The 72,089-nt window shown below is 39.4% G+C and overlaps 1 protein-coding gene across 1 annotated transcript; it reads right to left on the bottom strand.

Moving 5' to 3' along the window:
* Positions 1 to 12,627: 12,627 nt before the first annotated feature.
* Positions 12,628 to 31,791, bottom strand: LOC5565273. Its single transcript, XM_001649552.2, has 3 exons — positions 31,416 to 31,791; positions 30,748 to 31,353; positions 12,628 to 13,058 (listed from the first exon to the last, which is right to left on the bottom strand). The coding sequence occupies exons 1-3, from the start codon at positions 31,521 to 31,523 to the stop codon at positions 12,678 to 12,680; spliced, it is 1,095 nt and encodes a 364-aa protein (XP_001649602.2). The 5' UTR covers positions 31,524 to 31,791; the 3' UTR covers positions 12,628 to 12,677.
* Between the last annotated feature and the right edge of the window lie 40,298 nt (positions 31,792 to 72,089).

Genomic DNA, 72,089 nt, shown 5'->3' with positions numbered 1-72,089 from the left:
CAAAACGTGTTTAGAACGATTTTAGATAACGAAAAATAATACTTAAATCGAAAATAAAAATTTGGGTATTAGAGGGTTAACATTTTGTTAACAACATATTACATTTCATTTGCCGTTGCAGTTCAGATTTTTTTCAGGTGAGTTGATTTCACCTGCTTATAAGATAAAAGAAAACGTTTTGAATATACCTAACCTAACTTAACCTAAACATATAACGCATTAATCGTGGCAATGGAAGATTGTAACGATTTTTGCCTGAAATTATTTATTTATTATTTATTATTTATGAAATTATTTATTTGACATTTGTTCCAATGTTTCAACATTGGATATTCTATGTAACTCATTGGTACTATACCAGGGAGGAAGTCTCAGATTCATTTTCAAAATTTTATTTTGAATTCTCTGCAGACCTTTCTCCTGGTATTAGTCCATATTGGGCTGTGAAATGGTGAGCCGACAACTAGGAAGGAGCGTCCAACATAGCTCTGGTCCTCACAAGTCCCTACCTCACGCTTCCACGGGTCAAATGATGACAAAGACCGCCAGCTAAGGGTTGCGTACTTAGCTGGTAGTGCAGCCTGGGCACTGTTGTCCTTCTGACATCAGCTAGAGTGAGGAGGTGCGTCTCGAGCGTCTGTCCACCAAGGAGGTGCGGCTCAAACAGCGTCTGTTCTGGCATCCAGCAGCTGAGTATGAAATGCTACGTGCTGAAGGTGCGTAACCAAGAGCAGGTGAATCGCCTCCTTCGAATGAGTCAACTGCAAGACAAAACGCCGATCCGGATCATTGAGCACCCACGGCTTAATCAAAGGCAATGCGTAGTAACCAACCACGAAACAATAGGTCTATCAGATGATTACTTGCTTCAACAACTCTCCTCCCAAGGAATCAAGGGATTGCGTAGGATCACGCAACGTGGACCGGATGGTAAGGTCATGAACATTGCCACTATCGTACTCACCATCAAAGTCACCGTCATTCCGGAGCACGTCGTCTTTGGTTGGTCGCGGTGCAAAACGCGCCTTTTTTACCCATCTCCCATGTTATGCTTTCGCTGCTGGGAGTATGAGCATACCGGAAAGCGTTGCACAAAACCCCAGCGTATATGCGGACGATGTTGCAAGATACATCCGGAAGAACAGGAACCCACAAATGCATTAGACCAGACTCAGGAAGGAGCTACCAGTGCACACGTTACATCGAAAACGCGGTACCAATGCACGGAAGAGCCGTTCTGCAAGCAATGCAAATCCGGGGATCACGCTGTCTCCAGTCGCAATTGTCCAATGTACCAGAAAGAACAAGCCATACAACACCTTCGCGTCGACATGGATATTCCGTATCCACAGGCTCGACGTGAATACGAAGCCCAGCAAGTAGGAAGTCGAAGTTGTGCCACATTTTCGGGCGTAGTCAGTGCTAGCAAGGACGCTGAAATCGAAAGTTTGAAGGCTACTGTTACAAAACTCCGGACGGACGCTGAAGCTAGAGAAAAGAGGATGGCCGAAATGGAACGTACTCTGCAGAGTCGCACCATCAGTGACCGCCTCGAGTCGATAAAAGAACACGGCACCATCGGAGAGCTGGTTAAGCAAGTAGCAACTCTAACTGAAACGGTTCAGAACCTTCAAAATGCTCTAACAGTGAAAGATAAGCAAATCAGGGACCAAACTCGCACCATCGCCGAGCTTCTAACCAGGAAATCAGCTACCATCGATCAACACACCGCGGCGACTTCTGGCTCTATTGTGCAGGAAGAACAAATGCAAATTACCACATCGCCAGAGTTTGCCGTCATGAAACCGCCCAGTCTGAACCCCAAAGTAGCCGTACAGGTATCCAAATGGATTTCTAATATTACGCCGAACGCCAAGAGAACTTCCACATGTGATGAAACCAACGACGGAAATGCATCCGATCATAGCATGTTATCAGCCACGTCTAAAGCCACCGGAATCTCCAACGCTTCTCAAGCTTCAAACCCTACTAAACTGCCGTTATACGCATAAATGTCCCATGTTCCAAAATATGAAACCGAGAAAACGCGATTAAAGATTTTCGCACATTTATGCTCCGTATTGGTGAAGGTTATGACAAATTTGAATAATTTCTTCATAATAATATGAGGCAATGGGTGTTTTTTATAGTCAAGAATTGGTTTTTGCGAAAGAATTTGAATTTTGCTATGAAATTCAAAGTGGGACGGTTATGCCTAGAAATACCGCGTTTTGGGGGAATTTCTACGCATTAGAGTCCCACTAATTGTAGCAGACCGATTTTGACCAATCACATTGCTCTTGATGGTTAGTTTGACGAGAGTTTGATACCGAAAATGGAAAATGTGTATTGTAAAGCCTATATTGAGGGTCCAGACGAAGGCTCGTGTGGCATGTAGCAAAGTGGAGCCGTATATGGGTATGTGAATCAATATGGTTATACAGGTTGGTAAATGCTGGGCATGGCGTACCATTGGTACCATGTGTACCTGAAGGAACAAAATAGATCCCTTTGAGTGGTTCATAGCCTCCAATTGCAAATGTTCCTGTGCTGAGGCTTGCAGAGCCTGACACAAACCCCCTAGATTTCAGGAGGACCATTGCCCCTAATGTTTGGAGGGCCATAGAGCACAGTTTAGCTAAGAGTTTTACTCTGGCACTCGGACGATGATCAGCCGCCGCCCCTGACAATGGTACGCCATGCCAGTATTTACTACCCAAACGAACCATAATGTGGCATTCAATGTTCAATTATTTGTAGTTCACACCGCACAAAAAAAAGCAACAGAAAAATGTGATTAAGACATGAACTTAGAAAACCAGAAATATCAAACCAATATACATGATCAAGTAAGTGCTGAAACTAGATAACGTTGAATGCTTCTGGATGCATCCAATTAAATTTAATTTTCAAAAAGTTTCAAGCATTTGTATTTAGGAAAAATTTCGCCTAACTCAATTATTCAGTCTATCCCCTGTACAACAGTCTTAGAACATTATTGTGTGAAACAGGCAGTGTTCCACATGGGATGTAAAGCCAAAGAAAAAAGATGATATAAAACGATTTGACACAGCTCAATGAATCCTATAAATTAAGTATTTTATTTGCAACTGATTTTGGAAAATACATAGTGGGACAGATATGCGTAGAAATTTAGTAGCGAGACAGTTATGCGTAGAAATTCAACAGTGGGACAAATTGACTTGGTATGCTTTTCATAGAGTGTTCTAACAAAGTATATGTTTTTGAATTGTTTTATAATAATATAGGTTAAAATAGACTTTTTGGCTACAAAAACTAAAAAATGACAAAAAGTAACATGGGACAATTATGCGTATAAGGGCAGTAAAAGGGTTCACTCCACATCGGATCACAGTTGCCCATCTGGTGATTCAAACGCCTCAACCACCAACTCGAAGCGAAAAAACAAGCACCGCAAGAGAGGTGGTAGAACCAAACAGTAGAAACAGTCACTAACGCTCAGTCCTCTTAAAAAATAAGGCCTAAACGATTCGACAATATTTTCTTCCTGCCACTCCTGCCTTCCTTCACTCCGCAAATTAGCGTCGAGACGATCGAATCTCAAGAATCGACTGAGCAACTATCGGTCAACACACAACAACCTCCAAATGTTTCTCTCACGGATAAATCATCGACAACAGGGGTCACGGACAGCCGGGGCCCCGTCAGTGCGGACGCTACACCCCTACCGGAACTGGCGGACAACCCCCGGCATCCGGACGTTGGGGACGGACCTGGTGTAGTGGTTAGAACACTCGCCTCTCACGCCGAGGACCTGGGATCGAATCCCATCCCCGACATAGTCACTTATGACGTAAAAAAGTTATAGTGACGACTTCCTTCGGAAGGGAAGTAAAACCGTTGGTCCCGAGATGAACTAGCCCAGGGCTAAAAATCTCGTTAATAAAGTCAAATCAATCAAATCAATCCGGACGTACCTGTTGTTATCGGGACGCATAAGGGACACAGTGCCTATCCCCCGAAATCCCCAACTAGATATCTGGGCAGTCAGGGCCCCGTCGGTGCGGAAGTTTTGGAAGAACCGGAACCGGCGAACAACCCCTGTCACTCATAGAAAGTTGGAAGAGGGACGCAAAAGGGATTAACATCCTATTCCCCTGAGGACAGCGTGGGAAGCAAGCTACAGGAAACTGTTTTCTCTGCCCCTGCTAACAAGCAGAGGGTGAAGCTTGGGACGCCCAATGCCCCGAAGGACAACGAGGGAAGCAAGCACCCGTCAAGTCGAAACTCGAAAAGAAAACACCACAACACTCCAACATGCCAGCCATCCTCGGCGTCACATGCTGAATACTTTCCGGCCTTGGGACCGGAGGCAAGCGATGCCAGACTGTATGATCTGTTACACAACGCTCGTTACTATCGCTCAACACGGATTTCACCTGGGAATTCCGGAGCCGTTACCAGGACGAATTCTTCAATCAAACATCAACCCGTCTCAAATTCCGATCTCTCTCAGTTCTCAATTTCATGCACGGGGAACTCGCGAGGTATCCCGTCGTTTCCTGTACATAACGAAGTTCCTTCAAGATATCCTGCCTGTTCAGCAATGCCAAACTGCACGCCCGGAATCAGCAGACCAACCCTGTCAACAGCTGACCGCTTCTCGGGCCCTGCACCCGGTAAATCTTTATCCGCCTCAACAACCTATGTCAATCCATTTTTTGGCACGTCTCCCAGTTCTTCTTCACTCTCGAACTCACAGCAGCACTCCTTGATAAGGTTTCCTAGCAGCCCCGTTGGAAACGACTGTCTTGCCGTAGCTCCCGAAATTCCGGTAGTAGTAAATCCCATGCCGGGTCCCACACTTGGTGGGGCTCCGTTGGAATCAGCTACTAGAACCTTATGTCCTCCCAATTGCTTTTCCCAAACCTACTTTTCTTCCGCAGCTCCTTCACCTCTGCCAGTTGTGGGTTCCACATCGGGACCTACGCTCGGTGGAGCTCTGTCGGGGTCTGTATCCAGCAATTTCATCGGTTCAACTAATTCCAAAGAAATTTCTCTCTCAAGTTTTCCGGTTCCTGCTCTTCCTACGTCACATAATTTCATTCTGCAATGGAATTTGAATGGCTACAGGTCTCGTCTTTGCGATCTTGAATTGATTATCCAGGATAATCAACCTTGGATCTTAGCCCTTCAAGAAACGAATAATATATCTGCCGATGAAATGGGTCGCACGCTCGGCGGCCAATATTCTTGGACAGTCAAACGATTAGCAAATCAACGACACTCCGCGGCAATTGGAATTCGCAAAGGAATTCCTCACAAAATTCTTGATCTACCTTCCGACCTTCCTATAATCGGGATACAGATACTAGGTTCCCCGTCGGTCTCAGTAGCCTGCGCTTATCTACCGTGTGGCAAAATTCCAAATCTTCACGGTCAAATTCATGATTGTCTTCAAGCCCTCCCCGAACCTCGAATCTTTCTTGGTGATTTCAACAGTCACCATCCGGTCTGGGGCTCCCCCAAGGCCGATACGCGCGGCACCAACTTAATTGACGCCTTAGAAGAGGAAGACATGTTGATTCTAAACGATGGTTCACCAACTTTTTTCAATGGTCATTATTCCAGCGAAATTGACGTCACCGCAGTATCGTGTTCTTTCGCCAGAAACATTCAGTAGAGTGTAAGTTCTGACCTTCATGGTAGTGATCACTATCCAATCCGAATAGCGTTGACTAATGGTGTGGCCATTCCAAAGAACACGAGAAGACCCAGATGGAAGTACGAGAAAGCCGATTGGGCTGAGTACGATCTGCTTATCCGTTCCGCCCTTAGCAACAGTCCTCCTGAAAACATGGGTGACTTCATTTCAACCATAGTTGAATCCGCTAAGGCCACTATTCCGCTCACCAGCTGCACCCCTGGCCAGAAGGCCCTTCGATGGTGGTCTGATGAAACCAAGGCTGCTGTGAAAGCCCGCAGAAAAGCGCTGCGTCATTTTCGAAGGCTTCCACTTGACCATCCGGACAGGCAGTTTACCTTAGAGAATTATCGCAAGCTCCACCTAGAATGTCGGAACATCATCGGTGATGCTAAGAAGGCCACGTGGGAGAGTTTTTTGGAGAGCATGAATGCATCCCAAACTACCAATGAACTATGGAATCGAGTGAATGCTTTGAATGGAAAGCGAAAAACTACACCGCTCACTCTACAAGTGCAAGGGAAAGCCATGTCTGATCCAGAAGCAGTTGCAAGTGAACTTGGTAAATATTTTGCCAACCTATCTGCCATTGAAAGCTACGAGACCCACTTTCTTAATTCTGTCAAACCTTCCACTTCCACTATCAAGAATTTTATTATTCCACCTAACACTGCCGATCCTGAAATGGAACAACCATTTTCAGTCAGAGAACTCTCCTTCGCGCTTAGTCGGAGCAATGGTAAGTCAGCGGGTCCCGATGAAGTTGGTTATCCGCTTCTCAAAAACCTTCACAGTGACGGAAAACTTGCGCTGTTAGATCTTTATAACTAGATCTGGGTCAATAATAATTTCCCTCCTGCTTGGAAAGAAAGTCTAGTAGTCCCTATACCTAAGGCTAACATCCCCACCCGCGATCCAACTAAGTTTCGACCAATATCCTTGACCTGCTGTGCCAGAAAAGTAATGGAAAGAATGGTAAATCGAAGACTAAGATATCACTTGGAGGCCAACGGGCTATTGGACTTCCGCCAGCATGCCTTTCGCCAAGGTTTTGGAACATCTACTTACTTCGCAGGTCTCAGTGATGTCCTCAAGGAGGCTTACGATAAAGGTAATCATGCTGAAGTAATTTCACTTGACATCTCTAAGGCGTTTAACAGAACGTGGACCCCACTTGTTCTGGAACAACTGGCTGCTTGGGGCATAGGTGGAAGAACCCTGCATTTTGTGCGCAATTTCCTTGCCGATAGGACTTTCCAAGTAGTTATTGGGAACACAAAGTCATCATCCTTCCCTGAAGAAACAGGCGTTCCCCAGGGTTCTGTGCTAGCTGTAACTCTTTTTTTGATCGCTATGAACGGCGTCTTCTCCCGTTTGGCGAAGAACATATATGTATTCGTCTATGCGGATGATATAGTTATCGTTGTTTGTGGATCAACTCCTACTATGACGCGGACCCGAGCTCAAACCGCAGTCAAATCGGTAGCGAAATGGGCATCAGATAATGGTTTCCAACTGTCCGCCAGTAAGAGCATCCGTTGCCACATTTGTCCATCCGGACATAGGATAATTGGCCCGGATATCACGATAGACGGTCAACCAATTCCGCTTCGTAAGACTGTTCGTATTCTTGGAGTAACAGTAGATCGGGCTCTCTCCTTCCGTCAACATTTTGATACAGTCAAGTCAGCGTGTCGATCTAGGTTGAACCTGATTAAATCCATTTCCCGCCCGCATCGATCAAACAATCGGAAAATCCGCTTCAGAGTCGCCCATGCCATTGTTGACAGTCGGCTTGTATACGGATTGGAGCTTACTAGCATAGCGATAGATAGATTGGTCGAAGTTCTCAGCCCAGTCTATAACTCCTACATCAGAATAATTTCTGGTCTGCTTCCATCAACACCATCAGATTCCGCTTGCGTTGAAGCTGGGCTTCTTCCATTTCGAATCTTTATTCGCGCCTCTATCTGCCGCAAAACGGTAGCATTCCTCAGCAAGACAGCCGGTGAAGACAGGGTCTTTCTCCTTGATGAGGGGAATAGAGCCCTAAGCACGGCAGCCAACTTGAGTCTCCCGCCGGTTACCAGGGTTCACTGGCTTGGAGACATGAGCTGGCGTTCCGTCCCACCAAAAATCGACAATAAAATAAAGAACAGTTTTTCTGCCGGCAGCAACTCTGCTGCTTTGCGACGATCAGTCGCAGAGCTGCTACAAACTTCTTATTCTGATTTTGCTCTTCGGTACTCAGATGGATCCCTTACAAGCGCCGGTGTCGGCATAGGGGTGGCCGGTGACATCCCGGACGTAAGTATGAGCCTGCCTTCACAGTGTTCAGTATTTTCCGCCGAGGCAGCAGCTGCCTTTATCGCTGCTACCTCCCCTTTGGGCCGTTCGATCTTAGTCCTAACCGACTCAGCCAGCGTAATATCTGCGCTACAGTCAGATTCGCCTACGCACCCTTGGATTCAAGCAATATTGAAGTACGCACTACCTGACACGGTTTTCACGTGGATCCCTGGGCACTGCGGAGTTCCAGGGAACGAAATGGCTGATCATCTTGCCAGATCGGGCCTTTCAGGTCAACGGTATACTTCAGAGGTTCCTTTCATGGACCTTAAACGGTGGATCAAATCTATCTTCCGTCAACATTGGGAATTTTAATGGTACCGCACAAGAACGCTTTTCCTTCGGAAGATTAAAAACACAACCACTACTTGGTCAGACCTACCAATTCTCAAGGACCAAAGGATACTATCTCGTTTACGAACCGGACACACCCTAATATCGCACAATATGGGAGGCGGTCCCTTCCACAAAGAATGCGAGTCTTGTCATATCCCAGCCTCTGTGGACCATGTCCTTTGTGCCTGCCCCATATACGAACATCTGCGACAAATACATGGCCTTTCTGACAACATCGGAGAGGTACTACGCGACGATGCAACTACTATTGCTGCTTTACTGAGTTTTCTACACGATGCCAACTTGTACAGCAGTATATGATCCTGCCCAATATGACGACGACATTGATGCCAGCCCACGGATACGAAACTGTTTTACTAAATTGTACTATGTATAGATATAAGCTTGAAATGTTAGATTGACAGTTATCTCTTTTTTATCGGTTCAGTTTTCTGCTGACCGTATTTCTCCTTGGTCTCAGCCTTCTGCTGAACCTTCTCTCGTGTTGAACTAGCATAATGTTAAAAAACACGTTAATAAAGATGAAAAAAAAAGTTGTGGAATCTAGCTTGCTGGCCAGCATATGTGCCAGAAGCGTACTACAATCCCTGGTATTATCGCCTAGCTTCACCAGCATTTGAAGGTGTTTCTCAAACTCTCCGATGACGTGATTCAATGCTTCGAAGAATTCCTTCTTCATCGGATTGACTGCGAACAGGGCGTCAATGTGGGATTTAACCATTAGCTTTTTGTTCTCGTATCGTGACTCCAATGAACGCCACGCTACGGAGTGGTTTACGCAGTGAGATCAATCGACGCAATTTGTTGCAGCGCTTCTCCTGCCAACGAAGTGCGAAGGTAAGTGAACCGATCAATATCGGTTTAATGTGGGTTGTCGATAATTAGAGTTTTGAACGTGTCCCTAAAAGTGACCCACTCCATGAGAGATTAATTGAGATTGCCTCAACGTCGCACTAATTATGAATTAGAAAACGGAAATGCCGAATCAAATTGTTTACAATAATATTAAAAAAAAAAAAAGTTATATGTTAAGGATAGTTAAGTCAAACATGTTACAAAGCAGAGAACTCTACGACCTTTCATAGATGTTACGGGATATTGTGGAATGTTGATGGAAAGGGTAGTGCCATAGGATACGATTGGTAGACGTTCTGGCCGACAAATGGTTTATATTTATGCATTGTGATCATGCGCTGCTGATCAGAAAAAAACTTACAAAATTCCTTTTTCGAAACTCCTCTGCAATCCGTCGCTTTTAACATTCCATTTTTCAATCCACACGCTTAACACACACAGGAGGTTAAAAAAACGAGTCGTGTGAATTAAATTGCTAGAGATATCACAGAGCACCTTCGAGCAAAACACAAGCAAATCATCTCCCGAAAAAACACACTTTTATCACTTTGAAAAACATGTTTCCACAGAACATTTGCACGTGGCATAGCACCATCCTAATTTTCACAAGCCGAATCGAATAAAAAAAAAAACGCGAGGTAAACGTGGCACAAAATTCAAAACACAGCCGCCCGCGCGCACGGCTTGCTGCGATCGAATCCCAAATGTTGAACTGCTACGGTAAATTAAATAATATGATGTTTATAAATGTTTATGAAAGCCTAATTTAGTTTAATCTCATTAGGACAGTTTGGTGAATCGCAAGTCAGTCCCATCTGTAGGCATTGAGAAAATGGGATGTGAATTCCAAACTGCTGTTACATACGAATATTCAAAAAAAATCCAAAGGATTGGAACATGTTCAAAACTTAGTGATGCTTTCAAAACTTGCTTTTCACTACTATATATTTCCGAGAAAAATATAATGATGATTTAAGCACGGTTCATTTTTGTGTTACACGGTGCGAAAATCTGATATGCGATTACTTTTTATTATGGGACAATTTGACTTGCTGGTTTTTCCTGATTTTTCCTTACAAATCATTTTATCTCGTTAGGGCAGCTGAAAGAGCATTGAAAGGTATGTTGAAAACTGAACTCAACTCAATTTTGACGAAAAAGCAGATGGGACTGATTTGCGATTCACGGCAGCAGTAGTGTGATGAAAAACATAACCTAGATATTAGATAATTTAAAAAAAAAATAAAGAAAACTATGTAATATCATGATTTTTACATTGATTCACTGCCGTGAATCGCAAGTTAGTCCATCTGCATATTCGTCAAAATCGAGTTGATACCAAATTTCAACATATGTTTTATTGATCTTTCATCTGTACTAACAAGGCGACACGATTTGTCCAATAACATTAGAAATAATAACTGTCCCATATGATTTTTTAGATCAACACCTTTTTCGTCGCAACATTCATGTTCTAATATATTCTTTACTGTGCATATATAAATAAACACAGTTTGTTTGAAAATGTTGTGGAAATATATGAATTTGATGCAGTCCCATATTGAAAAATAAAGGCATAACAGTCTCTATTAGGCTGACCATAATCAAACCGAATAAAAACGGGACAAATGTAAAATAAAAACGAGGCAATCTTAAAAGACGTAGGTTAAATATTGTATGAGAAGACAAGCTTTAAAACTTTGAGCGCAATTAATTAATTCCATATGGGACAGTTATGGTTTTATGGGTAGTAAAATTGTCCCATAACGAAATGTAACCGCATATCAGTCCCACTTCAGATTCTCGCACCATGTAACTCCAGAATGAACCGTATTTTGGGCATCTCTTTATTTTTATCAGAAAGGTATCGGAGTTGAAAGCAAATTGTGTAAATTCCCTTAAGATTGAAACATGTTCCAATTTTCTGGAATTTTTTGAACAATTTTATGGAAAACGAGTTAGAAAACTTTTCAGCTCATTTTCTCAATGCCAACTTTTTACAGATGGGACTGACTTGCGATTCACTCAAATGAGAACATCTAGCTAGTTCATTCGAATTTGGTGTAATCTTGCAAGCACTTGGAGTCTTCGAACTTCGGTGCTTAGGACGATCTTTGGCGGTGTGCAGGAAAACGTTGTGTGGCGGCGAAGGATGAACCACGAGCTCGCCCAACTCTACGGCGAACCCAGTATCCAGAAGGCGGCCAGAGCTTGAAGGGTACGATGGGCAGGGCATGTTATAAGAATGCTGGACAGCAACCCTGCAAAGATGGTGTTCGTTTCGGATCCGGTTGGTACAAGAAGGCGTGCAGCGCAGCGAGCTAGGTGGGCGCATCAAGTGCGCATCGATTTGGCGAGCGTGGGGCAGAACCGAGGATGGAGGAGAGATGCGGCCACGAACCGAGTATTGTGGCGTGAAATTTTTGATTCAGTGTTATCTGTTTAGATGTTAACTCAATAAATGAATGAAAGCAGGTGAAATCAACTCGCCTGCAAAAATGCTAACTGCTACGGCAAATGAAAAGTAATATGTTGTTAACAAAATGTTAATATAAGCTTAATTTTGTTATAACAAATTAGGATGATAGTGTTGTCTAACACAGAACACCTTGATAAATAAATGAATGTAATGTTTGGAATGATCCTAATAAAGAATTATAAAAAAATACAAAGCTGAGCTTAAAAATATACACTTAGATTGGAAAACTGGGATCAGAAAATTTTAACGGGAATTTTAACGGAAATTTTGAACCACCGAAAAGTCAGTAGAATGAAACTTATTGCCATGCGAAATTCAACCGCAAATATCATCATGATTCATTTTCTCTCGACAAATGATATTAAAGGATAGCCCTCTGCAAAATCTTTGTTTTCGGTGTATGGACCGATGCACGAGTTCACTAATTTGACGTTTGAGCGGTGCCGAATTCACTAGTTGCCATAGTCACGTAAATAACACGGCACCGCTCAAACGTCAGAAAGTGAACTCGTGCATCGGTCCATAGCGATTTTTCCTAATTTACTGACATTCTCGGTGGTCCTAACACCCAATTATTTTTTACCGATTTACGCAAATCAGATGAAGAAGTTCTATATAAATAAAAATGGAATGGTGTTTGTATGTCACGAAATGGCTCACGAACGGGGCAACGGATTTGGATGATTCTTTTTCCATTTTGTTCGTCAAGGGTTCCGACGTGTTTGTGTGTATAAAAGTTCCAGGATGTTCACCGGGAAAATAGGAAAAACGGGACTGAACGGAACTGTCATTTTGTATGGGATGATTCATAGCGGTTTTTAACAGCCTACTCGATGGCAAGACGAAGTTTACAGTAATTTAGTCACTATAACATCGTCATGGTTGTATTCACGGTATCAATTTATTGTAATACATTTGTTACTAGATACAACGACTAATTGTTCCCATTTTCTACATTTTCAAATCCTTCCCCGATGCCGGATACCCTTTGAAGTAGTGTTTGTACAGCGGCACGTGATCGCTTGGTTTCTGCTCCTTCGGTTTAAACATGCCCTGGTTGACCAAATATTTCGGCCGATGAATATCCGGGTGCTCCTTCAGATGGTCCACCAAAATCTTCACCGAACGCAGGTGGCAAATGCCCTTGAACACCTTCTGGAACGTTTTGACCTCCTCGGGAAAGTTGGGCACAATCTCATCGATATCGTCGAACCGTTTGAATCTGCGCATGTCCATCGGAAGCGTTCGCCCGAAAGCTACATGGCGCTCGCGGACTTTCGCCTGCCGACGGTCGCTTTTCATCACCTGGGCGATTTTGCGCTGCAGTGCCATCTGTGGGAATTGTGAGGGAAACGAAAAAGGGGTTACTTGAGCTTTTGTGGATAAAGCGTGCTTACAGTTTATAATGTTAACTGCAGGTGAACTGCATTGATAAGGCATATGTTTCAATAACGACAAACGATTTAATAATTTAATGCTCATCTTTATGTCATTGCACAACAGTCTGAATCGAAAATGTAGCAGCAAATCACTTTTATTTAGACATATAAAGGCTTCAAAGCAGTTACAAAAGTTGCACAGATGGAGTTCCTTTCAAAATGACCATTAAAAACTCGAACTTTGTCTGATACACATAGGGGAGATGCACTAGTTTTCGACCTACAAGAATTCTGTTCCAATTTTCGAATTATCATACAAAGTAGGCCAAAATCGTATGAATGGGTCAAAGTTTGCGCTTTTCCCCTATTTGTACGACATTTTTTTTTAATTTCAACCAGAATCTGTTTAGAAATTACTTCAGGAATTCTTTATTGATTTCGCAAAGTATCATTTAAGTTTCCCAAGAAATCTTTGAAAAAATTGCCACTCAGTAATCACAATTAAATCAAGATAATCCTTCGAAATATGGGGCCTTCTTTAGCCGAGTGATTAACGTCCGCGGCTACAAAGCAAAGCCATGCTGAAGGTGTCTGGGTTCGATTCCCGGTCGGTCCAGGATCTTTTCGTAATGTAAATTTCCTTGACTTCCCTGAGCATTGAGTATCATCCTGCCACAGAATATACGAATGCGAAATTGGCAATTTAGGCAAAGTAAGCTCTCAGTCAATAACTGTGGAAGTGCTCTTAGAACACTACGCTGAGTAGTCGTCTCTGTCCCAGTGGGGACGTTAATGCCAAGAAGAAGAAGACGCATCAGGCTAATTCCCGGAACACATTTCTAGGCAAATTATGAATTCTTCTGTTTTATTTTTGAATATGTATCACCCGTACTGGAATTTTAGATTGTTGGAGGATTCCATGAATAAACAATGAGGTGCCTTGCTGAAAGTTGTAAATCCCTTGAGAATTCAGATAACACGAAAAGTTTTAAGATTAGCCGCGGGGTTCTCGATTCTGTTGAAATTTAGAGTGACATAATTTGTATATCATCCCATAGGAATAAGAATGTTTCACGAGAATTGGGTGAGTATAGACTGAAGTATATTTGATAGATCGAAAGGACCTGAACTCCAGGACGATTTGGATGACTTCCAATATCCTGTCAAAATTTATGGATACGTCTGTGAGAACTTAAAGAGTGATGTAAACCACTAAACGTAGACATCACTTGCTTAAAATAATTTATAAACCTCGGTAGATAATGGTCGTTTCCAAATGATAAACGAGTTCTAAAAGGAAGTTTATGTGATTTTCACCCTTCCTGACCCTGAGATGTTCTGGAATAACTTTGTCAACAATACTCCGAATGTATACGAGCAATTTGAATTTTTTATGTCAGCCCCGTAGCCTACAGGTTAGGAATAGGGCGATATTCAAAACTCAAAAGGCAATAGATGGCTCTTTTTCAATGATAGTAAAAACGAAATCCTGGAGCAAAGAAAGCGCCATGGAAGATGAACTAACCACAAAAAGTTATGTATTCACTTTACACTTGATTTCTAATCACTACTTTTTTGATTCAGTTTCCTAATTGCAAGCAATTTACGATTTCAATTATTTTCCATACGTTTTGACAGTTCTCCGACTACCATTCTTCCATGCGCTTGTGTTGAAAGTTTGAGAAATTTGAGAATCCAGCGTAGCGCGATCAGTGAGCGGATTACAGACATCAGTGTCGCCGCTCGGCGGCCGGTAAGAGAAACTGAATGTTCGAAAGGTTGTTGTCTGTAATTTTTGCCGCTGGCGCCAACTGTTAGCGTTTGAGAACAAAATAAACAGTCGTTACCCTATTCCTCCAGGAGTTTCTTCAAGAATTGTTCCAGGAGTTCTCTTAGGAGTATCTTCAGGAATTTATCCAGGAGTTTGTTCAGAAATTTTCCAAGAGTTCTCTTAGGAGTTCTGTTAATAGTTCATCAGGAATTCCTCCAGGAGTTCGTTCCGGATTTCCTTCAGTAGCTCCTTAAGGAATTCCTTAGGGATTTTACAATAGGGCGATATTCAAAACTGAAACGGCAATAGATGGGTCTTTTTCAGCGGTAGTCAAAACTAAATCCTGAAGCAAAAAAAGCACCATGGAACATGAACTAAACACAAAAAGTTATGCTTTAACATTACACTTAATTTCTAATCACTACTTATTCGATCCAGTTTCCTAATTGCTTGTAATCCATGTTTTTCATTATTTTTCATTCGTTTTGACAGTTCGCGACTACCATTCTTCCATGCGCTAGTGTTGGAAGTTTGAGAAATTTGAGAATCCAGCGTAGCGCGTTCAGTGGAATACAAACATCAGTGTCGCCGCTCGGCGGTCAGTGAGAGAAACAGAATGTTCGAAAGGCTGTTGTCTGTACTGTTTGCCGCTGGTGACAACTGTTAGCGTTTAAGAACGAAATAAATAGTCGTTATTCTATTCATAGTTGACTTACTCCATGCGAGTGATTCAGTCAGGACTCATATTCATCATATTCATATTATCTAAGTCAGAATCTCTTGACATACAAGTGGTTCATGTTTGATTGACTTCATATCCAAGTGATTGATGTCTGTCTCTTTAAATTCATGTCTTTCAAGCAGTGTTGACCAGACTCATTTCCCCGAAAATCGAATTGTGAAGCCATAAACTGTTATAACTGTGCGTTGTATTCCTGAGATGGAGGGGGAGGTGGTTGGGCTTGAGTGTTGCACATGGGATCCGACAGTTTCGATCTCGGTGGGCCGCAATTCAAGTTTCGGTGAAATGATTCGCACTCACTCACTCACTCACTCATTTCATTTCACCGAAACTTGAATTGTGGCTCTCTGGGATCAAAATTGATCGATTTTGTGTGCAGTACTCAAGCTTAACCATTTGCTTTTCTATCTTAGGAGGATAGAACATGGTTGTAGTAGTTTGTGGCTTTGTAGTTCAGAAATGAGTCTGAGCAACACTGCTTTCGAGTTTTATCCACTCTATATTCAAGTAATTCAGGTTTGACTTGAATATGTAGCCAAAAATCATGTCAAATTCACTCATGTTCCATACCCGCAAGTGTTTTACATCAGATTCACTTTATAATTAAGTGATTCAGAATAGATTCATTTCATATTCAAGTGATTCAGTTCGCTCCATATCCTAGTGATTCTTACCTGATTCACTCATATACGACTGTTTCAGGTTTGATTCACTTAATGTTCAAATGATTTCAAGTGATTCATGCTTGATTCACTTCATTTTCAAATGGTTCAAGTTTGATTCACTTTATGTACAAGAGTTTCAGGTCTGATTTATTTCATACTAGTGGTCCCGGCAAACTTTGTCTTGCCATCAAATAGGCTGTTGGAAAACGTCAAATCCCTCATACAAATGACACCTAAGTCTTCTCCCATTTTCTCGATAAATCCAGCGACTTTCCCGAACTTTTTCCTCGCAAGAACACGTCGCATCTCTTAAGGAGTGCAACATTGAAAATCTTGCGTCAATCCGTTGGACCGTTCTCAAGCCATTTCGTGACATACAAACACCACTCCATTTTTATTTACATAGATTCAAGATATTTCGGATTTATTTCCAGTGATTTATGCTTGATTCGCTCCATATCCAAGTGATTCATGTCGTATTCGCTCCATATTCAAGTGATTCAGGTTTGATTCGCTCTATATTCAAGTGCTGCAAGTGATTCGGACACTTCATATTCACATATTTCAAGAACGAATTACTTCATATTCAAGTGGTTCAGGTTTGATTCATCTAGAATTTTACATTTTTTCAGGTATGACTTCATATTTAAGCAGGTTAGGGCTGGTTCACATCATTTTCAAGTGATTCATGCTTGAATCACTTTATGTACGTGTTTCAAGATTGTTTAGTTCAATATCCATGTAATTGATGTTTGTTTTTTGACGTAACTTTAAGGCATTCAGGTCTCATTCACTTTATATTCAAGTGTTTCAGATTTGATTGCTCCTCTGAACAACTTTGCCGAAGACCCGAACTTTCTATCTCTTGTGAATCACAAGCTACAACTAGTTTAAAATGCTCAATTTTACACGCTCACTACCGCCACCTAGCGGCAAAATCGCGAACTAAACTATTTGTCTTCCGACTGTCCTTGATCCTCTGAACAACTTTGCCGAAGACCCGAACTTTCTATCTCTTGTGAATCACAAGCTACAACTAGTTTAAAATGCTCAATTTTACACGCTCACTACCGCCACCTAGCGGCAAAATCGCGAACTAAACTATTTGTCTTCCGACTGTCCTTGATCCTCTGAACAACTTTGCCGAAGACCCGAACTTTCTATCTCTTGTGAATCATACACGCAGCGAACTGGACTATCGAAATTCATACATTTTGCCTTATGAAAGATGTAACGATTATTGCAATACGAACGCTTTATGTATCGTTTCAGCACCCCTCCATACCAAGGCGTCGATAGGCGCGGGGTGTACGCACGAGCCTATCGATCGCAAGGTCCTTGATTCGATTCAAGGTTGCCGCGAAAACTATTTTTGTTTTCAAATTTCGGTTTCATAAGGCAAATTTATGAATTTCAACCCGATTCCTTGTGGCGAATTTTCATAAAGGGGTTCCTATGTTTATCGATAGTCCATTTGCCTGAGTGTAAGCTACAACTAGTTTAAAATGCTCAATTTTACATGCTCACTACCGCCACCTAGCGGCAAAATCGCGAACCAAACTGTTTGCCTTCCGGATGTCCTTGATCCCCTGTGGAGTCGGTTGAGTGAACCCTAACCCTCAACTGCAACAATGTTGCACACTCCCAGCAACAAGAATTGCTATCATGCAAGTTCCAACGAAAAACACCCAGACTATGGGAACTGCCGACATTTCAAAACGGCAAAAGTCCACGAGGTTCACCACAACAAGAACCTCGTGGCACCAAGATTGACGAGTCAGCACTAAATGTGCTACTTGCGATGCAGCGAAGAGGACTCGGAGGTCCGATAAAACCGTAGCTCCAAGAGTTATGCCACCCAGTGTCAACGAATAAGCTGCAACAATGTGGCCGTTTGGAAACGAAGAAACCATCGAAAACAGCATCACCGCACACGATGTGGTATCATATTCGATGGATGGAGCATTTATCGCCGTCCTGGTGGCGGCCGTCATTATCTGGAAGTGGCGGCACAACGCGCGACGAATCAAGTCGCTAGAAACCGAAACCCGGAGGAGGAACCTGGGTGTTTGAGCGGCGGGGGTCATCCGATCCCCCATCACGACGGAGCACTGGTGCACCCGGCACCACGAAGATAAACACGAAGCTAAACACAAATACAAACTCTGTGAATAGAAAAAGTATAATATAGTCAGTTGAGTTTAAATATTCAAACGGAGCAGTCATTCTGATGACAGCTCTCCCAGCCTAACTCGATTCGGAAGTTTGAGCCTGCCCTTAAGGCAGTGCCACTAAACATTGGTGACCCCGACGTGATGGACAACGTTGCCTATCACGGAAAATCAAGAAGAAATTCGACCAAAAAAATGAATACAATCCCCCAAGAGGTAGTGTAGTGCAAACCCGCAGAGAAAATACTAGAAGAACAACTCGCTTAACAGTGAAAATAGTCCCCCAAGAGGTGACGTAGTGCAGGCCCCAGTGAAGAAAAATTGAATCAGCAATTCTCTTGGGAGTGAAAATAATCCCCCCAGTGGTTAAGTAGTGCAGGTCCAAGTGCCCAAATTGGAAAAAATAACCGAACAGTGAAACTAAGCCCCCAGAGGCAAGTGTAGTGAAAGACGCACCCCTGTGGGTAAAAAAGTGACCAAAGAACGAAAAGGTGCGCACCGCCCCCGAGTAGGTGAAAACTATCTGACCGAAAAGTGCGTGCCACCCTTGAGTGAAAACTAAGTGGAAGGAAAGGTTTGCGCAGCCCCCGAATGGGTGAAAACTAATTTAATAAAAAGTGCGCACCGCCTCCGAGCGGGTGAAAACTAAGTGGAAGAAAAAACTTTACTTGCAAGTGTTTGACGCGAACTACCGAAAACTCCGATTTGTTTACCTTGTTAGTTACATCGGATTATAAAGTTTTGCAAAAATTGAACGTGGAAGTGCGTGAAAGCCCACAGAGGCCACAGCAGCGGTTACCAAACCCACAGCAGCCAACAGCAGCGGCCCCGCAGCAGTAACCAAACCCACAGCGATCACAGCAGCAAATCCGCAGCGGTAACTAAATCCCGCAGCGGCCCAGCGGTATCAACCCGGAAAACATAAATAAATCCAAGTAAGTCCGTTCTAATTTATTTATATTGACAAAATGCCCGTGGAAGACGACAACGACTTGGCCGTGACGCTGACTAGGCAGCTTACGGCTATCGAAGGATCGCTAAAGGACCTGGAAACCTTCACCGCAGGAGTAGATGCTCGAAATCTACCGTCGTCCTCAGAGCTGGAAGCGCGCGACCAACTTCTTAACGAGATATGGCAGCAAGCCTCGGCAGTGCTTCTCAAGCTGGAAGGCATCACGGGCACCTCACAACGAAGGGCCCCAATGATGCAGATATTCATCAAAGTTAAGACGGAATTCGTCCGTCTGAAGAAATTGGCGGACAAACAAGAAAGCAGGAGAAGCGGAAGCGAACCAGCGGCCGGCGCCAGTGCTATAGACCAATCGATGATAGCAGCAGGCGCCACTAAGTCAGCCAATCTACCTAGAATTGAGCTGCCAAAATTCTCAGGATCGCCGACGGAATGGCTATCCTTCAAAGGGCGTTTTGAAAAGCGGATAGCAACCATAACCGAGGACGCAGAAAAATACGTGTTCCTGCAAAAGGGACTGGAAGGATTCGAACCCGCCTACAATGCCTGCAAGGCATTTGAAGACTCCGAGCTGAGTTTCGACGACGCCTGGATAAAATTGGAAGAACGCTTCTACAAGAAGCGCATAGCATTCGAAGGACATTTTCAGAAGGTTTTAAAAATCAAGCGCCCGCAGAAGCAAAATGCAAAAGCACTCCTTAACATTGTGGATGCGGTGGATACAATGATGACGTCAACCCGGCAAATCGCCGGTGAAGCACCAGCTAGTATGAAATGCATAGCTAATGGGCTCCTGATCTGCCTGGTCAAAGAGCGAATCGACGAACAAACACTAGCAAAGCTGGAGGACAAGCTAGATCTCCAGACCATATACAATTGGGACGAATTCAAGAAGGAACTAGAGCGGATTGCAAACCAGCTCTGTTGCAACGTATCCACTGAACACCCAAAACATCCCTACAACAAAGTTGTAGCATTTGCGGCCAACCCGGCCTACAAGAAGCCCGCTCATGCAGAAATAAAGTGCTCAATGTGTGGAAAGGCCGGGCACTTTATCTACAGATGTGACACCTTCCTAAACCAATCAGTTCCAGCCAGATTGGAAATGGTAAAGCAATCACAGCATTGCTTTAACTGCCTACAAAAGGGCCACGGAATCAAGATGTGCAAAAACACGGGAAGATGCAAGGAATGCAAGGGACGCCATCACACTCTTCTGCACGAGACCCGCGGAGAAAAGCCAACTCCCACCCCACCTAGCAACAAGCCAACGAAAGAGCCAGAAGCAGGACCTAGTCAAACCAAGTGACTAGAGTCGGAGCGCAATTTTGTTTTTCTTGCTACCGCAATCATCTGGGTAGGCGGTAGCGAAGGGAAGTGGCACGAGATGAGATGTATTCTCGACTCCGGCAGCCAAGCAGAAACCATCACTGAAGAAGCGGCAATTCAACTGCAATTGCCTCAATACAAAAACAAAATGCGCCTCGCTGGAATAGGTGGTTCGCTAGACGTAGACAGGAAGATTTTCGCTCGCATAAGCTCCCAACGCGAAAATATGTACATGGATATTGAGCTTTCAATAGTTAGGAAGATAGTAGACCACCAACCAATCTACACAATCCCTTGGAGTGATTTGGACATACCAGCAGACATACCCTTAGCAGATCCAAATTTCAATCTCAGCAGCCAAGTAGATATACTCCTCGGAGCAAGAGTATTTTACCAAATACTTAAAACGAATCAATTGCGGCAAGGAAGAGGACCCACCTTCCAAGAATCTTCATTCGGCTGGCTTGCAGTAGGCGTCCTAAATGATTCATGTAGAAGCTTGGCGCTAACCTGCGCTAAAATTGAAGAAGCCCCAAAGGAAGAAGTAACCAACCATGAACTACATGAATTGTTCAAGCAGTTTTGGAAAATCGAAGAACTCGGAAGAGAAACAGAGGCTCCAGAAAGCCTCAACAAAGAAGCGGAAGAAAACTTTATCAAAAACACCACTAAAGATGCAGATGGCAGATACATAGTACGAATGCCGCTCAGGAGTGATCACCAGCACCTGGGACAGTCCTTCGAACAAGCTAGAAAGAGGTTTTTAGCTCTGGAGCGGCGATTAGCTTTTAACCAACAAAAATACGCCGAATATCGCAAATTTATGGAGGAATACATTCAGATGGGTCACATGGAGCCCATCTCCGAGGAAGACTTACACAATGTGCGATATTTCATTCCGCACAGCTGCGTGGAGAAGCCAGATTCCACGTCAACGAAGCTAAGAGTGGTATTTGACGCGAGTGCGAAAACCACCAGTGGAGTATCTCTCAACGACATTCAACTCGTAGGCCCCAACGTTCAGAGAGATCTGAACGATGTGCTGATCGACTTTCGTGGGCACAACGTAGTGCTGATGGCCGATGTGGCAAAAATGTACCGCCAGGTGAAAGTAGCAGATCCCGATACCTGGTTCCAGTGCATTCTCTTCAGGAAAGATCAAAGTCAACCAATCCGTGCATATCGGTTGACCACAGTCACCTATGGTGAAGCATCATCGTCTTTCCTAGCCTGCCGAGCATTGAAGCAAGTAGCAGTGGAAGAAAAAGAAACCTATCCTCATGTGGCTGAAGCTATCGAGAATTGTTTTTACGTCGATAACCTGATGCTCGGAGCAGCAAACATCAATGATTTGAAGAAGTTGAAGGAAGGAGTTACATCAGCACTGAAGAAGAGATGCTTCCCTCTCAGGAAGTGGGCATCAAACGATCCACAAGTTACAGAAGACATCAACAAAGAAGACATGGAGGAAGCAGTAATAATCGGCGGCCAAGAAATCATCAAAACACTCGGAATTGCCTGGAATCCAGTCCAGGACGTATTCAACTTCGCAATGGTCAATACGGAAGGACCCTCGAAGGAAATCACCAAGCGACAGTTAGCATCCAAGATTCTCAAACTATTCGATCCTCTCGGCTTCATACAGCCGGTGATCATCAAGGCAAAGCTCCTGCTGCAGGAAGTGTGGAAGACAAATTTGGAATGGGACAAACCTGTTTCCGAGGAAACTCTACTTAACTGGAACAAATTTCAAGCGCAATTGGAAGGCTTGAGGAACTTCACGTTACCAAGGCAAGCGTTCCCAAGTGAATGCGACTCATTAGAGTTGCATGGCTTTTCCGACGCATCAGGAAAAGCCTACGGCTGCGCCATTTACATGGTGGCCAAAACTCAAGGCCAGCAAACCATGTCACGACTACTATGCGCCAAATCAAGAGTGGCGCCGAAGAGCATGACTCAAAAAAGTCAGGAAGCCGAATCATCAGTAGAATCCCCCACAGAGGATGAAGAAGAAGAATCATCGGAGAAGAACAAGGCTACAATTCCAAAACTGGAACTGCAAGCCGCATTGCTACTAGCGGAAGTCTGCGAGCGGATTCGAAAGATAGTCAAAAAACGGATCACCGCAGAGCATTATTGGTGCGATTCCCAAATCGCACTAACATGGATCAAGACTCCAACTAGCAGATGGGAGGTTTTCATTCGAAACCGAACCCGAAAAATCCAACGATTGACAGCCGCAGAAAATTGGCACTACGTCAATACAACAGATAATCCCGCAGACCTAGTCTCACGCGGAACCACCGTGAAGACTCTGATGGGAAGCAAAAGGAAAATTTGGTTAAACGGACTAGATTTTCTCACGACGGAAACCTACCCAGACCTCCCAATCGAGGAAACGGAAGCAGCAGTGGAAGGAGAAGTGAGAAAAGTTTGCATGGCTGCAGCGAAAGCCACACCTACCGAGGACTACATCGAGCAATACAGATGCCACAACTCATTCAGAAGGACGCGCAGACACTTTGCGCTCATCGCCAGAGCCATCAACAATTTCATGGCTAAATCACCAAGTATTAGAGCCAGAGGTCGTTACACGGAACCAAAAGTAGGACCTCTTACTACAAACGATCTGGAAGAAGGACTGAACCTTGCAATCCGAGTGATGCAACTAGTTAAGTTCCCCGAAGAGGCTCAGGCCATGCGAGAGAAGAGAGAAATAATCCCGCAAGGAAGATTTCAACATGTGAAGCCTAAACTAATTAACGGGCTTATACACATAACAGGAAGGCTCAATCTAGCAGATCTGTCTAGCTCGCAAAAGATGCCAATTCTCATCCCGAGCGATCATCCATTTACCAAGGTGATAGTAGAACATATCCACCGAGTAACATTTCACGCTGGAACTGAATTAGTACTAGTGGAGTTCAGAAGGAAGTATTGGATGCGAAACTTGAGAAAAATCGTATTGGGCGTACTCAACAGGTGCATGCTATGCGCTCGAAACCGTCCGAAACAACTAACCCAACAAATGGGTCAATTACCGCATCCGCGAGTGAATCCATCACCTGCATTCACTCACACAGGAGTAGATCTATGCGGGCCATTCACAGTGACCGCAGGAAACAAATCACGTACAAAAAGCATGGTCCACGTGTGCATTTTCGTGTGCCTCGCAACGAAGGCAATACACCTGGAGGTAGTAGAAAATCAGTCAGCCGGCGCGTTCATATCCGCCCTGATTAGGTTCACATCTATAAGAGGAAGACCGGAAATAATTTATTCCGATAACGGGCGTAACTTCGTTGGTGCAAGCAGGGAACTCGCCCATCTAAGGAGAATTTACAACAAGGAGTTATTTCAACATAATATCATCGCCTTAGCAGCAGATAAAGGCATCAACTTCTCCTTTATTCCCCCGAGAAGCCCTAACTTTGGCGGACTTTGGGAAGCAAACATTAAAACTGCGAAGCGATTATTCAAGGGCGCCGGACGAGGCGCTCAGTTTACACTTACGGAATTGCAGACGCTATTTCATCAAATTGCGGCCACCATGAACTCGAGGCCTTTGACAGCACCTCTCACAAGTGTAGAAGCGCTGGAACCTCTAACTCCAGCACATTTTTTGATAGGAAGACCAATCTACTCAATGCCAGTACCGGCAGAAGAAGCAGAATCCGTCGGCTTACATGTACGATGGAAACGCATATACCATCAAGCCCAACAATTTTGGAGGCGATGGCGAGAAGAGTACCTACAACAATTGAGGAACTACGCAAAATGGAATAGCCAGCAACGTAACCTAGAAGTAGGAGAAATAGTTCTTATCGGGGACGATCACGTTCCAATGGCAAACTGGCCCATGGGAGTAGTTACAGAAGTATTCAAAGGACCAGATGACGTCGTTAGAGTAGCCACGATACGAACGGCAACGGGCATCTACAAGCGGAATGTAAGGGTACTAGCTCCCCTACCCATCGCAGCTGAGAAGCAATCAGAAGAAGCAGCCGACAACGTAGAGACGGTGGAAGAATGCACACCACGTGCAGATAACAACGCAGCAGTACAACCTGCCGAAGAAGAATTGGAAGAAGACCAACCCCCGGAAGCATCAAATAATATTTGGGACGGACGGCTACGTCCCAAGGGGGGGAGAAAATGGAGTCGGTTGAGTGAACCCTAACCCTCAACTGCAACAATGTTGCACACTCCCAGCAACAAGAATTGCTATCATGCAAGTTCCAACGAAAAACACCCAGACTATGGGAACTGCCGACATTTCAAAACGGCAAAAGTCCACGAGGTTCACCACAACAAGAACCTCGTGGCACCAAGATTGACGAGTCAGCACTAAATGTGCTACTTGCGATGCAGCGAAGAGGACTCGGAGGTCCGATAAAACCGTAGCTCCAAGAGTTATGCCACCCAGTGTCAACGAATAAGCTGCAACAATGTGGCCGTTTGGAAACGAAGAAACCATCGAAAACAGCATCACCGCACACGATGTGGTATCATATTCGATGGATGGAGCATTTATCGCCGTCCTGGTGGCGGCCGTCATTATCTGGAAGTGGCGGCACAACGCGCGACGAATCAAGTCGCTAGAAACCGAAACCCGGAGGAGGAACCTGGGTGTTTGAGCGGCGGGGGTCATCCGATCCCCCATCACGACGGAGCACTGGTGCACCCGGCACCACGAAGATAAACACGAAGCTAAACACAAATACAAACTCTGTGAATAGAAAAAGTATAATATAGTCAGTTGAGTTTAAATATTCAAACGGAGCAGTCATTCTGATGACAGCTCTCCCAGCCTAACTCGATTCGGAAGTTTGAGCCTGCCCTTAAGGCAGTGCCACTAAACACCCTGAACAACTTTGCTGAAGATCGCTTCTTTGCAAGACGTAAGGATCTCGAGATATAGCAATGTAAATTTACCTGTTTTGGGGTGATGCTAAACTTTTCAGGGTGATTCAATATTCAGCTGAGTGTTGCAATACTTATTTTAGTGAGTCCGTATTTATGACGGGTAGTGTACATTGTTAGAATTATTCAAAGTTATCTATCAAATCGTACACTTCAGGTTAATTATCGGAATTCCAAACCTGAAAGACTTCCTGTAAAAGCTGATGTTCCTCAAGGCAGCATTTGTATAATATTACAATATTTTCACACCTAACTAACCTGAGTTACCTCAGGGATGTCAAGAATCTTTGTTTGCGGATGACGCAGGCCTCTCCGCCAAAGGACAAAACTCGCGTTTCATCTGTAGTAGATTGCAAAAAATTGGATATATTTTCTTCATATTGCAGAAATGGAAGATTTCTCCTAATGCTTACAAAACTCAACTGATAATATTCTCGCATAAACCAAAAACTCTTTATTCGGAACCTTCAATTAGACTTGTTGTCACGTTAAGAGGGGTTCCAATATGCAACAAATGTAAAATGTCTTTATCCCCTTATTAATAGAAAATCCAAACTTTTCTTAAGAACAAGCTTTTGATCTTCAAACAAATTTTCAGGCCAGCCATGTTGTATGCTGTACCAATATGGACTAGCTGTTGTAATACCAGGAAAAAAGCTCTGCAGAGGACTCGAAATAAAATTTTGAAAATGATTCTGAAGCTTCATTCCTGGTATAGTACCATAAGGTTACATAGAATTTCCAATATTGAAACATTGGTACAAATTTCAAATAAAATAAATAATAATTTTAGACAAAAACACAGCGCAACAAAAATGACATTTTTGCGTGTCTCAAGGATCAAATTATGTGTCTCTAGTAGATTTGGGGTTGCTGAATCTGATGCCGTTCTCAGAAATTTCCCAGCACGTCACAATTTTTAGCTACAGGTCGCCAAAGTTGTGTAAAAAATTGGTTTTATTGATGTTTACCCAAAATTTGAAGTATATTTTATCAAACTTTTTTGTGATCTTATCCACCAAGCATGCAAAAAGGACTTAAACTTTCGTTTTAGATATATTTTGGTTGAAATTTCACGATTAAATTTAGATTAAACCGTTTTTTTCAACATGCTTGCAGTCTCCATACAAAAATCTTCGTTTCTCTTATATGGCAAAACACAATACTTTTCTAAACCATCAAAAAATAGCTTTTGCGCATCAAAAGCATTATGAACATTGATGATTAGTATTATTATACACATAAAGTTTGAATTCTGTGGCAAATTAAGCTAATAAGTTGCCTTACAAGCTGGCAAACTTGCATGCAAGTTGGCTGAAATATCAATTTTTGCATTTTTAACAACCAATATCTCAAAAACTAGACGTGCTATGATATTTCTGTAAACGGCAATTGATTCAGCAACCCTTAATTAAGTAAATAGGGGTATTTTGATGCTGGAGACAAAAACGTGTTCCGCAGTGAAATCGATTCAATCTTCGATTGCCACGATTAACGCGTTGTATATTTGGGTTAAGTTAGGTTTAGTAAATTGGAAACTTTTTTTCTCTCTCATAAGCTGGTGATATTAAATCATCTGTAAAAATTCTGAACTGCTACGGCAAATTAAATGTAATACACGGTGTCTCTAGTAGAAAACATTAATACAAAAAAATCAGTATCGCTAAAACACTCACCAAATGAAAACTTAGGCTTTCCCCTTTCATTTGAGACCGGTTCAGAAATGTTCTATCGGGGGGTCCTGAACATTTTTTTTATATATATTTTAGTTAGAGATAGGTACCATAGGTGATATTCTTCAACCATACGATGAATCGCTAGTGCCATCTGCTGACAAATCAATCGAATCGTAGAAGGCCATGACAAAGTTTTCCTTGAAACAAACTTGTTTTTGGTTTGGCAGTGTTGCCGTTCAGATAAATTCAGTAATTAGCGATATTATATATTTTGAATTTCAATCTATTTATTTATTCAAAACTAAAATGTTTGAGAACAGTACTTAAATTTTCAAATTAAAAGATTATCGTTTAGAGATTTGAAAGATTTTTAATTAATAAACTATATTTAGTCTCAGTAGTACGCTATCGTCTTAAAATTCAAGTATACTTTTATAAGATATCGCTTTAAACGATTGCTAATAAATTAAGCGTTTGCGAAAACACTTCATTATGGATCATTACATTACATTGGTAGGGAATTTGGCCGAAAAGTAATAACGTCAAGAATAAATGCTCCCCCAAATCAACGCAGCAACAGCGACAAAAAATCGCCGCAATTTCGTCGTTGTATCGCTGCAAGCACTCTTGTATGATACTATCTATACAAACGCAACGGAAATCGCAGAAAAAAAATCGTGTTGATTTTGGGGGGCCTTAACGCAGCATTGCTTGAGCTGTCGCGTTCTAAGGTGGTGTAGCAAAGAATTGATGCTTGTGTCGCGTGATAAGTTTATACATTTATTATTTTGTATCAACATTTTGGTCTGCTGACTAGAGGTATACCTGTCAATAATTCAAATAATCACAATTTTATACATATTTATACATATATATTTACACTACACTCTGTCAGGAGACCTGGAACATGAAATCAAAAATCCACGTAGACAATCGTTTGAAAGTTTGCGTATTGTGATTATAGAAGCTGTACCTGCAATCGTGATCAGCAAAAGTGGTTGATATGATTGAAAAGAACATTCTTTACAATATCAGGATTAAAGCCTGGTATTATTCTACAAACAGTATCCGAAATAAACCTTTGAAAATAGCACTGTGTAAATATAAATACAATTAAAAACCTTCCACTCGAAGCAATTGTATTTGTTTGTGTGAAATGTTTAATGCTGCGAGGACAACAATCTCAACGCTAAAGGGAAAACGTGGTAGACCGGGTAGACCCAGTACTACCGATAATGCAACAAGGAAGCGCCAAATGAACCTGTATTCGATCTGCTACTCAGAAAAGCACAAAGGCATGCGTTTGCACGAGTGCTGCAACGCAACGCAACTTTGTCAGCATTATCCAGACCGCTCCCACTGGAGTATCCACGGATGCTAAATATATGAGACAGAAACCGACAAATGAAGAGGGCCAGGTACAGCAGTCGAATCTACACGGTTTACCATCCAATTGGATATCGACTCCAATATCTGTGCAACCAAAAAACCTGAACACGAACGTTGAAGTTAAGCAGCTGTCTAAAGGGTTTGGATGTTGAAATTGCCTCAAATATCGCTTCCAAAATCAGCAGGCTTAACCAATCAGTTCAGGGTTTTTTTAGGTAGTACATCTACACTTTCATTTGAACCATTTAAGTGGTATTAAAACCTGTAATATAGTGTAATTGGGGATTGAACTGGGCAGTTCGTTCTGTAAGATTGGAGTAGATGGAGGAGGACGTTCCTTAAAGGTTACCCAGTCGATTATCGAGCACAAATCCGACGTCACCGAGACTCAAGGCCGAAGTAAGGATACTGACGTAAAATTGTTGTTGCTGCTTGTTGTTGTTCCTGGCGTTCTTGGAAAATATGGCAACATTGAGAAAATCTGGAAGACACTGTTGCATTTGAACAATTTCAATGCTTCATTGCTGGAGATTTGAATCATTTGATTGTCAATCTGCTTAGCAGTATAATGGGACATAGTTCAACATATCCTTGCCCATACTTTGTCCACCACCTTCCAACGCTAGGAGTTGTGAATGTAATCTACAAAAAAAGTAGAATCTATTGATCCAAATACTACCGAGGATTGGGTAAGGATCAGCAGTTTAATTGTGTGATTCATGAAGATGACCTTAAACTTAATTCATTTATCCCAGGTGAAGGTTTTGCAGAAAAGGTTGAGTACTTTTCAAAAACGTGGCTTATCCAGTAGCTTCAATATCTCGGATTTTTGTAAAATGACAGGAAGTGGTTTAAGCAAATACAGGTAACAAGCAAGTGAAACCGTGCATTTCGATTTTCAAGTTGCATTGAATCGTGTTAAGATTTCAGAGAACTCCGAAGCATATGATCGACAGCCTTTTCGATCTGTAGTAATATACAGTTAACCTTTTCAAACCGTATTAACCGTATTAACTTTGTCGACATGTCGTGTTTGTAATTGGATAAAATTAAATATTATAATGCTAAGTCCTTTTCATGAATTGGTTAACTATTCGTAGCCATTTTTTTCATGGCTACCTAGATAAGCATGGAAGAAACTGATTGTGTGAACAATAATTTTGAAATCAGTCGTGAAAAAAACGGCATTGTCCTGTTTTGAAAAAAATGTTCAGGACCCCCCGATAGAACATTTCCAAACTGGTCTCAAATGGAAGAGGAAAGCCTAAGCTTTCATTTGGTAGATGTTTTAGGGATACTGATTTTTTTTATATTAATGTTGTTCTACCAGAGACACCGTGAATATGTTGTTAACCAAATGTTACTAAAAGCTAAATTTTGTTCCACTTATTTAGGATGATAGTGTTGTCTAACACAGAACACCTAGACATAAGAAATGGATGTAGCACAGACAAACAGACGTAAGAGCTAGAAGAATTATCAATTTAAAACATAGTCAAGTGAACATTGACGCCCAATGCTAAAAATACTTGGTTTGGCCAATCGCGGTAGTGAGCAAACGTCAAACTCGAACAAAAGCGATGCGAGCGCAACGAGTGGCCTGTCGGCCAACTACCAAACATTATAATTGGGCGCTATTCTGCTGTGCGATGAAAATAATTAGAGTGTTACGTCTGTTTGTCTGTGGATGTAGTGTTTGTAAAAATACTTACAAATAATTAAAAAAAAAAACGTTATTCCAACTCCTCAACTCGACTCCAACTAAAAATCTCGCAATTAAGGAAGCAGAATGATTCATCAAAGCAGAATCCGTCATCAATTCTAGAATTTGCAAAAGGAGTTTTTTCGTTCAAAATCAACAAATTTTACATGTTAATGTGTTCACTGTTTTCTATTCTCCAACCGAAACACAGTGAAAATATTTGCAGCGTATTAATTCAGTTTTGAGCAGAAAAACTGTAATTTCGATGATGACGATGATTGCGAACGTTAAGAGCTCTACTCACATAATGCAAATTCCAATCGCGTGCCACCTCCACCGGAATCGCTCGGATTTCCTTCGGTTCAACGTAGAGCGCCTTTGCCGAGTCACCTTCCACCCCAATCGAGAACAGCTGCTTGATGATGTCCTTCGTTATGTTGGACTTTTCCGCCCCCAGCGTGTTCAACCACTCGGCAAAATCCTGCGCCCCGAGGTCGATCAGCTCTTCCACCTGTTCAAACAGTGGCTTTTCCAGCAGCTTCTTGTCCGACTTGTACAACTTCGTTTGCCACTGGATCCGTTCCTTGCGAGTCTTCTTCAGGAAGTTCTCCATCCAGTTGACTTCCTTCAGCTTCAGCTCCCGTGGCTTCGTTTTGGGGTCAATCTTAAGCTCGAACTTGGAAAGACGCTCTCCATCTTCGAAGTCTTCCCCCCTTTCCGGACTAAGGCTATCTGAGTCCTTTGTCTCAATGCTGTAGTAACGGAAGGCTTCCTTCAAGCGGCACTTGACAATTTCCTCAAACTCTTTGTCGTCGTACGGCTGGAGACGAACAATTTTCGAGGCTTTCTCGTACATTCGTCGAGGAACGACATGGGTAAGATCCGAGTCTATCGGTTGGTGCTGTAGCTTCTAGAATAGATTCGATAAGCATTATGTAACAGAACAATCAAGGATTCAAAACCTATTGTTACCATTTTAAACCGGTTTTCGAAATCTTCGATGAATTTCTTCATTTCCTCTTTGATGGCGGTATCACTTGATTCGTATTTGGATCGTCTAATCTTATGTTTGGCAGACATTCTTTAAAAATATTTTTGTTTTAGAGCGAAGACAATTGGATTTGTAAAATATTTAAATGCATAAAGTTGTTTATTATGGTCGATTCGCAACGATCGAGCCGTTTCCAAAGTAATCGTTTATTTGGATGGCACTTGCGCAATGCTTGTTGTAAGGAAAATCGACACTAGTTGCGTTCCATGTTTGGTAATCAACAAGTTGTTGAATGAAAAATGTATCGAAAATTTCGTAAAAGCAAAGCCAAAAAAACAGTACAGTGAGTTCAGCAGAAGGCAACTTAGCAACCATTGTCTAAAGCTTGGCCAACTATGAAACGTCTCTTAGGAAAAACGAAGCACAATGGTCCTATAATCTCTATCTTTATGTTCAGCTATCGTGAATAATGTAGCTCTAACCTTTTTCTGTAGATTACAAATTGGGGACTAATATACTTTAAATCGTGAATTATTTTGATTTTTCTTACTATTAAAAACACTCATAGTTTTAAAATAATAATAACATTTATTTTCGTTAAACACACTTAAATCTTTCTGTTATATTTGTGAAATGTGAATATATGTGTATAATCGCTTTAGAACAATTGATATGGTCAAATAACGTACGATTATGTGCTTCGGAGAGTTTGTATATTTTGCTCTTTTGCAATTCACTTTAGATAAACCACTAAAAAAATTTGAATTCAAATTTAAAATAAACATGTTAAATAGCTGCACATGTGCAAAACCCTTAATTTTTGCTTCAAAACTCAACTAATCAATTTTCACCAAAACCCGTGCAAGTTTTGATTTCATCATATTATTTTTTTCTGGTCAATGTCTATTTTCAAATAAATTCAACATCTTCGGATGCAAATTTATATGCAAGTGTCATTAACCTTATCAAATTAATACTTATTTTCGTAGGTACAGTCGACTCTCCACATCTCGATGTTCTGCATCTCGATATCTCTCCCTATGTCGATGATTGCTTCGGTCCCTTCTGCATACGATTTCTCTCTCTCCATATCTCGATAACCTCCTTATCTCGATATCTCCATATCTCCATGTGTTCCTGTTGATTTGTTGTTCTCAATTTTCTCTCCATCTGTCGATATGAAGGTTACTAAACCAGATTTAAGCGATACAGAACAATTTGGAAACTCGAAATGAAGTTTGTTTGTTTATTATATTCCTAGTAACGGAGCGATTTTCGATCTAGTGTTCATTAAATTAATGTTCTTTGTCTCGATCTCTCCCTATCTCGATGGTCCCTTCGATATCGAGATGTGGAGAGGCGACTGTACTTCGAATATTTAAAGAATAGCTTTTTTATACCGTTTAAATCGCTTCCCGCCACTCCCCGCGGAGATATCTTTCTCAAACGCGCGTTTAAAACTAAGAAATCGATTGAATAATATTCTTCTTACTTAAGTTTGCCTAAACGATAGTTGTTTGAAAAAGTTAAGAGCCAAAGAACGTATGGAAAACAACATTTTTGTTAGAATTTTGCCCTATAACAACCAAAAATATGTGAGTATGCCCAAAATAGAGTCTTCCACCCTAAATCATGTTCCAAAACACTTGGTTCATACAAAGAGACTGTAAAAACTTTTAAGCGAAGTATGCACTTCAATAGAAAAGTAATCGCCTATCTCGATGCGTGGGAAATTTCTTGCAAGAAATGCTCAAGAAAAGCATTTTTCTTTTATCGCAGTACGCTGCTGAAAAGAAATGTCAATTCAAATGGGGCTCACTGTAGAAAATTTCTTGACCATTTCTTGAGCAGAATTTTTTACTTTTCTTGAGCTGAACTGCATACTTAGCTTTAAGGTGATTATAAAACGAAGCCAAACTTTTAATTTTCAAGTGCACAAGACGAGAGTATCTGACAACAGTTCGTGTTGAAAACCAATCAACTTGCTTGCTTGCTGGTGGTGATCAATGGGATAGATTTTTAACGTGGAGCGCTGTTTGGTTTTCAAGTCTTGTGCTCTTGAAAATTTGAGGTGTGGCTTCGTTTTATAATCACCTTAAGTGGATTAATTAAAACCAAAGGTTACTAGACTAGATTTTAGGGTATCAAAACAATTTGCGAAGATGACGTTTGTTTGTTTTTAATTTCCTGGTAACGGAGTGATTTTCAATCTAGTACTCATTAAAAAAAATGTTCTCTGTCTCAATCTCTCCCTATTTCGATGATCCCTTCAATATCGAGATGTGGAGAGTCGACTGTAGTATTCGGTTTAAGGCAGAGATACAATGAATTTTTGATTGACAAAAAAACAATTTTGATTTTAGAAGTTAACAAGTTTGCTTGTGTTAGTGCACATGTAGTGCCAGTTTCTCAGTAGTATCAGTATGAACGTGAGAATATAACCTAAAACAAAGCGATGGTGCGAGAACATTCAAAATACCTACTAGATTTCCATCCTTGATTACTGTCCAAAAATGCTGATTATCGATAACGATTAGTCGACTAGTCGAAATAATCGACATTTTTGGTAAACTACTTATTACTGAGTTATTACTGCTGCATCACTATCATCACTGATTTATTCTCCAGTATATCCCATTTTATCTAAATTCAATTGAAAACAATTTTAGAAATTGATCATAATAAAAAAAATTCTTGTAAATACAGATGTACTTGTACGATGAAATTCATGTGCAAATCCAATTTTCAAACCTTGCAGATGTTGTGATATTCAGTTAATTGTTCCTTGATGTTCTTTAAATTTCTATCAATCTACTTTGATTTTCAATAGGGGAGATCCATCACTACTGGATACCTAAGCCGCTGAATTCATAATTCAAAAATAATTGGTTTTATGGGAAAATAAATAAGATAATGTAAATACGAATTTCGACATTGATTTTTGATAATGTAGGTATTCTAGTCGAAATTGTATAATCTCAAAAGCCGAGATGAACCAACCTCAGGCTGAAAGTCTCGTTAATAAAGATAATAATAAAAATAATAAATAATCTCAAAAGGTAGCCGGCCATGCCTCTTATTCTGTAAATTCGTACATCATTGACTGGGTTTACTTCAGTAATAGTATTGCATTGCCAATTCAATGCACAAATTAAAAGTACACAAACAAAAAATAAATGGGATAAGTAATTACCAATAATAATATTTTGAGTATACACAATATCCTCGTAACGAGTAGAATTTATGTAATTTTACCTCGTCGTTTTAAAATTTGGACAAATACAACAATGAAAAAAAAAAGTAAATTCATTGACAGGTTCACAAACCAACTCGTGACCAGAGCTGGTAGCGACTGAATTATATGAAAATAACAACTTTGAAGACCTTTTGTTTGAAATAAAGACAAAACAAAGACGAAACAGGAACCAAATTAAGAGAAATACAAGACTAAAGATGAATTAAGAATATAAAAATAAACATAACCGAAAACAGGATACACTTCAACCTCTTTTTACGACCGTTCTTTCTACGACGGTTCTTTTTTACGATTACTTTTTCACGACCGAAATTCAGATTAACGACCGTTTTTATAAATGATCAATATCTTAAAAAGTATTAACAATAGAGGATTATGATGTTCAGCAAAATTGTTCAGTTGATTAAGGGCTTACATGTTGTGGTCATTGAAATGCAAAATTCTGCCACCTGGCGGCGCTAGTGAGCATCGAAAATTTTGTTTTGCGAATATCTTAGGACCCTGACCACTTAGATAATGGCGCCTTCGGCAAACTTATTGAGTAGGTCAACTTTGCCTTAGACGCCATGTTTCTAAGTGATCAGGATCCTGATATAAACGCAAAACAATAAATTTTCATGTTCACTAGCGCCGCCTTGTGGAAAACCCTAGATTCTCTTGACTAGAATAATAATAGCCCTTGACCTACTGATCAACTTTGCTGAAGTGGCCATATTTCTAAGGCCATTGGCTAGAATAGAGATAGTCCTTGAGCTACTGAACAACTTCGCCGAAGACGCCACCTTTCTAAGTGGTCAGGATCCTGAGCTATCCGCAAAACAAAAGTTTCATGCACACTAGTACTGCCTGGTGGCGCAATATCACTTGAGCAGTGTTGCGACAAAATTGTGAACCCTTCATGAAAAACTAGATTACAGCTGAAGAGTATGTTGCCAAGCATTCTATTTTTCTATTCAACTTCAAGTTTTATGGTTCTGATCTTTTCTTTATTCTTCTAAACAGTGTTGCCAGCTACATGAACTTTTTTGCTTCGGCCGACTGTATGGCACGCAACCAGTGCTGGGAATGGGAGGTCTTTAATTTGTCTTTGGTAGTAGGCTTGTATTTCACGAAAATCACGTGGCTCTTCTCAGTACAGTACCGTAATCCGGGGTAACATTGATCAGTTTTTGTGATATTTCTTCATTTTTTCATTTCAAAATGCAAATGTCCCAAGTTTTATATTGTTAAAACAAGTACTGGTACCCACCGTTCATGACTATATACTGTATTTCGGTTTTCAAAAAATTTAAGTATGTTTAAATAAATGTTTAAGGTGAGTTTTTGATTTAGCTGATATGGGGTAACATTGATCATCCATGTAAACAAAGTTCGGTTATATTGAAAATGTCGTTACTTACTAAAACCATGGCCCCTGAAGGCGAATATGAAGACCAAACTCTTACAAGTCATGAACTTTTTGAGTTATTTCAAAAATAAAAACACTTTGAACCACGGAAAACGCCTAAAGATATGCAATTTTATAAGGAAATTATGCATACTCAATAGTAGTTCGTTAATGTTGCCTCATTAAAAAAACTTATGATAAATTTGACAACGGAATCGTTTTTGGCGATTCCATTTTTAGTAACAATCGCATTTTCTGTGCTCATATCATTTGCAGAACTTATGTCAGACATGAATCTTCAGTAGTGTCATCCATAATGATAACAATTATTGATTCAAAAAGTTGACAAATTTAGACATGAACTAAATGCAACTTTCGCACAAACCTCAATTTTTATTAGCTTATGAATGTTAAAAAGAGAAGCACCATTCATGCTTTGGAAATGTTCCATCAATAAATGATGATTAACGATTTTCACGAGCAGGGTCATACCGATCAAAGTTACTCCGCTGATCAATGTTACCCCGGATTACAGTACATCAAAAACGTGAATCTCATCAAGTAGCCTATGTTGGGTGAATGAATTTTTTAAATCATTAGTGTCATTGAAAGCTCAAAAGGCGGGAAATAGAACATTTTTCTACAGTATTTTTGGATTGCCGTTAGTAACTGGTGTTTTGCAATTTTCAAGGCTTTTTGCCTACAAAGCTAAAAATATGTTGTAAATTTAAGTTTATTTTCATGCACATATTTGGAGCATCAAAATAAACTGAAATGTCAACAATAAATCGCTTATTTTTCAATCAAAAGCACTTTAAAGTTACACGATCATGTATTATTCAAACATCTTTGGTTGAAAACTAAACGAAATGCCGTAAAAACAGATGACTTTGCTTCATTTTCACACTATGCCTCAGTTTACACTACATTGGAATTTAAATATTTGTATCTGTGTACAGCAGCGATGGGCGTGAGTTTCACTGGCTTCGCTGACTGTGATTGGCTTTGTTTGACTACTGTAGAATGAATTTCTGATTTTTTCCCAACCCTGCACGCAACACTACCTTCAACTTTAGTGAACATTTGCATATGTTTGTATTTGCATATCACACCCCCATATAATTGGCCCTTTTGATAACAATCGAGCAGTGTCGCCATCTATTATCAAAATATGAGAACTTGAACGGCCATTTTGGAAAGTTTTCAAGCTATGCTTCAACTTTGCCCAATATCACGGAACAGTATTTCCACATCTAGACGTTGTATTTTTCAACAACATAATTATAACCCTGATTTTTTTACGACCTATTCTTTTCACGACCCTCCGATAACGGTCGTAAAAAGAGGTTGGGGAGTATAACAGTTTGATTCCTTATGAAATCTGAGCAGATTTTTTTAATTATTTACTTTTTTTGGGAATCCTTCGAGCCATTATGACAAGTTGTACTGTTTATTTTTCGTAATGATTTTCTTCTTGAATTTTATTAGTAATTTATTCAAATATTTGCCAAAAGTTTTGTTGTTATTATTCTTCGAGAATATCTTCAGAAGATCATTTAGTGATTTTTAAACAGATTTTCTGAAGAATTCCTCCAAGAATTCAAGAATGCAATATGGTATTTTTCTAAATATAAAGTTCACAACACGTAGATGAGCGTTTTTGTATTTCTTGCCTTTGTCGTACACTAACGCTACTTGCACTGAATAACCTTCGACATCTAGTACGGATCGTTTTGGGGCACTCCAATCTTACAAGCTTAGGTACCGTAACGAATATGTGGTATTATATCGCTTGCCGCAAACAGTCAACTACTTGGGCATTTGGCTCCCGGATCAGTACCACTATAATTGGAAGGGTTGAACGTCCGTCCTGATTGGGTGTAAGAAGGGATGTTCGTCCTTCACTGACTTGAGTACTGATTCCATTATTAAATTGAAAATATAAGGCGAAAGAGGACAACCCTGTTTTACGTGGGGATGGTCTTGATAACTGTCCTTGCCGGACCTGGATTTGCTCTCATTGAAGACATTCTAGGACCCTATTGATTGAATGGTACGACACAACTTTTCCTGAAATAGAATCAGTAATAATTAGTATTTTATATAAATTTTCACGTAATTTGACAGAAATTCCTCTTCAGATAGTAGGTACAGCCAAACACACTTTTTTGAAAGCTTTCTCTACATCAAGATTCAGCAGGATAACAGAAGTGCCACTGTTACAATATTCCTAGAGTACACGTTGCAAGATGTGCAAATGATCCATTGTAGAACGATCCGATAAGAAAGCGGCTTGATGGAATCCTATATAATACACTGTTGAAGCTTATCCAATATCCAGCTGGCATAAAGTTTATATTCGGTGCAACTCTGGCAAATTCTACGATGCAGCTCGGAAATGGTTCGCTCATTGCAGTATTTGAAAAACAAAAAAAATCAGGGGGGGTTGTGTACAAGACACGACCGCATGACGTTAACTACGCCAAGTGATTTTCTACATTTGAATTTTAGTCGATTGTCATAGTTGCAGCCATCCTTTAGTTCAAACTCTAACATAATATCGTAACGGTCGCAACATTATAGATCATCAATTGACACCCAGTATATTGCCGTAAGACGTAGTTAACGTCAAAAGAATGATGAGCGAAGAAGAAGAAATTGGTCTGCTTTTATAGTGTGCTTCCCAACCCACGTATTTGGTTGCGTAAGAAAGGGGTCGACATTTTCACAATTTTCGACAGTCTATCGTCAAAAATCAAAAGTTTTCTTAATTTGAGTAAAATGTTATATAAATTCCCGACCGATTGGTGGGAAAATATTGAAAATTTGCCGATAAATGGCTGAGTTAATAGTATTCAAAATCTTACATAATTTCGTGACGGTCGCAATACACCCAGTATATTGCTGTAAGACGTATGTAGACGTCAATGTATTGCATCCCAACGGCACAGCAGCAGCGTCCACGGAAACATTCTCATTGCCGTATTGTCAATTATTCGTAATAAATCAATTATTGTATGCTGCTATGAGATGAATTGAGAAATTATATCAAGTATGTGGTAAACACATTAGGGAATATTACACAATCAACTCTTTAAAATACATTTGTTGGCTCTGAAAAGGGCCGATTGAATTGTTGAATTTGCGTAACACGGACATATTTTGACGGCGCACTGGTTGCAATCCTCCTCGCCCGATGAGATTTGCGGTGCTGATGACGATGTGCGCTTCAACAAGCGGTTTTGATCGATTTTCTTCAGCCATCTCGTACAAACTTGCCGCCGCTTGGTGATCAACAGCTTGCCTCTGGTAGCGAGGAGCTGAGCAGGTTTGGAGGAACTCTTACCAGCTCGAAATCGAAAACAGAATGAAACCGAATTCAACGAAGGAGGGGTGCTTTACACCCTTAGAATAGCAGATGATGCTCCTCCTTTCAAATTCTTCGTTTTCTTATCTGGGAAATAGGCTATATGAAACTGATGTCTTGGTAAGGGATGTACAAGATTAGCATTATGTTGTTATTGCATCCCGACGGCACTGCAGCAGCGTCCTCGGAAACATCCTCAAATTGCCGTGTTGTCAATTATTCGTAATAAATCAATTATTGTATGATGCTATGAGATCAATTAAGAGATTATAGCAAGTATGTGGTAAACACATTAGGGCATATTACACAAATAACTCTTTAAAACACATTTGTTGGCTCTCAAAAGGGCCGATTGAATTGTTGAATTTGCTTAACATGGACACATTTTGGCGGCTTTGGTCGATTTTCTTCAGCCATCTCGAACAAATTAAGGAATATTACACAATCAACTCTTTAAAACATATTTGTTGGCTCTGAAAAGGGCCGACTGAATTGTTGAATTTGCGTAACACGGACACATTTTGACGGCGCACTGGTTGCAATCTTCCTCGCCCGATGAGATTTGCGGTGCGGATGACGATGTGCGCTTCAACAAGCGGCTTCAGTCGCGGCGGCGTGTTGTTGTTCCATTCGCGTTCCATTGAAAACTGAGCTGAGAATGCGAAAGGCACTCGAGACTTGCCCGCCGACCATGTTTTCACAGTCTGACGGCAAAAAGAAGAATGAGCGAAGAAGCAGGAATCGGTCTGCTTTTATAGTGCGAAGCGGAACGCAAAAGAAGCGTGGAAAACTGCTTGCACGTGATTGGTTGCGTAAGAAAGGGGTCGACATTTTCCCAATTTTCAATAGTTTATTGTCAATAATCAATAGTTTTCTCCATTCGAGGAAATTGTTGTATACATTTCCGACCGATTGGTGGGAATATATTGAAAATCTATCGATAATTGACTGAGTTATTAGCGTTCAAAATCTTACATAATTTTGCGACGGTCGCAAAATTTTAGATTTTCAATTGACACCCAGTATATTGCCGTAAGACGTAGTTAACGTCAAAAAATCACTGCACAATCCATCAACTCCAGGAGTTTTACGATTCTTCAATGTACAAACGATTTGTTCTACTTCAAACAAACTGCTTACTTCCTCCTCTTCGAAACCACGCCAGACCTTTTTCAGTTGTTCTACATCTTCAACTAGTTTAAACCGCTATCTGTAATTACAAGAACGATTAGTCCAGAACGACATTTTTGAGTTGCCATAGGCGAAGGCTCTTCCAAGATAATGGTGACAGAAGAGCTCATTTTGGTTACGATAAATAAACAAATTTAGGACAATTACACAAGTTTACAATTCACAAAACACGAATCAAATTTGTAACGTTCTCTTTGAGCGCTATGACGAGGTTTGTATTAAATGTTTGGGTCCACAAGTCATATCCCGTTTTATCAAGTTGATTGCTTTTAGTTGACAGTGACATAATTTCTGTTTCAAAGTTGAATTTTGGCTTAGGTTTCCAATTCATATAAGGCCTCTCGACATTCAATCGACCCCTTTGAATTTTACAATGTGATGTCTGGAGTCGAAAAATAATAAAATTAACAAGCATCTCTGGACAAACATTAGAAAAGGGCACATCGGCATTGGTCAACAATAGCTTTTTTTTCTATATTAACGAGATTTTTAGTCCTGGGCTAGTCAGCGTTGCCACCAACCTTCCAGATTTGTCTGGAATATTCCAGATTTTTGAGGCCCCATTTTACAAAAATCTGGAAGATCCAGATAAAATTTGAAACGAATTTGTAAGGTTTTGTAAATAATTTGTAGGGTTCTCCATATACGAGATAAGCGATCCAGACTTTTCCAGACAAATTTTCAAAATCTTCCAGATTTTTGAAAAATTGACTTAGCATCCCTGGGGCTAGTTCATCTCGGGACCAACGGCTTTACTTCCCTTCCGAAGGAAGTCGTCACTGAAATTTTTAGTGACTATCTCGGGGATGGGATTCGATCCCAGGTCCTCGGCGTGAGAGGCGTGTGTTCTGACCACTACACCAGGTCCGTCCCCTCAACAATAGCTTTGCGAGACGCAGATGAGCTCAATTCAACTCGATCACGCTCGCCAATACCACTGTCAGGATAAGCGAACATTTAACTTCCTAATAGTGGTGTAAGTTTGCGTTGGCGAGCTAGAAGGGCTCAACAGCAACGTTTACGAAAAATAGATGTCTTGGGCCCTTCTTTAATGTTTGTACAGATCTATTGACACAAAGTCTTTAATTGATTATCTACTTTCAGGCGATTTGGCCATGTGTTCAACTCTTTGATTTCTTTAAGATTGTTGCACCTTTGTAAGGTTCTAGATAATTGTTTTCTAAAGGACGATTCAAATATGACGACCATTGTTTTTCGGGATTTCTAGAGACCCCCTCCTCCCTCTGTCACGCTTTTCCCAATATCTTACACGTACTGTCACACTTTCGTAGACCCTCCCCCTCCCTCAAAAATTTGGTCGTCATTTTTGAATGACCCCTAAGAGACCTTCAAACGTTATCATGACATTAAATATAAACATAAATTCAACAATGATCATTTATTGTTACAAAAATAGTCGTAACATTTTCTCTCGCACAGATTGCCAACATTCCACCATAGATGGAGATTTTCTGGGCCCTCTCGTGCGTTAGGCGCCGTCCACAACGAAACGCTCTAGGGAGAGGGGAGAATAGGCTCAAGTGTTACGGCTCATACAAAAATTTAAAATATTCCATGCAAAAAGCGTTACGGAGGGGGGCAAACATTTTCAATTTTTGCGTTACGTAAAAAATGGATGCCGCCTTAGTGGAGCACCATTGAGGCGAGTTGGAGCTGATGTGTTGAGACAGAACTTGTTGCGGCGGTCGACAATTTACAGCTTTTTAGTAATACAGTGAAACCTCCATGAGTCGATATTGAAGGGACCATCGACTCATGGAAATATTGAGTCATGGAACAGCAATCCTTTGGATAGCTGCTTCTAGGGACCATCGTAGTAACCATGAAATTCTGTTTTTAGTATGGTTCCATGAGTCGATATCGAGTCATGGAACATCGACTCATGGAGGTATCACTGTATTCCATAAAAGTAGCTTGACGTAATATAAGGCATAAATAAGCACATAAAATGTTTGGTGTGTGAATGGAATGCGTGTATTGAGGGATAATTGTGACAAACGTGTAAACCAAAGACAAATTAAAGACCTCCATGTCCCTTGCAGTTGACCAAAATTTTATGGCTCATAAGGTAATCTAGAATGCCGTGAAAAGTGTACTGCGATCTGTCAAACTTGGGTACCTTTTGCACTACCGAGGGACCAAATGCAGTACTAGAAGTGGTACCCAATCTGAGCCCGAGTGGGACGGACCTGTGTAAACCGAAGGGGAAGCAGTATATTGAAAATATGCATGAGAAATTACATTGGAAAATCGAATGAGGACAACAATCATCCATGGGAAATAATATTTGATTCTCGGAGTGGATTCTTTTCATTATCTCAAGAAATGTGGTTTTAAGTTTTTACTACCGTTTGTGTTAGATTTCACGTTGCGTGTAACTGTAAGAGAAGAAAAAAGTGGCCTGAGCTTTGGTTCAAAAGCTGATTCATCTAAGAACGGTTCAGGGATTGTAAACGATGAAATGATTTTGAATTATATATAAAACAAAATAAAAACTTTCATCTTCCTTATGTTTTTAAGTAGACTAAAGTCTTTTAATTATGTCTTTGCCGATGATTTTCATAAACAAACTCACCTGATTGCTTGATTTTCAATTATTGACTGATTAATGAGTAGAAGCATTAGCCGTAGAAGGCCAATGTCGCGACTGTTCGTGTGACCAACATCTAGTTTGCCACGCTCTGACAGTCTGAGTACCGGGTCTATAAGTGTCAAATCTAATTTTTCAACCATAATAAAACATTCTCAACAACATGGCACTAAACAAACAATCAAAAACTTCAATAGTAAGTATTGATAAAATAATTCTATTTTGTGGTAACAGCGCCACTAGCGTTCTACTATTTATATTTCTATTGATTAATGCGATCTAACGGACTGGAAAACAAAAATCGTACATCACTTCGTTGTATTTGTTTCACGTTGCAGTATTCTTTTTTAGATACGATTGTCTGAATTTGAGAATTTTGAAAATTTGCGGTTATTTTGAAAATTTTCCGTTCTGCGGTAGCCGCCAAGTTCTACCGCAGCTGTCAAAGTTCTAACGCAGACTTGAAAATCATTGTATCATTGAACGAAACAATCTAATCAAAGTATGCTAGTAGAATCCAAAGCATTGAAAAGCAGCAGAAAACAACCGTCATTAGCGTGGTGTCCAAGGTATCATCGCAGCCGATCTATGATGCTTTGGGAACATCAGTAATGTGACAGCTGCGGTAGCTTTCTGCTCAACCGTAGAACGGAAAGTTATCTCTAAAATTGCAATATTTCACCGATACATGGTTTCTGCTGCCCTCCAGTGGTCTTCTACGAAAAAAATGTTGCACACAACTCGTTGGAGAACTCGATTTTACAGCACTCGTCGTAATTGTACGACTCGTGCTGTAAAATCTTTCTGCAACTTGTTGCGTAAACTACTATTACCGAACTGTTCAGCTGTTGAGATTTTACAGGAATCCGTTAAGTAATTTTTACAATTTCTCATCGTAATAGGCTGTTTTTCATCACGCCACTATGTCATGAAACGGCCTACTTTCCTGCTCTGAAGTATGCAATGCGGGAATAGTCATTACGCAACTGAAACCAGCGCTGTAATGATTCATTACGCCACGCTTTCTTATTACGCAACTGTTTTGAGTTGCGTAACGAATCATTACAAAGCATTTTTTTCAAAAATTGTTAAATTATGGTGAATACATTCCGATATAATTTCTGATACCCTTAAGTGATCTTCTACGAAATTGCAAAAAATGTTGTATGTAACTCGTTGCAGCACTCGATTTTTACAGCACTCGTCGTAATTATCTTACTGGGCAAGCCTCGTAAGATAAATTTACGACTCGTGCTGTAATAGTAGTTTACGGAACAAGTTGCAGAATGATGATTTTTACAGCACGAGGCGTGAATTTATCCTACGAGGCTTGCCGAGTAGGATAATTACGACGAGTGCTGTAAAAATCGAGTTCTGCAACGAGTTATGTACAACATTTTTTGCAATTTCGTAGAAGATCACTTTTCACACTATCGATTGCAGTTGAAAGATTGTAAAAAGATTTATTATGAATGGATATATAATTTTTCATATAATCGAAAGTCGGTTTTCTGGTTTGGGGTAACTTTGATAATGGAGCATAAATCAAACAAAATTGAATGAATTAATAACATTTGTAGGCAATTGCATACCTCTAGGCGTTTACCGTTATATGAAAATTTCAGTCTTAGATTACAAAAATGGTCACAGTTTGTAAAAATGGTTCACGCTAAGAGATTTGAGACCTTATTCAAGTTCTTTAATAACTAGGCTGTCAAATATAAATGCCGAACTATTCAAAACTACATCAAATAATGATTGTACAACAGGTTGTTCGTAAACGTTTCGAAATTGCTAAAGTTGCATCAATTTTTAATGTTCGTATATTAAGTCTCAAATATTCTCGATTCAAATGAAAACAGCTCTGACATGAAGTGTCATACTAATATTCTTTAGTTTTGCATTCGTTTTGCTTAATTGATTTACAGATATTATCTTATTTCGTTTTGTATGTGGTCGGTCCCGCACCATCAAAGTTACCCGCATTATCAATGTTACCCCGTTTTACGGTACCTAATGATAATGTGAATATTGCGATTAAACAACCGATGGATTTAAGACAATGGTATCGAAAGTACTTAAAATTAAATTTTTACCGAGATTTTTTTTTTTAAAAGACACCGACACGTTAATGCTTCCAGTGGACGATTTGCCCTTTGAAGTAAGCACCACACTAGACAACGGACTAGCATGCAACACCCAGTGGCACAGTCGAAAAACCTTCCTGACGAAAAATTTTCCGGACTGAAGCGGGAATCGAACCCACACCCCTTGACTCGATGTGGCTGAATGCTTGGTAACACTAACCGCACGGCCATGAAGCCCACAATTTTCCCTGTTACACACCATTATTGAACGAAGTTGTGTACATAATCAAGTTTTTTCATAAAACAAGACAGCTCAAGGTGCGGAATAATACCCCGCCTTAGCTTTCTATATTATAACATAAACAGTACTACGGTAAGCCCAAATCGGAAATACCAATTTAAAGTTATACCGTGACGTAGAACAATTTTCAAATATTTCAGACCATTCCTACCCTGCATACTTTAGACAAAATAATGGCCAAAATGGCTGCCTTCAGGCTCAGGCATGTGGTGAAAATCAGCGTGAATCGGTTTTATGTTTGTCTAGAAACACAAACACATTGGATGACAATTTAATTGGACTGTTGGCGAGGTATCATATAATTTCCAAAATGTTCACGTGATCCACGGTTCAAACATAGCTTTGCTGGGACTGCCTGTACTTCGTTCGGAATAATTGAGCCTACAATGGTATTATCCTTTCAATTTTCAGCAGTAGACGAATTCCATCCAGAATGAGTCGAGAAAAATAAAAATCGTGCTCGATAGTCTTCGATTTGGATTAAATTTTGCACATGTTTTTGGTATGTTAGAATTAGTACAGTTAACTCTCCCTTACTCGATATTGAAGGGACCATCGAGTTAGGGAGGTATCGAGATACAGAACACATATTTTTCAAAATTTCATTTTTTTTATTATTTTGACAAAATACATTCTGAATAGTTATTTTTACGTGAATAACAAAACAATTTTACCACATTTACCTATGTGACACTTTTTTACCAATCTGCAAAAATAAAAAATTTTAGCACCCAGAAATTGGCTGTAAACCTTAATTTTACTATCAATTTAATCATAATAATCAAATTCATGAAATTTATTAACGTTTGGAGGACATTTGGAACTTTTCATGAAAATATCGAGTTAGAGAGGTAAACTTACTTGGGAATTTGAAACAGATAGCATCGAGTTAGAGAGGTATCGAGTTACAGAGGTATCAAAGCATGCTAGATTGAAGGGACTGCGGATTTCATCGAGTTAGGGGAAATATCGAGATACAGAATATCGAGTAAGGGAGAGATGACTGTATTTTCCATAGAAAAATTGATCATTTTGACTCAAGTGTATCTTTTGAAAATGGCCAATACATTTTTGCAAGCAACTTATTTGAAAAAATCTAACTCCGAAACTGTTGATTTTAGAGAAAAATGTTCTATGGAAAAGTTGTAGTGAACCGTTTGAACTATAAGAAAAAAAATATACACTGAAAAAATATTTTTTTTATTTTCATAGAAAAACTAAAACTTGAATTTTAAATTACACAAAAACCCCATTTTTAAAATTTTTTTTTTAAATTTTCACCATAGAATCTTGATAGTAAAAAGATGTTTAGGACAAAGTTTCATGATGGAGAAATTTTTAATAAAAAAGTTTTTCTAAGAACAACTTTTGGTCGATTTTCAACATTTTGATTTTTTGTCAAAATAAATACGTTTTGATGATACAGTAAGCATCTTGAAATGATTTTGAGCCAAAATGATTATATGAATAATTTCTCTAGAAGTAGCCATTTTATAATTATATCGAGTTCAATGCACCAAATATATTTTAAATATTAAAATAGGCCATATTCATTTTTCTATGGAAAACACTTATTGTACCATACCAAAAACAAGTGCAAAATGTAATCCAAATCGAAGATGGTCGGGTTCGGTGACTGACCGATTTGACATGGAATCCGTCAGTAGCTCTTTCCACTTGTAGATTCAAAGGTCCTTCGATGTCTGGTACCTAAAATGATATAGGAATAGAGTTACTGAAAAAAAATGATAAACTTCTAATTTAGTTTATTCCGAACACAACAAGATGTACTCCAAAACATATACAGTAAAAATTATTGACAGCTCGATCAACAATGAACCTATGCATGCTATAAAACGTTTGACTTTTACTGTGCGCTCTGTTTTCAAGTTCCCCGAGAGAGAGAACGAGACAGCACCAACACACGGCGCACAGTAAAAGTCAAAAGAACAAAAGAATTTATGGCTCGTACAGAGGCTCATTTGAAAACATAGCTTACTAAGATCATACTATAAAATGTGTTGGCAAAATATGTCAAAATCAAATCACCCCTCGCAGTTTTATAGCCAGCGTAAAAAGCTGGATTAAAATCGTTTCAAAAACGCCTTACCTAGGATATACCGTATGTAATCCCAGCAAATCAAATCGTTTTTTTTAAATGCACGAACCCATTTCGTTGAATGTACTGAAGTTCTTAAAACTCGTACTGTTTTTAAGAATATTTCGTGCATTAAGTTTCAGTTCTTGTTACTAATTTAATCAATTTCGAGTACAAAATGTTATAAATAAAATATCGTTTGTTTTGAATTGGAGGTTGAATTTTATTACGACATTGATTACACATATTATTTTTATTATTGAATTTTCAGATTACATTTTTTTTATTCAGAGAAATGGTCATTCACTTGAACCTACCTCTTTACATTTCTAATTTTGCCACTAAACGTGATCTTACTTTCCATTCCACCTTCAATTCAATTCATGACGAATAGTATCTGGCCAACGTCTTATGTACTTATAAAATTTCACGACAAACAAATTCCATACATAAAACATGCAAGAAAGGTACGCTCATTTTTAGCAAACACAACCTACTCTCCCTCTCCACCCGAATGGGAAAAATGTTTTCCATCATGCTCTCTCGGCAGAGCATGATTTCCCCTCCATTTCCGAGAGAACCACGCGAGTAGAAACGAGAGCGTAAAGAGCACGTGTACGTGTTCGGGTTGCATGGAGGATAGTCCTACTGTATAGTGATGGGACAAGTTAGTTTGATGGAACCATTCTAGAGAAGTGGACGCATTTTGGATGATACATATAGAGTGTTTGAGGAAATGTTTCACGTCTGGTAAATCCAGAGTCATGGTGAAATTATGTTTTCAGAAAATTACAATGGCACTTTAAGCAATGTTTTGTAGATATGTTCTTTTTATTTCGCACCTTTTTCCCATGAATCTTTGCTGAAATGTACATGCTCCTTAAAGTTATACTTGACTACGCTGAATGTAATAGCTTACATTCATGTGTGCTCATTATACTTACAGTCTTTATCAGAAAGATAAGTAAACAAGTTTTCACCCCTTAGGGTAAATTATGTATTTTGGACAGGCTAAGAATATGTCTGGAAACGGCGATCGATTAATTGCTTAGATACTAATATTTTGTTACGTTATGATACTTATATGCTTAATGTCTCATTATAATTTGAGTTTCTGGGGAGAAGAAGCTTACGAACTGTAGCAATAGCTGCCAAAAACGCGTTTTTTAGCGGCCTGCCCGTTATACATTTCGGACATCAAATATACATTTTGGACACCCTCATGTGAATATAATTTGGACAGGGGCGTTATCTCAATATCTATTCAATAGTTTCGCAAAAGAAAGGTCATATCATAATGTTTTAAGAGATCATAATGTTTTTGCATGTGACTTATGCATTTTTTCGCTTATTGGATGTATATATTCGTGATAATCAATAATTTCATTTAATGCAAGCAAATATCATCAGATCCACGGAATACGCCTGCAAGTATGCATGCATGCGACATCCCAGTGCGTTTCATCAGATGGCCAAATTATATCAACTGAACAAAAACCTTAATCTATTTTGGACACCACCTGATTTATGCCTTATATACTTATGTTAAGGTTTTATATTACCTTAGCTTCAATTTTAGACATATTTTATCTTATTGCACCCTTTAAACTTTTTATGATTGCCAATTCTGAGCGCTATTATTGCGTTTAATGTATGTTCTTGAATTGTACATCCTCTTACATTCGTAGGTTTCACAGATGTTCTGTTGATACAATTTACAACTTTGATGTTTTTGAAGCCAATATGTAATTGTTATAAAAATAGCCATTATTAATAAGTAGCATAGTGTATTATTAATGCAATACATGATTTTCCGTACATAAATTGCTTTTCATCTCATTGCAAATGAGCATAGTTCGACCAGGCTGTCCAAATTATATGCATGTCCAAGTTATATACGTTACCCTATATCTTGTCACGAATTTAGGTTCTCTTTCATGTAAAAATGAATTAAAGCCAAACCTCTATTTTTTACGAGCACGAATCTGGAGAACCAGATATTCGTTCAAATTGACATTGGATCGATTGGTCACCACCTGCAAGTGGCCAATCGATTAAATTTTCAGCATGATCGGTTGTCTGGTTATTGAGATCTGTGCTCTTGAAAACTTGAGGTTTGGCTTCGATTTATCTTCACCTTCAATCGAGAATTTGCTGAAATATATAGTTTTCCAGTAATTGTATCGCTTTTACCAAAATTTTCAGCAAACATCGAAGCCGTGAAACACGAATATTTTTGTTTTGGCTTCCAAAAACACGGTTTCACTTTGCGTTATGATGCAGACATAATTTTCATATCAGTAATTTATGGTACATTGCTAGGGATTGTGCCAGCCGTCACCAATCGGGCTGATGGTGTGAAGTTTTTCATTGAGGGGAAAATGTTACAAAATGCTCCGTGTTTTTCGACCATCCGCATATGTGTTCCTCGTAACCCTGTTGCATGGATTTTTGTGACCTTTCCAGCATAGCGTTGTCATCGGATAGCATGCGGGAATGCATCGACATGCTGTGAATACCAGTAGGGTGTAGGCAAGAGTACAACAGATGATCGGTGACTGTTGATGCGATGGCATGTATTTGGTCGTGCTGGTTGCCTGCTCTCAAATAGTTCTCAAAATATAGTGCCCCAAAATGCGCGGAAATTCATACAAGAACATGCAATAGGTCTACAGTTTTGATAAAAATCGGATTTTAACCACGTTTCTAAAACGTAAGCATGATTTGTTGATGGTAATGTTATCACGGTGCTCCCCTGACCGTTATTATCAGAAAAAAATCTCCATCAAATCTGTGCTCACCAGTCGTTTTCTATAGCTAAGATGCATGTCTGGGCAAATTTTTAAAAAAATCGTAGGGCCCGTTTTTAAGTTACGCCCTTTTGATTGTTTAAGTCCACAAATTCAAAGGAACTCTGAAATATTTGAACGGGTTTTCATTAGCCGTGACTACCAGAAGCAATGTACCATCAAAATTTGGTAATTGTTTATTTATTTATTTGTAACTTATAGGTGGAGTTTTGAATGAGAAAATCAACAAAATTTGGAGTTACGCCCTTTTGGAGGTGTAATAATTTAAAACACTAATTTTAAATAGAATAATTAGGCATTCTAATACCATTAAGCATGTTCAAATATTTTAAATGGCACAATGCATTTACATGCAGCAAAAGTGTTTCACCATTAACTGATTTTTCATAGGCTCAAGTGCTATAAGGCATTACGGAGCCAATTATGTACCACATACAAACAGACGTAACAACCAGAACAATTATCAATTTAAATCATAGTCACGTGAACATTTACGCGCAATGATAAAAATACTTCATTTGGCCAACCGCGAACTAGGTGGCGGTAGTGAGCAAACGTCAAACTCGAACAAATGTGATGCGAGCGCCACGATTGGCACGTCGGCCAACTACAAAATATTTGAATTGGGCGCTATTCTGCTGTGCTATGAAACAAAATTTAGTGTTACGTATGTTTGTCTGTGTATGTATGAACTGCTATAGCTCAACTAGCTTTCCCCTCGGCTTTTCCGGCTAACTTTGTACTACCCCAGGACATAAACTTCAATTGCCGAGTAATGTAGTATTGACCAAACTATGTCACTCAAGACCACTGTCAATACTTATGTTATCATTTATAGCATTTTTCACAAATTCATTTATATTTTTCACAAATCTACAACTTTACATATATGTTCCTAGGTCTTTTCGATTACACAAACACGTAAAAGTCCTAGATCTTCTTCTTTCTGGCGTTACGTCCCAACTGGGAAAAAGCCTGCTTTCTCAGCTTAGTGTTCTTATGAGCACTTCCACAGTTATTAACTGAGAACTTACTATCGTATATCGTATACGTATATCGTGTGGCAGGTACGAAGATACTCTATGCCCTGGGATGTCGAGAAAATTTCCAACCCGAAAAGATACTCGACCGGTGGGATTCGAACCCACGACCCTCAGCTTGGTCTTGCTGAATAGCTGCGCGTTTACCGCTACGGCTATCTGGGCCCCAAAAAAAATAGTCCTAGATAAATACAATAGTAAAAGCCTTATTTTACTTGTCTACCTTAACAATCAAAAATCTCTTGAGATGATTTTATAACTTAACCTCGAATTTCATTTCCCCGAATATCATTATTCCAAGTGTCATCACACTGAACGCACTGTTACACTGAATCCAATTGACCGGAATATATAAATACTTTGAAATGCCCCGTGATAATGGAATTCGAAGTAATACCATTCAACGAACTGGAACTCGATGTGATGGTCTTCAGGTTTATAGTATTTGAGGTAATGAAATTCAGAGTTAAGGGGTATATTTAAAAAAAAGATTTATAACATATGGTAAGAACAGAGTTCTTCATGAATTCTGTGTAAATCCCAGTTTAGGTTACCGAAAAATTGTAAATTGTTCTGTGGCCCTGTTGGTTACTTGCTGGTCTACTAATCATAACATGGTTTGAATCCTACACAAACTAAAGATTTCTATGCAAAGACTCACCAGCTGCTATAACCCTGCACAAACAAAAATCATATTTTGGGGGCGATCCAAACTTTCCCAAGCTGACGAAGACAAAACAATTAAAATTAAGCTCTGTAAGTGCTGCGATTTTAAATTCCATAAAACAAAATGATAACGGGTGCTCTAAACTTTGCATTATTTTCTTTCATTTTGTATCGCTGCTTTCTACGTTGTAAATTGTGTTGTACTACTGCTACCCATAACGCCTACTATTTGTATGAAATATTCGGAGCCTGTACGGATTTCGGTCCCCCACTGTACGTATACATGCGTTTCGTTACACAACATGTACCAATGATTTGCATGAAAACTAATCTAAATCGTAAGTACATGGGTTCACCAAACTAGCCAGAATATTGTGCTACAAAAACTAATTTGGTTACATTGTGAAATTGGCTCCGTAATGCCTTATAGCACTTGAGCCTAAGTGAAATCAGCTAATTGTGAAACACTTTGGCGGCATATAAGCACAATGTGTCATTGAAAACATTTGAACATGATTAACGGTATTAGAATGCCTGATAATTCTATTTCACATTAGTGTTTTTAATGATTACACCTCCAAAAGAGCGTAACTCCAAATTTTGTGGTGTTTCTCATTCCAAACTTCGCCCATTAGTTACAAATAACTATATAAACCAACTTTGATTCAAATTATAGCAATATATTTATTCTGATAATCACGGTGAATGAAGCCCCATCTAAATATTTCAGATTTCCTTTGAAATTGTGGACCTAAACAATCAAAAGGGCGTAACTTCAAAACGGGCCCTACGATTTTTTTAAAAATTTGCCCAGACATGCATCTTAGCTATAGAAAACGACTGGTGAGCACAGATTTGATGGAGATTTTTTTCTGATAATAACGGTGCTCCCGTGGTTATGCCTTGCGGAATAGATGAACAAAACAATTTTAGCTCTAAATTGACATAAAGCTTCTAAAATTTTGTTTTCAAAAGCGTTTGAGTTGTACTAATTATGGCAATAGTGTTCCTTGCATTCGACATAAAAGTGTACCAACACGTTTTTGTCTAAAGCAACAAAATACCGCTATTAACTTAATTAAGGATTGCTAAATCCATTGCCGTTTTCAAGAATATCATAGCACATCTAGTTTTTGAGATATTGAAAATGAAAAATTTGACTATAGCACCCAACTTGCATGCAAGTTTCCCAGCTTGCACGGCAGTTTATTTGTTTAATTTGCCTCAGAATTAAAACTTCATCATCTTCTTCTTGGCATTACGTCCTCACTGGGACAGCGCCTGCTTCTCAGCTTAGTGTTCAATTCACAGTTATAAACTGAGAGCTTTCTTTGCCAAAGTTGCAATTTCGTGTGGCAGGTAAGATGATACTCTATGCCCAGGGAAGTCAAGGAAATTCCAATTACGAAAAGATCCTGGACTGACCGGGATTCAAACCTAGACACCTTCAGCATGACTTTGTTTTGTATCCGTGAACTCTAACCACTTGGCTAAGGAAAGCCCTTCATGTGTATAACAATACTTATCAGCAAAGTTCATATTACTATCGATGCTCAAAAGTTATTTTCTGTTGTTTTAGAAAAGTGTTGTATTTTGCCATATAAGAGAAACGAAGAGTTTTGTATGGAGACTGCAAGGATGTTGAAAAAATCTATTTAATATAAATTTCATCGCGCAATTTCAACCAAATTATATCTGAAATAAAAGTTAAAGTTATGCATGCTGGATTAGATTACAAAAAAGTTTGATAAATCATACTTTAAATTTCACGTAAACATAAATGAAGCCAGTGATTTATACAACTTTGGCAACTTGTAAAATAAAACTGTGACATGCAGGGAATTCAGCGAACCCAAATCTACTAGATACATAAAATTTAATCCTTGAGACACGCAAAAATGTAATTTTTGTTAGGCTATGTTCTGGGACTTTCGAATGAAATGAACTCAAATGCCATCCACCAACGCTCTATCTTATCAGAATCTCGAGATATAGAAGATTGAACCACCTAACGGATAAATCCCCAGTTTGTTACTGCCAGACAGCCCTTGATTTGCTTAACAACATTGCCCATGACAGTAAACGTGGTTTGATAGTTTTTTTTCGAAGAAAACTTGAATATTTATGCATGCCTGTTTCAACCAATTATAATTTATATTGTTAAAGTAAAGTGACCAGACGTCCCGGATTGTGCGGGACAGTCCCGGATTTGAGCAACCTGTCCCGCATCACCAAGCGTCCCGGAAAACGTCCCGGATTGAAGAGATAACCAAAATTAATGGAATTTGTAGTTAAAATATGAACCGATTTATTGTTATGTGTAAATTCAAAATTAACATACCGGATGGCTTTCTCCATGTACCAACAAAACTGTACTCAAGATCCTAACAGCATTCACAGACATTTATTCTTATTCTAACATAATTTATGTTGGAATCTTTACAAAATATTATTTGAACTCTAATATGATTCTGAACGCTGTATTGCTCTATACATTTCTGTAACAGTTTGGTTTCTGATCGAAATTAATGGAATCCACAGATTTACCTACAGCCGGAATCTAAACATAGTTCTGGTAAAATCAGAATTTACACAGTGTACACGAGTAAAAATTTCCACAAAATTTCTGGCACAGTCTCTTAAAAATACTTACAGGATATGAAACAGCATTCATTAATTTGAGGCGCATGATTTGGTACATAATCTTCTAATGGTGGCACTGTTCAAAATCTTCCAATAATTTTCTTCTGTTTTACAAAATATTTTTCCAATTCCTGCATTTTGCCAATCATCATGTCTGAACTCTGAGATTTTTTTAAGCACCGAATATAGCTCAGAATCATTCTAGATTAGAAATATGTCATGGAATGTTTTCATCCAAAATCTTGAAAGGATTCAGTTCGAAATGCTATTATTTTTTGCTTGAATATCTTTGAAATTTATTCGAAAAGCTTACATAAAAGCTCCATGAGAAATCTAGTTCGAAAATACCGCGTGATTCAGTTCTAAATTTAAACTTGTTTTGATATTTTTATGGGTAGAATGTTTAAAATTATTCCACTACAGTTTGAGAAAATTTCACTAGAATATGTGTTATTTTAAGCAAAAGAGCAATAAGTTAAAAATTTCAAAAAAATACCTACCTTAAAACTATAATGAAAAAATCTCATCTATTACATAGAATTTTTTTTATATTGATTTAAAAAAACATTAATAAAACAATGTGTACTATTTAATAATTCGCACACAAATTTTCATAAGTTTACCAAATGTGTCCCGCATTGAGGTCTAACATATCTGGTCACTTTATGTTAAAGCAAATACTGGCATCCTAGCTATCGATTGCAGTTGATAGATTGCCAAAAGATTTATTCTGAATGAATTCATAATTTTTCATATAATCGAAAGTTGGCTTTCTGTTCTGGGGTTACTTTGATAGTGGAGTATAAATCGAACAAAATTGAATGAATTACGTAACACGTAATTACGGCATTGCATACCACTACGCGTTCAACGAGTTTTATGGAAATTACTTACTTAGATTACAAAAATGGTCCCAGTTTGTGAAAATACTATTCGCTAAGAGATTTGAGACCATATTCAAGTTGTATGATAACTAGGTTGTCAAAGATAAGCGACCAACTATTCAAAACTACATCATATAGTGATCGTAGAACAGATTATTTGGAAGCGTTTCGAAAATGCTCGTTTTCGATTCATATGAAAATAGCTTTTACATGAAGTTAGTATGACACTTTCATATTCTTTAGTTTTGCATTCGGTTTGCTTAACCGATTAACAGAAATTATGATATTTGGCTTAGTATGTGGTGGGTAGCGCACTGTCAAAGTTACCCGCATTATCAAAGATACCGTAAAATCGGGTGTAATTGATCAGAAGGGTGAAATTGATCATCGTATCACACGATTTTATTTATGCGTAATGGAGCACAATTATCAATGTAAGCTGCAATTAATGAACGTTATTTCTCGTAACTATTGTCGCATTGTGTGTTGTGAAGTTTTTTGCGTTAAAGAATATTTATTACTATGAAAATAATGTAAAATTTCAAAATCATGCACGTTGCAGTATTGACAAACACCTATGAACTTCTATTTCAAAGCAAGGATTTGAACGTGGTATATACCTGAAAGTTTGTGAGAATGCTTGAGATATATCCCCAAACCAGATTTCATCACCAAAACTCGTACCAATTAGCTCATATGGTTGAAATAATTGAATTTCTGTTAGATATCATTGAATTCCTTAGGAAATTGCATACATTTAGGCGTTTCCGCGTAATTCTTGAAATTTAACTATTCGTTATTTATATAAATATTGCATTGTTAAGAATTTGGCAAGCATATTCGGAGCTCAAATTTACCATGTAGAGTTGTTTTGAAAACTAACAATAATGGCATTGACAAGTGATCAATTTCACCCCGTAATGAGATCCCCTGATTTTTTATTTTAGAGATATTTGTCACTAAAATGACATTTGTTAGAAAATTTCGGTATATGAGCCGATGAGGTTCACCTTCGTACTTGTTTTCCTGCATTTAGTTGTTTGGCATTGTTAGCATTATAGAAAACAGGCTAGAAAAACCGTGAAAAATGATCAATTTCACCCGAAATTACGGTACCCCGTTTTACGGTACCGAAAATTATCGATTATTCTGTTGTAGGATATTAACAAAAAAAAAAAAAAAAAACACGTGGGAAGCATTCAGAAGCGTGTCCAGCTCAGGTGTCGTATCAAAATTCTCGGACCTAGTGAATTTAGAGCACCAGTGGACACGTCTGAATTGAGTGAATTTTCAGAAACAGCATTTTTCCAAGTTCCGATTAAATTCGGAGAATTTCTCGTGAATCTCCTAACAAAAACACTTTTATGGTCTAAATATAATTTACATTCGAATTTTTAATAACGGAAGTAATTGGGAAGAATTGACAGCTGCCACTAGTTTTATCCATACAGCGCTCAGGTAAGAGAAAGTTTTCTTCCAAATGTTGAAAATTTTATGTCAAATAACTGCATCCCTATCTCTTATTGGATTCACTTGCCCTGCTAAAATTATTTGTTCTCACTTTTCCAACAGAATATCGCCGCCGTTCTTTTCGATCGAGTCACAAATTCGCGAAATTCAATTTTGTACATTGAAAGCCTTGAGTTCAAAAACAGGACAATATATATTTATTCTGCTGCGAAAAGCTACGGGAACCCTTCGTACTACTATTCAATATCGTTGGAGCGAAGAATGCAAACCCAAGAGATCATAAGGATAACAGAAGAAAACAAAGAATAAAGAGATTCGTGGTTGAAGAATAAAGTGCCTGTCATGTCAAGATGTTTCTGAGAGCACATCCAAAAGCTGTACCGTAAGTTGATGATTTTCCATGTAGGTATAAACATACGAAAACGTTTGATTACCGGTTGTTCATCGAAATGCTGCTTCCACCTTTCGATCATCTCGCATGAATTTATCAATATACATCCATCCTTATCCCTACACATCTCGGTTCGCGGCACGAAGCTATTACTGGATGCGATGAGCTCCTGGCAAAGCTTCTGCGTTGTTTGAGACCGGCAACAAATTCGTCACTTTTATCCTTCAGCCTTGCGAATATGGCCATATTATGACCACTAAAGATCAGCTGTGTCAAAACTCTGGACACGTGGCCTTCAAATCATACAGAACAAGGAAAATCTCTAGCTTTCTCTGAACCGTTATTGGAGAGAGTATTGACCGAATCGTTAAGAAAAGCACTATCATCAACGAATTTTCTACTTGCGGTTTATTGCCTTCCAATCCAGATGCAGTCGACTACTTCAAATGCATCGCAGGACACTTGGAGCGAGGATTGGAAAGACTTAGGACGAACAATTATCCATGAGCAACGACTAGTCTTGATTAATTCTTTCACAAATGGAACAACGAATCCATTAATAACAGAAAAAAGCAAATTCTGAGCTAGCGAACTGGCAAACTGTTGTATCAATACAATCAGAAATGTTTCAAAATCCGCATGGATTTGTTTCCGTAATTAAAGATGTTGTAAGCAGTGCAATAGCTATGGTGGATTCATATTACATACCCTCTTACCGATTTTTAAGATAAATTCACTCATGACGACAGGGAATTGATATACATATATTGGAACAGACTGATAATTGGCAAGTCACAAAACAAACGAAATCCCTTCAAAGCTATACGAATACATATCCATCGAAATCAGTTAATAAACTGTTGACGGATGAGATGATGTTACCTAACGAAATCGATCTCCATGAGTATGAGCGATGCCGCTGGATCGAATCCTTCAAATTATTGTCTTCACATGTAAGTTAATGAAGTAAAACCAATATTGGAATAAAAACGGAATCTTCCAGTCCAGCCAGGCAGAAATGCTTGAAGGATCGAAATATCCACCAAAAAGTTAAGAAAGTTAAACAAAAAGAATCTAAGCAAAAGAAAGCGGAGGTAAAGCAAATGAAACAAGAGTAAAATGCATAAGTGGAAAAGAAGAGAAAACAGAATGCAATCTGAGTACAAAATGGACAACAAATCGTGGTCAGCATTTATCCACTCTTGCTTTTGGTAAAATGCAGGTCTAACAGTTACAATCTAACAGCCATAGGAGAAAGGTGAACTTAATGCCATTCTGTTTTTCGGTTGTGTGGACGAAGGCAAACTTTGATGTACGGACGCTGAACACTGTGCGTTGGAACAACTTCCTCAGGAAATTGCCTACTTTTGGGCGTATTCCGTGGTTCAATAGCGTCAAGAATGCCAGAACTTACACGATAATTCCTACGGTAATTATACCGGAATCAGATAATTCTTTCCGAAATTATAGAATTTTTAAGGAAACTCCAAAATACCTTTTGAAATTTCAAATCACCTCTGAAGGTAACTAGTAGCTTTGTAGTGAATGCTCTCTTTATTCATACAAACAACGCGTTGTTTGTAGTATATTCGAAAGGTGAAATAAAGTAAAATGACACAAACATGTTACATTCGTGTTCCTCATGTAACATTTACTACCTACAGATAATGTACACTCAGAAACACAGTAAGTCACAGAATTATTAAATTTTAGTAATTTATGACTATTTTCTATCTGCCTCTCTTTCATTCTCCAGGGAATTTTACTCCTAGTTGTCAATTCGCCTGGGTTGAAGCATCGCTAAGCTTCAACCCAGTCGAAATGACATTTAGTGTAAATATACACAGCAGAATGAAAGAGAGGCAGATAGAAAATTGTCATTAATGCATAAACTTAAATAATTCTGTGACTATTAATATTTCTGAGTGTAGTGATCTCAACTTTACTTCATTTTATTCATACCGACCATTGTTTACATTGATGATCAATATTATCCTGTATCTGCTAAATTAAGAAAAACATAAAACATTTTTTCAAACATGCCTAGACATGCTTCTGAAAAGAAAACAAAATACAGTATATAGTCACAATGGGTGCTAATACTTGTTCAATAATATATAAAACTAGCAGCATTTGCATTTTAAAACGGTATTTTTATGAAAACAGGGTATATCGAAACTTGTTGGTATACGCGCACAATGAATGATATGAACTCAAATATTTTTGTAAAGTCGAGCAATTGTCAGTCTGGATAAAAATCGGTCCTTTTTATATTCATGTTCTCATATAACTGATATAAAATCCTTTGGAATCCTATTCAGGGCTTCGAAAAAAAAATTCTTCCAGCATTCTGTAAGAATCTTGATTTACATTTTTCAAAAATCCATCCCGGGAGATTTTACTTATGCCTGCCAGGATTGCAGTATAAATTGTATCCAGAACTCTGCAAGAATTATGTCCTGCGTTTTGTAAACAATCTTTCCAAGATGTTTATATGCTTATAATGTTTTGTGAATTCTTCCCAGGTTTATGTTAGAATCTTGACCCAGATTTTGCAGGAATAATTCTGATTGAATTTTTCCGAGCATTTTATTAGATTCATAATTTGGAGTTTATAATAAAAACTCTTTCAGGATTTTTGTATAATGTAGGTCAAAGTTCAGTGAGATTGGAAAATATAAAAAATATAGGAAAAAAAAAAACAATTGTCATTCAAACTCCAAAAAGTGTGCTTCGAATTTGGTTGCTTAACTCTTCTGTAAAATGATCACTAAATTTATTTGGAAAATTTGAAGAATTTCTCGTAAAAAATACTTTGCTTCCAATATCTCCCAAGAAGCTTTTGGTATATTTTGTTAAACGTTACTTAAATATTGGTTCTGGTTTCTTTACTATGTCTGGCCTCTGCCATAAAAAAAACTTATCAAGTGCATCAGGCATTTGGGCGCCCTTGGCGGCAGCGTTACCAACCTTCCAAATTTGTCTGGAATATTCCAGATTTGTGGGGCTCCATTTTACAAAAATCTGGAAGATCCAGATAAATTTTGTTATGAATTTGTAGGGTTTAGTAAATAATTTGTAATGTTCTCCATATACGAAGTTAAAGTTCCAGACTTTTCCAGAGAAATCTCCAAAATTTTCCAGATTTTGGAAAAATTTACTTAGCATCCCTGCTTGGCGGGTGCCAACCGCACGCTACGGCACTGATCAACTTCATAAGCATAAGTCTTTTAAATACTTTTGATCATTTATGATACTACCAATATCATTTATTTTCTCGGACGGTTCACATTTTATTCGACACATATCAGGTTTGTCCAGAGAACAATGACAACAATGCACTCCCGTGTGGTTGCACTCGTTCGCTTGTCCTTAGGGTAAGGGCAGGTACCGTAAAACGGGGTAACATTGATCGGAATGACCTTGTTCGTAATGAGGTAGGATCAACGTTTTCCATGTATGAATGCTGTTTCTCTCTTATAATTTAAGGACTTTATGGAAATTAAAGTTCTCGAGAAAATTGAATTTTATATATTTGTAAATTTTTCAACTTTTCGAAGTAGGTACTAATTTGCATAACTATGGAAGATAGGGTAATCGATCGATGGGATGGGTTAGACTTTCGGCTAGTGGATTTTTTCAAACCGGATGTTCAGGTGTGGACATGATTTTTAACCGGAAAAAAAGTGTGTTAGGATAAATCTTTCGTTCTCCGATTAATCAAACACCTCCTTATTAGTAGCATGCGATGCAGCTTCAAAACTGGATTATTATTAACATATTAGGATGTCTAACAAAAACTAACGGTTGGAGTGATGATGGTTACAATGTGGTGTATTTGGTATCTACTAGAGAAACTGTTTTAGCAACAAATTAGAGTTTAATATATATCAACCCACACCTTATTACCTAGTGCTATTCGTATTCAAATTAAGCTAAGTATTTGTTTAGAAATCCAATTGAACTAAACCGTATTTCAACAAATTTTAACTTTTCATAGAACTGCTTTCTACCGTGCTTTTTCGATTCTCCTCGTATTGCCATCACTCATCTCCCTATTTTGACAGCGCTCAGTTCGTATGCTTCACTCTTTTATTAAGGAAGTAACTCGTACATAGACTGGCGAGAACTGTTGAATATTCTTTGTTGATTACAGTAAATAAATTATTAAAGTCAATAATAATAGTTGATTAAAGACGTTAATAATGAACAAATTTTAGACGAACGCTGTGGGTAACGAATTTTCCAGCTGCTATATATCTGATCAATAAAAAGGTTGTTGATGGGCACTTTGCAGTGACGAGAGTGTAACGTTTGTTTGTGTGTTGCTTAGGTATTTCTGTTGTTTTAATCTAAAATAATGGATTCCTTTACAAGATGATTATGTGTTTCTTGTGTCTTCGTCGCGTATCAGAATAGTCTTCAGTGACATGGTGACAAACTACCATGAACGATGAGCAATCGGAAGAAGGAGATATTTGGTCATTCTTGTCTTAACAGATTATAACAGATTATAACAGATTACTCGAAAGAACCGCCAAAAAATTAAGAAGGATGCATATCAGATGACCAGTTCATTCACAAACCCTGAAATAAATAAATTTATGACAAATTTAAGGTGAAACATCTTGGAGTCCAAAGATGGCCGTCACAATGGCCGACTTGTGCCCCTACTCACGTTTTCAAAAGCACCAAACTGAAGATATAGTTGGTAAACGTTTCTGATCTTCTTATTTTAAGCTTTCCGCTAGTGCCCAAAGCCAAAATAAAAAGTTCACTGTTGTTGGATGCTTTCTTCGCAAGATTTATGCCTTTGAAGTTTCAGTGCAATCTTAAAAGTTGATTTCAAACTGTGTCACCGAAAGAACCAAATACTTTCCAAGAAAATGGACAATTCGGAGAAACGGGGTATTCAAGGAACTGACATTTGGTGAACTAACGTTCGGGGAAAGGTGGCAGAACCTAAACAGACACGTCATCTTACCATTCATAATATTTCCTTGTCCTGTATGCCAAGACAGGTATCTCCACTGTGACATCGACGAATGTTTTTTGTTCTGTATCCTCCCGGTTATTTGATCCAAACTGCATTTACGTTCCGCCATTGAGAACTGGAACTCTTCCGGGTTCTCATTAAAAAAAATCCAAAGTAACCTTCAATTTGTTTCCCATTGAATATTAACATTTTCTCAACTATTTTGGCACCCCTGCTTCGCCATTCGTTTTGCAGAACATCTACGTCTTGACTGGTCACCTCTGCAAGTCAGCTGGTCGCTGTCAGGTCTTGAGCATCAGAGATGTTCTTTATCATTGGCGGTACCATACCAATTGTTCCTTCCATTTGATGCCAAAACTGTTCCTGCAATGATATTGTCAATTTTGCACCTTACCGAACGTGACGATTTGTAATCATCGCCGGTTAAAACATCGCCAGGCAACCAGCCGCTGCGGATTTGACGTTTCACCAGTCTTACCAACACAACTGCAAATCTCCTCCTTTGATTTGTTTGCTGGTGACGATTTTGTCGGTCTGTTTGAAAGTTTGCGGCGCGTTTTGTTGGTCATGAAACAGACAGTAGGGTAACGTATATAATTTGGACATACATATAATTTGGACAGGCTGGTCGTTCTATGCTTATTTACAACGAGATGATGTGCAATTTATGTACGGAAAATCATGTATTGCATTACTAATACACTACGCTACTTATTAATGATGGCCATTTTCATAACAATTACAATTTGGCTTCAAAAATATCAAAATTGTAAATTTTATCAACAGAACATCTGTGAAACCTACGAATGCAAGAGGATGTACATTTCAAGAACATACATTAAACGCAAGAATAGCGCTCAGAATTGGCATTCATAAAAAGTTTAAAGGTGGCAATATGATAAAATATGTCTAAAATTGAAGCTAAATTCATCTAAAATCTTAACATGAGTATATAAGGCATAAATCAGGTGGTGTCCAAATTAGATTACGGTTTTTGTTCAGTTGATATAATTTGGTCATCTGATGAAACGCACTGGAATGTTGCATGCATGCATACTTGCAGGCGTATTTCGTTGATCTGATGATATTTGCTTGCATTAAATGAAATTATTGATTAGCACTATTGTACACATCCAATAAGCGAACAAATGCATAAGTCACATGTAAACTCTTAAAACATTATGATATGACTCTCTTTTTAAGAAACCATTGAATAGATATTGAGATAACGCCCCTGTCCAAATTATATTCACATGAGGGTGTCCAAAATGTATATTTGATGTCCGAAATGTATAACAGACAGGCCGCTAAAAAGCGCTTTTTTGGCAGCTAATGCTACAGTTTGTAAGCTTTTTTCCCTAGAAACTCAAATTACAATGAGACATTAAGCATATAAGTATCATAACGTAATAAAATATTAGTATCTAAGGCAGTGATTCGATCGCCGTTTCCAGACATATCCTTAGCCTGTCCAAAATACATAATTTACCCTATATATTATATATAAATTAAAAAAATGTGCGCACTTTGTAGGTACTTACAATTATACGGGTACGCTGTTAACAGTCCATTTTAGAGATCAGAACGTCAGAGCTTGCCTACACTATAGCTAGCAGACAAATTTGACACTTCAGTTTTGACCGTATTTTTTTCGTAAATCGTATGGCAATGCTGAGTTGATCAAAACTAGAAAAAACGCATTTATTTGCATCAGATGCAAATCAAATGTACATCTTCAAAGTGATTCACTCTGTGGGCAGGGAGCAGAAATGAAGAGCTGGTCATCAGGTTTTTAGCACCACGATTTCTGGGAAGTTTGGCGATGCTTTAAACTGCTCATTTTATTTCATTAGTTTAAATAGGAAATTTGTTTCCTACTCGAACGATCGGTGTTTTCGTTACAAATAACGGTTCTATTTTACCTCTTATCTTCGATTTTAATAGCAAGTTAACTGTAATCGATAATGTAAATAGGATACTAGCGCATAGTGCATGATTATCTATTAAGTAACTTTAATATAGCTTGTAGGATTTAATCCTCACTAGCTTTAAGTTTTAACTTTGTAACTGTTTCGTGTTCTGCAATTAAGGGGAATTTTAACCTTTTTGTAGTTTTAAGTTTTAACACTTTACAATCTACTGTTTCAAACAACTCATTTTAGTTCAAGTTCAAATAATTCAAGATCACAATTCAACTTTAGAATAATAAGAATAATATTCTATGGTGTAGCAAATCTGCACACTTATTCATATGGTACAATGAGTCTGACATCTATTCATCATATTTTCCTGTCTAGCTGACAGGTTCCAGATCTGTCGGAATAACGTTTCGCTCTGGTGAGGCTAATTCTGCGGATTGCTTAACCGTGGAAGTGTTCCCAGCGGCAACACACTCCTTGGGAAGGAATGTTAGTGTAACAACCGTTGCTACTAGAGACCGAAATCACCTCTGCATCTCCACGGTTGTCATGGAAATGATATTGGGTTAGTGGGATAAGGGAGAGATCTGGGAGCCACCAATTTTTGGTGATGCGATCCATGATGTAATGCACGCCTAACAAAATACGCGAAATAATTTCAACAATCGCACTGTACGCCGAACAAGTGTTCATCGCTCGCTCACGCACGCGATTAATGGATCAAATGGACGCAAGCGACGCGATCAATGGATCAAACACTACTAAGGCACTTTATCTGAATGAAATTTTGGAATAGCATTTTGGAATATCCATACACATTGAATTGAGATAGAGTCCAATTCTCAAAAAAACTGCTACCAGCACTAGAATACGTACCGTAAAACGGGGTAACTTTTAAAGTTTTTTTTTGAAGAAAACTTGAATATTTATGCATGCTGTTTCAAAGAATTATAATTTATATTTTTAAAACAAGTACTGGCATCCTAGCTATCGATTGCAGTCGATAGATTGCCAAAAGATTTATTTTGAATGGATATATAATTTTCCATATAATCGAAAGTTGGTTTTCTGTTTTGGGGTTATTTTGATATTGGAGTATGAATCGAACAAAATTGAATGAATAACGAACATTTGTAGGGCATTGCATACCTCTAGGTGTTTAACGTTATATGGAAACTTCTGACTTAGATTACAAAAATGGTCCGAGTTTGTGAAAATGCGTTTCGCTAAGAGATTTGAGGCCGTATTACAGTTCTATGATAACTAGGCCTTCCTTAGCCGAGTGGTTAGAGTCCGCGGCTACAAAGCAAAGTCATACTGAAGGTGTCTGGGTTCGATTTCCGGTCGGTCCAGGATCTTTTCGTAATGGAAATTTACTTGACTTCCCTGGGCATAGAATATAATCGTACTTGCCACACGATATGCGAATGCGAAAATGGCAACTAAGGCCTAGTAAGGTCTCAGCTAATAACTGTGGAAGTGCGTTCGCTGAGTAGCCGGCTTAATTCCAGTGGGGACGTTAATGCCAAGAAAAAGAAGAAGAAGATAACTAGGCTGTCAAAGATGAGTGGCCAACTATTGAAAACTACATCAAATAGTGATCGTAGAACAGATTGTTTGTAAGCATTTCGAAAATGATAAAATTGTGTCAATTTATAATATTCGTATAAAATGCCTCAAATGTTCTTGATTCAAATGAAAACCGCTCTTACATGAAGTGTCATACTAATATTCTTTAGTTTTGCATTCGTTTTGCTTAAATTATTAACAAAAATTATGATATTTCTTTTAGCATGTGGTGGGTTACGCACTATCAAAGTTACCCGCATTGTCAATGATACCCCGTTTTACGGTACAAGAATACATACGTACGTTTCGGAAGGCAGGCCCAAAGGGTTTGATGCATCTCGAAATTTACGGCGCTCCACTCTTACGTATGACAAATCTTCATCATCGGTGGTATCATCACTTGTGATATCGCTGTTTATACCAAAACTCGAAGCTGCTCATTTTCTGGTGATGGTATTCCAAAATGTTCCTGCCGTTTCTGCGTATTCCAAACTGTTTCCAAAACCCGCTCTGCGTCAAAATTGCGGTGCGTACCTATGCTTAGGACAAGATTATAAATAAACTGTTTAAAACTAATCAACAAGAGCATTTACCTTTCCGTAAATTAAATCCAAGATCAAATCTCAGCTAGATCACTTCTAACTTGGCTAACACTAGAAATTTGTAAACATCATAACATGCGATCAGGGCGAAATCGATTAAATTTTCTCCACAATAAAACAACAATCACTTCGTGATTATTTGAAACAGCCTTTGAAAACTTGTTGGCATTTCATTGAATTATATAGGTATTAAATTACTGAGCGATTAATCTCTGCAAAAAAAATGATTTACAAGGCACCAGACCTAGATTCAAAGGTTCAATGTTTACGGATTAGGTTTCGCCCCAATCGCAAGTGACAGTGGTAGTTTATATCATGGTAGTTTATATCAGTGGTAGTTTATATCATGTTTGACGTTTCTGCTGATGAACACATCTAAATTTGCGGTTCACTTTACCGCTCGAATGGAAATGAACTTCTCACCTCATTCGAGTCGACTTTCGGAATCGCAACAAAAGGTTCATTCGGAAGCGACCATTCTTGACTCCTCTCACTCTACTCGAGGAATAACCACAATTAGCTCAATGGCAACAACTATAGAAAACCTACAATCGAAATCATCCGTGACAGATGCAAATTTGCGACCAGTCGCTAGTCAATTAGCCACAGAAGTGATATAGAAAAAAAGGAAATCTCTTGCTGGCGCGCGAGCGTTCAAGAGAAGCAAATCTCACAGTCTACAACAGTATCGAGCCATTCGGGTGATTTATATCTTGCAAAAAAATTGGTAATAATTTTTATATTTTCTGGTAATGCAGCCTTCAACAACCTAACTATAGTCTATTGGATCATCAAACACCTCTTTGGTTGTAAACATAGCACAGAAAATGAAAAATATTCGCCTCTGTTTTTTGATCAAAATGAGAGTATGTCAGCGATTGTTACAAGTGTTGTGACACACAGCAATCGGTGCCAAACATTGGGTGGTGTGTGTCTGTCTTGTTCTCCTTCATGGCTCGTTATCTTCCACGAACAATAAATGTCATGCGTGTTGTATGAATGCAGGCGGAGAAATGGGATGAAATTATGGCTCGTGATTCGTGTGTCAATGATCGTTAAATTTCCCAAAGCCAGCCAGCACTTGTTTTAAAAATATAAATGCAGCATTTTTTTTCAATTCGAATTTTTCAAATATCCATAAAATGCTCAATGTTACCCAGAATTACGTTACCTACAATGACAAACAGGCAGAAAGCACGAGTGGGTTTGTCGGCATACTGGCTTTGGTGGCGGTGGTGATGATGATGAGTGCAGCAGCCGTAAGCGCATATTTTCGCCTTCTGAAGTGAAGTGATGCATCACTCCTCTGACGGAGTCTGGATGGCAGCTTGTTGTTTGCTGACCTGTACCCGAGACCCGATGTTTAAAAAAAAAAACATATGCAACATCGTTTCGTCCCCCAAAACCCCAGATTCCTCCCCTTGGTTGGCGAAGCGTCATCGCCGAAGCGATGGTTCCAGCTGTGCGCGCTCTGTTTGCTTTCATATGGGACAGCAAGTGCAATTTGTATCGATGTTGTTTTCATTAGATCCGCGATGATTGAAACAAGTGTAAATTTATGAAAATCAGCGTGTAATTGTAATCGCACAATTTCCGCTCCATCAGGTAACGTTTATGCATGCTGCTTCGCTTTCAATCACACCCAAGTAAGGTAGATGTGCCGATATTGGCCAGAGTACCAGCATTTGCTAGATCATATACCGTTTCAAAATGATACGACAATATTCTCTGAAACTTTAAAGTTTGGAGGGAAAATAATAGAAAACCATTTTTCAGTTCAAGCATTTTTCTTTAAATTTCAGCTCCCTTGCACTTAGTTTCACCATGGTGTTCTTGAATTCGCCAGAGAAATCAAAGTAGGTGGCGAATTTTGAAACCTGAAATTTAAAAATATCAGTACAAACAAAGTTTTTAATTATTTCATTTTTTACTTAACATGGATTGAAAGCTGCCTTTTGACACATCGTCCATATTCAAAAATCAATCGATTGATTTTAAATATAAAGTTTTATACAGGGTGGTGAATACAGGTAACCCTCCCCTAAACCGTAACCGAGCGGGGTGTCATCACTATACAGTTTTCGATGTCTCATCCGACTTCACATGTGCAACAACAAACTCTTCTCCAACATTCACTTTGTCCGTGTATGTTTATGCTCTATTGGCAAACATAACAAAATATTAATAATGTTTTGCAATCAGCTCGGCGTAAATGCGTTTTTAAACTATTCAACAGCAAGAGCCCCCCCCCCCCATTATGGGATAATGAGCTTCATTTATGATTCGAGAACGGCGTTTGTCATCACAACATCGAGAACAATTGGAGCGGAATGATACGCCTGAAATTTCATTCATTGTGACGTGATTGCATTGAAGATTTATTGTCTTTTAATAGAGGGAAAATAAGTTAATAGTTAACTTGATTTAATAGCAGTCCAGTGGATTTACAACTTCATTACAAACCAACAGATGTTCGAACACAAATTGATTAAGATAGAAAGGAGCATAGGATCCCACATGTCTTAATTGTCTATACAAAATCTTTGAGCTGTTCAGTGGAATACCTATAAGTAAATGAAAAACCGAATTCAGTACTGTACCATTTAATTCCACTAGAGTTTGTATCATTTGACAGATACGCGTATTTCGACTTCAATTGTAAGGCCGTCTTAAAATTCGTGTCGTGTAAGTCGAGTCTAGTACACGACACTGAAGACGTCCTTACAGATGAAGTCGAAATACGCGTATCTTTCAAAGGATACACACTTCAGTGGAATTAAATAGTATAGTACTGGATTTTCATTTACTTAATTATCTCGTCTAATGCTCTTTCAGCGCCTTCGTATTTCATGGCTAACATTGTTGCAACGACCGAGGTATTTGGATCCGTCTATGACCTCAAATGTATCCACGTCGATTGTAACTCTGATTCTTAGGTACAAGAAATTGGGAATTGGGAAAATTCAATTTCAATTTCATGACCATCGTACATAATATTCCACAGAGTCGGACCGATAATAGAGCCCTGAGGAGCGCCCGCCGTAATTTGAATACTTTTCACTCCTTGGCCTGTTTCGTATATCAGTAACCGGTTCTGAAAATAGCTCTTCAGAATTCGGCAGATGTACTCAGGTACTCTCATGCTATGCTTAACGGTTTCCTCTTCTTTTTTGCTTCTGAGCTGTCTGCATGGTTTCCACAACAGTTTTTTTTTCCTTCTAAGCAATGGGGGAATAATCTGCTCAACAGACTCCGGACCGAGGTCCGGGAGTGTGGGGTTGGGGACCATTTACTACATGCAAGCAGTAAACAGGACTACACCCCCGACCCACTAAACCATTTCCATTGCCGCCAAACCCTTCGTCTCTCCGGGACCACCAAGAAGGCATTGCTTCGGAGAGGGGCTATTGCACATCGCATCCTCCAGGTTAGCTGCGTAGCCATGCAGCAACGAACATCGATGACACGCTTAGGGGGGTCCACCAAGGTAGCATGCTGGCGCTTTGCCAGATTCCCAGGTGGTCCTCACCTCCCATTGTCCGCTGAAGGCGGGCAGGGTCGACCACTACGCCTGCGCCCAGCTGCACCGCAGGTATCAAGAACTGATACTGCGGGTTTCGCAATTTGACCTACTAAAGGCTCAGGCCCTATCAGCTAGCACCAGCTGGGATTGCTGACGAAGGGGCCTCCACCTGCCCCGAACAACCAGAGGCTCGTATCCAACCCAGTAGGCCGGCGCCACGACAGCAGCGCTACCAGGATGTTCTCCCCGTGGCCACTTTCCACAACAGTTTGGATGGCGTCCACAGTAGACCTTTCTTTCCGGAAGCCGAACTGTATATTCGACAGCTCGTTCTCGCTCTCCGTATGGTTCGTAAGCCTGTTCCGGATTACTCTCTCGAGCAGTTTGCTGGACGTATCCAGCAAGCATATCGGCCTATACGCTGAAGATTTGCCAACTGGTTTATCTGGCTTTGGCAACAGCTTCAAATTTTGTCGCTTCCAGGAGTCTGGAAAGCTGCCATCGTCAATGCAGTTCTGCATTGTGGTCCTGACCATATCGGGGTTCTCGAGGATCGCTGATTTTAGAGCCAGATTTGGGATTCCTTCTGGTCCTGGGGCCTTCTTTGTATCCGAGCGAAGGTTCGACACCTGAAAGCGCTGGCGAACTTCGTTATGCACTGTGTCATGATTAGCATGCGGATACCGACAATGGTACCAGAATACGAGGAGCAGCGTCAGTAGATGATTACGTGGTAAAATAATGGGGAATTCGTAAGTCGTAAGTGACACGACTTTCCTTACGCATCACGCCCCGATCGTCGATGAATGGTGACAACTTGAAGATAGGACTTGTCTTTTCGATTGATTTCTAAGGATTTGCCTTCTGATTTTTCAGCATGGCAATTTCGTCCGAGTATGCTGTAGCACAGACTGTTTTACGCCGGTCACCGGCCGTTGTTTTTTAATCCAAAGACAACAGTTGGAGATGAAGCGGTTAACATACGCCACCGCCCGCAAAAGGCGTTCCCATTTTGAAAACCTTTCCCAGCGGATGATGCCCACGTTGACTTCTTCATGATGCACCATGCTCGGTCGCAGCTCTTCATCTGTTACATTCGGCGTCGTCGACGCCCTCTTTGGCCACTCCGTTTCCGTGAGGTTCAGAAAATTAGCTCCTTGAATCCAACGGGACTTTGTGTTAGTGCTGGGACCTTTTCCCCACTTGGTGGCCTCATCAGCAACGTTGTGATTGGTGTGAACCCATCTCCATTCTGCTGCCTCCGTTTTTTTCTTAGGATCTCTCCTACCCTAAAGGCAACAAACTGTCGGCAATGTTGGGACTGAATCCAGGCTAATGTTGCCAAAGAATCCGTCCACAGTATCCGACGGCGAATGGAAATCGCTGACTGCCTTTGCAAGTCTGGCTCCTAGAAGTGCTCCCATCAGCTCCAAACGTGGTACCGACAGAGCCTTTAATGGCGCCACCTTTGCCTTGGCCATGACCAATGTACAGAAGATCTTTCCGTGGATAACACCCCGGAAGTAAGCAGCAGCCGCATATGCTTCCTCACTCATATCCGTGAATATGTGGAGGTCCACTGAGCCAATGTCAGCGATGGAGAATCCGGGGAAGTAGGCCCGTTATAATCTGATTTTGTTCACTTGCGCCAACGATTTCGAATCGTCTCGTAGACTATCCTGGATCCTGGATAATCATCCGCCCCTAGACCGTAATGTGAGACAAGATGCCTTGTGAATCGAACAAACTCATTACACATCGGAGAATGTTTTGGTTTGTAGCAGTGATCCCATCGAGCTGTAGGTCGACAGCGAAGCCGAGTAGGTAATCTTCCTGAAGCCATA

Source organism: Aedes aegypti, chromosome 1 (assembly GCF_002204515.2).
Source record: "Aedes aegypti strain LVP_AGWG chromosome 1, AaegL5.0 Primary Assembly, whole genome shotgun sequence".
Taxonomy (NCBI): Eukaryota; Metazoa; Arthropoda; class Insecta; order Diptera; family Culicidae; genus Aedes; species Aedes aegypti.
The sequence above is the reverse complement of the archived record's forward strand: the minus strand, read 5'-3'. Positions and strand labels throughout refer to the sequence as shown.

Coding starts and splice junctions, on each gene's coding strand:
- LOC5565273 (XM_001649552.2), bottom strand. CDS start 31,523: ATGTCTGCCAAACATAAGATTAGACGATCCAAATACGAATCAAGTGAT. Junction 31,354..31,415: donor TCGAAAACCGGTTTAAAATG/GTAACAATAGGT, acceptor AATCTATTCTAG/AAGCTACAGCACCAACCGAT. Junction 13,059..30,747: donor GCGATTGGAATTTGCATTAT/GTGAGTAGAGCT, acceptor CAATTCCCACAG/ATGGCACTGCAGCGCAAAAT.